The 72,089-nt window shown below is 37.0% G+C and overlaps 1 protein-coding gene, 1 long non-coding RNA gene and 1 pseudogene across 42 annotated transcripts; all 3 read left to right on the forward strand.

Moving 5' to 3' along the window:
• Nucleotides 1-14,545: 14,545 nt before the first annotated feature.
• LOC107786785 (uncharacterized) lies at nt 14,546-17,295 on the forward strand. The gene is made up of 2 exons (XR_001648230.2): nt 14,546-15,138; nt 16,897-17,295. It is a non-coding gene; the product is annotated as an uncharacterized LOC107786785 (long non-coding RNA).
• Nucleotides 17,296-24,866: 7,571 nt separating this feature from the next.
• Nucleotides 24,867-29,347, forward strand: LOC107786792 (protein BOBBER 1-like; annotated as a pseudogene).
• Nucleotides 29,348-42,016: 12,669 nt separating this feature from the next.
• On the forward strand, nt 42,017-55,706 carry LOC107811201 (uncharacterized). 41 transcript variants are annotated; one of them, XR_012704582.1, is made up of 19 exons: nt 43,103-43,235; nt 43,751-44,059; nt 44,752-44,813; nt 45,011-45,047; nt 45,301-45,523; nt 45,630-45,764; nt 46,764-46,860; nt 50,009-50,164; nt 50,327-50,422; nt 50,749-50,836; nt 51,351-51,472; nt 51,779-51,900; nt 51,984-52,077; nt 52,190-52,316; nt 52,409-52,569; nt 52,667-52,790; nt 52,893-53,208; nt 54,447-54,583; nt 55,469-55,706. XR_012704582.1 is itself a non-coding variant. In XM_075242371.1 (4 exons), exons 1-4 carry the CDS (start codon nt 45,491-45,493, stop codon nt 50,764-50,766), a joined length of 303 nt encoding a protein of 100 aa, XP_075098472.1. In that variant the 5' UTR covers nt 45,348-45,490; the 3' UTR covers nt 50,767-50,840. The 41 variants fall into 41 exon arrangements, 1 of the variants encoding a protein (XP_075098472.1); XR_012704572.1 differs by lacking the exons at nt 45,630-45,764; nt 46,764-46,860 and having other exon boundaries at nt 50,327-50,836; XR_012704590.1 differs by lacking the exons at nt 45,630-45,764; nt 46,764-46,860 and having other exon boundaries at nt 50,327-50,836; nt 52,893-53,203.
• The last annotated feature ends 16,383 nt before the right edge of the window (nt 55,707-72,089 follow it).

A 72,089-nucleotide genomic window follows, 5' to 3' on the forward strand; every position in this document is an offset into this window, starting at 1 on the left:
CACTATCCTCCGAAGTCAATCACACATGCTCTGAGCATATCCTCCAGAATTTGAACTGTCTGTTCTAACTGCCTGCTGGTCTGCGGATGAAAGTCTGTGTTGAGCTCAACCTGGGTACCCAACTCACTCTATACAACTTTCCAGAAGTGTGAAGTGAACTGAGTTCCTCTATCTGAAATGACGAAAATAGGCACGCCATGAAATCGGACGATCTCCTGAAAATAAATCTGGGCCAACCTCTCTGAAATATATGTAGTCAACACCAGAACAAAATGTGCATGCTTGGTCAGCCTGTCAATAATGAACCAAACGGCATCAAAATGTCCTCAGCAAACCAACCATGAAATCCATAGTAATGCGCTCCAACTTCCACTTCGATATAACCATTTGCTGAAGTAAGACACATACTTATCATGCTGGCAATTCAGACATCTCGCCACATACTCCACTATCTTCTTCTTCATTCCCCACCACCAGTAATGTTGTCTCAGGTCACGATACATCTTTGTGGCACATAGATGAATAAAATATCCTGAAATATGTGCCTCCTTTAGAATCGTCTCCCTAAGGCCATCAATATTAGGAACACATAAGTGACCCTGGAGTCACAAAACACCATCATCGCCATAGTAACCTCCCTAGAATCACCCTGTAGAACCGTCTCTCTAACGATCAACAAATGCGGATCATCATACTGACGAACCTTGATCCGATCGAATAAAGAATACTAGGCCACAACACATGCAAGAACTCGACTGGGCTCTAAAATATCCAACCTCACAAGTCGATTAGCTAAGGACTGGATGTCCAAAGCCAATGGCCTCTCCTCCACTTAAAATGAATGACAAACTACCCATATCTCGATCTTTTTGCTCAAGGCATCCGCGACCATATTCTCCTTGCTCAGATGATAGAGGATGGTAATATCATAATGTTTCAGTAAATCAAGCCACCCATGCTGCCTCAGATTAAGATCCCTCTACTTAAACAAATGTTGTAAATTACGGTGATCGGTGTAAACCTCGCACAATATCCCATAAAGATAATGCCTCTAGATCTTGAGAGCATAAACTATCGCAACCAACTCCAAATTGTGCACAAGGTAATTCTTCTCGTGGGGCTTTAACTTGCGTGAAGCATATGCAATAATTCACTCCTCCTACATCAATACATAACCCAAACTAATGTGTGAAGTGTTGCAATACACTATATACATCTATGAACCAGATGGCAAAACCGACACCGGTGTTGTAGTCAATGCGATCTTGAGCTTCTCAAAGCTTACCTCGCAATCATTGGACCATCCAAACTGAGCACCCTTCTGGGTCAATGTAGTCAAAGGAGCCACAAGAGACGAGAAGCACTCCACAAACCGACGATAATAACCTACTAGCTCCAAGAAACTCCTGATCTCGGTCGATGTGGCAGGACGAGTCCAACTCTGAACTGCCTCAACCTTCTTGAGATCCACCTTAATACCCTCACCCGATACAACATGCCCCAAGAAAGCCATAGAATCCAGCCAAAACTCCCACTTGGAGAACTTAGCATATTGTTTTTGTTCCCGTAAGGTCTAAAACACTATCCTAAAATGTTGCTCGTGCTCCTCCATACTACACGAGTAGATCAATATGTCATCAATGAATATAATGACAAATGAGTCAAGATATTGCTTGAACAACCGATTTATCAAATCCATAAATGTCGTCAGGGCGTTAGTCAAGCCTAAGGGCATCACTAGAAACTCATAGTGTCCATATCTAGTCTGGAAAGCCGTCTTCGGAATATCCGAAGCACGAATTCTTAGTTGATGATACCCAGATCTCAAGTCTATCTTTAAGAATACTCCATCTCCCTGTAGCTAATCAAACAAATCATCAATGCACGGCAACGGATACTTATTCTTGATGGTGACTTCGTTCAGCTGGCGGTAATCAATGCACATCTGCATACTCCTATCCTTCTTCTTCACAAATAATATTGGTTCACCCTAAGGCGACACACTCGAACTGATGAATCCCTTCTTGAGCTATTCCTGAAGCTGCTCTTTTAACTCTTTTAACTCCACTAGAGCCATGCAATAAAGCGGAATAGAGATAGGCTGGGTGCCCGGTACCAAATCAATGCCAAAATTGATATCTCGATCCGGTGGAATACCTAGTAGATCAGCAGGAAATATATCGTAAAACTCCATCACCATAGACACTGAATCTATCGTGGGAGTCTCCACAGTGGTATCCCGAACAATGGCCAAATAGGTCAAATAACCCTTCTCGGCCATATGTCGAGCCTTCAAGAAATAAATAACTCAACTAGAAGTACCAATAAATGAACCTCTCCACTCAAATCTAGGCAACTCAGGCATCACCAAGGTAAAAGGCTTGGCATGGCAATCGAGAATGGCATGGTATGGAGACAACTAATCCATGCCCAGGACAACATCAAAGTCAATCATATCGAGCAATAGAATATACGCTCTGGTCTCATAACTATATAAAGTCACTACACAGGACCGGTAAATCCAATCCATAATAATATAATCACCTACGGGTGTGGACACATATACAGGAACACCCAAAGACTCATGAGATACATCTAGAGAAGGAGAAAATAGAGAAGAGACATAATAATAAGTAGATCCTCGATCAAATAGTAACAAGCATCCCTACGGCAGACAAAAATAGTACATGTGATCACTGCATCGGAGGCAACTTTCTCTTGTCTGGCTGGGAAGGCAAAGAATCTAGTCGGAGCGCCACCTAACTAGCCTCCACCTCTAGGGCGACCCCTACCCACCTACCCTTCGCATCTTGCCGGCTGGATGGGCGGTGTGGCAGCTAGTGCGGTAATCATGGGTCGATGGTCCTATTGCACTACCCTACCCCAAAATTTGGGACAAAACCTCTTCACGTGGCCCAATTCCCCGCACTTAAAACAACCTCTCTGAAAGAAGAACTGATGACTCTGAGTCTAACCTTAAATGCCTGCTAGATGAACCCTAAATAGCTAGTGGGCAGTAAGTACTCTCTAGAATAGCACTAAAGTAGGGTCGCATCGTAGCACCTCGAGCAGGTTGTGGTGATGAATGCATGGGCCTGCTAGGATGGACCCTTATAATCTGACCCCTGGGCCCAGACGGGGCGCCACTGAATCCACCAAAATGCCGAGGTCGCTTATCCCTCGACTCAAACTCTCTGCTTTGGTAGCGGATACACTCGATCCTCTGGGTTATCTCTACAACCTGGAAGAATGGAGTCCCCATATCTCTGTCTCCCAAGCCATAGAAACCTGGATCTCAGGGTGTAACCTTACTATAAACCTCGGCACCCTCTTTGTATCTATGGGAGCATGAGAGCTGCATGACGAGACAAGTAAGTGAATCTCGTTTCATAGTCGGTCATAGATATTTGACCTTGTCGGAGCCACTCAAACTGACCCCGAAGCCCCTCTCTCTCTTAAGGAGGAATATACTTCTCAAAGAAAAAGTGGGTAAACCGATCCCAAGTCAAGGGAGGTGAACATGCTGACCTACTATGGAGATAAGACTGCCACTATCTACGGGCCTTGCCCTCTAGCTGAAATATGCCTAAGTCCACTCCGTTTAACTCCACTACTCTCATATTATGCATCATCTCCCTACAACGATCATTGAAATCCTATGGGTCATCTGACCTCTCACCGTTAAAGATAGGAGGTTGAAGCCTAGTCCATCTGTCCAGCCAATTCTTCTCATCAATGGTCGTGGATGATCTGGTCTCGGGTCTAACTGTTGTAACCGGCTGAGCCCCACCCATAGGTAGTGCACCTGGGTTCTAATAAATGGTAGTAGCATGCCTTATAGCGGGAGCGGTAGGGGTCTGTGCTCCCCCTCCCACCTGAAATGTGGCTGGATCTGTTGGAAATAGACCATTCTGAGTCATAGAATCCATAAAATGCAGAATATAGCCCGTGGCCTCCTGAAAGCCCGATGCGGTCATAAAATCTGCTGGGGCCGGCTCAACTGCAGGTGCCTCATTCTGCTCCTTAATAATAGGATCCTCCATCAGATCCACTGGTGGTACTATAGGAGCAACTCTAGGACACCCTCGTCATCTAGCAAGATTTGTGTCCCTCTCTTGGCCTCTATCTCTGCCTCTAACAACCGGGGGTGCATATGATGACCCGATAGGCCATCTGGAGTTTTAAACCTTAAATCTATGTTTCGAAGCCTTTGATAGCTCTTTTAAGTATTATTCAATTTGCGTGCACAGTCCGGGTGTTTTTTCAGAAGGATTTTATGTTAAAAGTGATAAAATATGAAATTTTACCTTAAAAATCTATTTGAGTTAACTTCGGTCAACATTTCAAGCAAATAGACCTGGATCCATGTTTTGACGGTGCCGATGGGTCTGTATCGTGATTTGGGACTTGGGCGTTTGCCTGGAATCGAATTCGAGGGTCCCTAGCTTGAGTTATCGCAATTTGTTGAAAATTTAAAGTTATAGGATTAAAGAATTTATAAATTGGACTGATGTTTGACTTTTTTGATACCGGGTCTGGATTTTGGTTCCGAAACTTGGTATAGGTCCATTACGATATTTATGACTTGTCTACAAAATTTGGTGCATAACAGAAGTGATTTGATGTGATTCGGACGTCCGATTGTTAAAATAGAAATTCTAAAGTTTTCTTGAAAATTTCATTTGATTTGGTACCCGATTCGTAGCTCTAGGCGTTATTTTGGTGTTTGGATTGCGCAAGTGAGTTCGTATCAGGTTTTTGGACTTCTGTGCATATTTGGTTTGGATCCCCGAGGGCTCGGGTGAGTTTCGTATAGCCTACGGACCATTTGAACTTAGAAAGTTTGCTGGTTTTTCACTTCTGCTGGTTTCTGATATTTCCTTCTTCGCGGTCGTGAATATACTCCCGCGATTGTGAAGGGTAAAATAGGATGGGGGAGATTTTGTTCTACACGAATGCGAAACCTTGGTCGCGAACGCGGAGCATTTGGGGCCTGCTCTATGCGAATGCGACCAGTCATACGCGAACGCGTAGCGTTAGATAGGCTAGGCAAGGGAGTTAAGGTAACTCTACGCGAACGCGAGCCCAGTCTTGCGAATGCAGAGGTGAGGCGGGATAGACCTTCACGAACGCGTGGAGTTACTCATGATCGCGTAAACCAGTTAGGCCATGCTCTTCGCGAACGCGTTAGGTTTCGTGCGAACGTGATGAACACCTGACGCCAGTGATTTAAAACAGTCCGGGATTTCTTCCATTTTTCATAAACTCTTCATTAGGGCTCGACCTAGAGACAATTTTGAAGGGAAAATTCAACACCAATTCATAGGTTTGTACACTTTCACTCATTTATTTCCATTTCTAACATCACCCATTAATTTCTAGCCCTAATCGTTTTTGCAAATTGGGAATTTAGACCTCAAATTAAGGTCAGATTCCGAAACTAATTACATAATTGGGCTCGGGGATGAATGGGAAAGTGGATTTTGGTCTGAACCTCAGGTTTTGACCAAGCGGGCCCGAGGTCGATTTTTGACTTTTTGGGAAACAGTGTGGAAATCCTAAATTTATGCATTATAATTGATTCCTTTAACAATATTTGACATTATTGAGTCAATTGTGGTTAGATACGAGTGGTTTGGAAATGGATTCTAGGGGAAAGGCTATGGTAGAGCTTTGAGTCGACTTTTGGAGCGAGGTAAGTGTCGTTGTTAACCTTAACTCAAGGGATTAGGACTTGTTTGTCTATTTGCTACTTGTCTAGATGTTGGATAAAACGTATATGTGAGGTGACCAGTATTTATGCGTTGTTGTTGGGTTAAAGCATGCGGGTGGGACTTGTTCCTTGTAATTTATTTCTTTATTTGATCTTAATATCCATGCTTAGACTAGTTAATTACTAAATCGATTGTTCTTTCCGCACTTATGGACTATCTGTGATAATTGAGCATTATTTCTGAAGTAGAGATTGGTATAGTGGAACCATTGTTGACATAAGACTTTATCTTGCTTATTATATCTCCATGTTGTTATATGTTCATTGTGCCATGGTAAGGGAGAGTGTTAATGCACGAAGGGTGATACCGTGCCATATTTGAGAGTTAATGCATGAAGGGTGATGTCGTAATGTATTTATCATTTTATGGTAAGATTGAGAGTAAAAGCACGAAGGGTGATGTCGTGCCCTTATTACTGTTTCATGGTGAGGCTAAGAGTAAAAGCACGAAGGATGATGCCGTGTAGTTTTATTCATTATGCTTTTTCATTTTGTTGATAGAAGGCTTATTGACTGATTCTTGTTACTATTCATTGTTGTAGTTACTGTATCTTGTACCCCTTTCGCATGTCCTCTCCCCACTAGTACTTGTTAATTCTTTATTTGTTGTTATTTTGTACGTGTATTTATGTCTGTACAGGTTTATTCATGTGGGTATCCTGCCATAGCCTCGTCACTATCTCGTCAAGGTTAGGCTCGACACTTACGGAGTATATTGGGTTGGTTGTACTCATACTATACTCTGCACTTCTTGTGCAGATTTTGGTACTTGTCACATCTGTCCGTGATGCGTATCAGCTCGGATTGACATTCGAAGACTCGAGGTAGATCTGTTGGCGTCCGCAGACCTTGAACTCCCCTTCCATTTCCCCTATTTACTGTTCTTTTCATTCGAGATAGTTATATTTATTTCAAATCCTATTTTGTAGAGATCCTAGAAGCTCGTGAACTTGTGACTCCAGATCCGGGTTGTACTTAGATATTATTGGTTTTATGTCATTTGTATTCCGTTTTAGTTTCTCTTTGGCGTAATTGGTCTTACTTAATTGAATTGATTAAAAATTGGCTTAAAGATCCTCTAACATTAGCTTGCCTAGCAAGTGAAATGTTAGGCACCATCACGGTCCCGAAGGTGGAAATTTCGGGTCGTGACAGTGCAGCCCCTCTGCAACCGGGTATAGCCGTTGTGCGCATTCTTACCATCTGTGAGAGAATAAGAGAAAGATATTTAGCACAACATCAACTATACGAGGGGAGATGAAGAAAGAGAAGTTTCCAAATACCCTATAGCCTCTCGCAGATAAGTATGGACGTCTTCGCATCGATCCGCAAGACTCTACTAGGCCTGCTTATGACTTGAGACCTATGTGAACCTAATGCTCTGATACCAAACTTTCACGATCCAAATACCATAATAGGTCGTGATAGCGCCCAATAATGTTTTTAGGCAAGCCAACTCGTGTACCTCCAATTTAATTGTTCTTTTTAACTTTTAAAATCAGAACTTCCATTAAACAAACAGAATTAAATCTAGAGCTCATGGAATCATACGTACTTCTTTACCAAAATATCGAGTACAAATAATACATAAAATAAAGTGATAATAATAATAAGTAAAACTATAAATAACCACTAGAAGTCCCTGAAACTCGGTGTCACAAGTGCATGAGCAATCTAGAGAATAAAATAGATAGAAATAATAAATATGATAAGAGGGAGACTCCGGGTGCTGCAGGTCAAAGCATGGAAGGCAGCTCACCACTAAGTCTCCGTGTACTGCATCTACGCAATCATATGACCACCGGAAGTACCTGTCTCAGTAACTGCACAATCAGTGCATAAGTGTAGTATGAGTACATAAATCAATGCGTACCCAGTAAGTATCTAATCTTACCTCAAAGAAGTAGTGACGAGGGGTCGACTTGACACTTACTAATGGTCAAAATAATAAAATACATAAAGTAGACAGGTATGAAATACAACAAGTAACAATGAGATAGATAAGCTTTAAAAATAAATTTTCGAACATGAATTATTACGAAATCACTAAAATACCATAACCGGCCTCGAAGGCAAAAATCAACTGATACCAATACCTAATCAAATCTCAAGTAATATGCACGAGTCTGCCTAGGCAAATGGCCCGATCCCATAGGAATAGTGTTACACAATACTGCGGAGGAGAACATCCTGATCCCATAAGAATAACTCACAATATTGTCGAAGCGAACGACCTGATCCCATAAGAGTAATTTACAACACTACCAAGGCAAACTGTCCGATCTTATTTTAAAACACTGCTGAAGTGAATGCCCCGATCTCATAAGAATAGTTTGCAATCCTGCCAAGAAAACAGCCCGATCCCATAAGAATATAGAAACTCCCTTACTCGCAAAAATACATACGAGTCGAGAAAACACGGAACAATCGTTCATTAATATATCACAATTTCCAAAGTAAGAGGTTTGGTGTAATGACCCGATCGGTCTTTTTGAGATTTAGAATCCCGTTTAGTGATTTAAGGTCTTGAGAAGCTTCATATTATGTATTATAACTTGCATGTATGATCAGTTTCAGTTTTCGGGCGATTCAGGATTGATTTGGAAAAATGATTCTTATTTTAGAAGCTTAAGTGGCAAGAGTTGACCAGAGTTTGACATTTGTGTATATGACTCTATAATAGTATTTTGATGATTTCAATAGTTTCGTATGGTGATTTTGGTCTTAGGCGTATGTCCGGATTTGGATTTGGAGGTCCGTAGGTTGATTTAGTGCTTTTTAGAAAAATGTTAGATAGTTGAAGGCTTGAAAGATCGATATGTTTGACAGTGAGTTGATTTAGTTGATATCGGGCTCGGATTGTGGTTCCTTAAGTTGTTATAGGTCTGTTGTGTCATTTGGGACTTGCATGCAAAATTTGAGATCATTTCGGGTTGGTTTGATGTGTTGCTGTGTGAGTTGTAGAAGTTGAAAGTTCATTAGTTCATTAGACTTGAATTGAGGTGTGATTCTTAGTTTTGATGTTGTTTGGTGTGATTTGAGGCCTCAAGTAGGTCCCCGTTATATTATGGGATTGGTTGGTGTGCTTGAACGGGGTCCCGGGGGCCCCGGGGGTGTTTCGGATGAGTTTTGGGCCATTTCGCCCAAGTTTGGAGTTGTTGGTTTTATGGTGTTTCAATTGTTCTTCGTGATTGCGAAGACGAAGCCACGATCGCGTAGTGATTATAGGAGCTGAGTGATTTCTTTCATCGCGGACGTGACTAGTGTCATTACTCATCGTGTTTGTGATGCGTTGGACGCATTCGCGAAGGTTGGTCTCAATGTTCATCGTGTTCGCGAGGTATGTGTCGCAAACGCATAGCTTATTTTTCTCAGAGCAGTGAATTTATGATTCGCGGTCGCGAAGAAAAACCCTTGTGCAGACTTATATTTACTCTATTTTGAGGGCTTTTGTTGTTTTATCACTTTTTGGGTTAGAGAGCTCGGATTTGGGCGATTTTGGAGGAAATTTTCATGTTTTGGATTGGGGTAAGTATTCTTGACTCAGATTTGGTTATATTTCATGATTCCATCCTTATTTTTATCATTTAATTAGTGATTTGAATTGAAAAAATTGGAGATTTTAGTAAAACATTTTTAAAACATAAAATGATGATTTGAAGGCCAATTTAAGGGCGGGATTGGATGATTTTGGTATGGTTAGACTCATATCGGAATGGGTGTTCGGATATTGTGAGTTTTGTCGGAGTTTGAGGTGCGGGCCCGGGGTTTTCCTTTTGGGTTGACTTGTTGGCTTTCATTAAAGATCGAAGTTTTATTATTCGAAATTGTTTCCTATGGATTTTATTTATGATATTAAGTTATTTTGGCTAGATTAGGGCCGTCCAGAGATGGTTTCACACGGGAAGGGCTTTTTTAGAGTGTTCATTTAGCTTCTTTTAAGTAAGTATCTTGCCTAACTTTGTATGGGGGAACTACCCCTTAGGATTTAGGTTGATTGTATTACTTGAATTATGTGAAAGACGTGTATGTGATGTGACGAGTGCGTACTCGTGCTTATATGTGGTATTTCACAGGTTAGACTCCTAGGCTTCTTTCATGCATTAATCAAAGTTGTAGTAGCATGCTACATCCTCCATGTTAAGTTTACCCTTATATGCTTATTTGAGGTTTTTACCTCTTTTATTGTTGAATAATTCTTATTTGAAGTTGTTATTACATGATATCCCTTCGTTGTTGAGTTATTCTCATGCATTTAGACGTAGTTGCTATTTCATGTCATATCTTTCATTGTTAGCTTATGTTGTACACTAGAATTTGAAGTTGTCATTTTATGGAAATACCTTCATTATTGAGTTTATTCTTAAGCAATTAATTGAAGTTGAAGTTATTGAAAGCCAATAACCTGTTTTAGTTGAAGTTGTTGTTTAATGGAGTAGTTTTCATTGTTGAGTTATTTTTCCCATTTCATTTTGTTGCTATTCAGATTCTTGTACACAACGTGGTTGAGCCGCGGGCTATGTGATGTGGTGATATCGGTATTTGTTAATTTGGAAAGGTTATGGCTATGGGCACTCGTGGTACGAGTTGATATGTCGAGTTATTGTGATGTTAGCACATGTGGATTTGTTTTGTGGTTTGATTATTGCTATGCGGAGCATGAGGGTGGCATCTCACTATTATTGATGGGACGGAGCGATACGGGTAGCTATTATGATATTGTCAATATGGAGAGATAAGGGTGGCTATTCCAGGGAAGATATGCGACAGCTTGGGGGCGTAACATTGATGATATTCGTGTGATGGTATGATTTCCTTATGTGTGTCATACACCTTACGGGACTTGTTGTGTTGTTTTCAATGAGCTACTTGATGTCTTTGATATTACTTCCAAGGTGCGGGCCCAGGGTTGACTTTTTGGTTTTCATTAAATATCGAAGCTTTATTATCCTAAATTATTTTTTATGGCTTTTATTTATGATATTAAGTTATTCTGGCTATATTCTGTCCATTCGGAGGTTGTTTTGACATGGGAAGGGCTTTTTAGAGTATTGATTTAGCTTCTTTGAGGAAAGTATCTTGTCTAACTTTGTGTGATAGAACTACCCCTTAGGATTTGGGTTGATTGTATTATTTGAATTATGTGACAAACGTGTACGTGAGGTGACAAGTGCGTGCTCGGACTTATATCTGGTATTTGATCGGTTTGACTCCTAGGCTTCTTTCATGCATTAATAGAAGTTGTCATAGCATGTTGCATCCTCCATGTTAAGTTTACCCGTATATGCTTATTTGAAGTTGTTACCTCTTTTATTGTTGAATAATTCTTATTTGAAGTTGTTATTACATGATATTCCTTCGTTGTTGAGTATTTCTCATGCACTTAGACATAGTTTCTATTTCATGCCATATCTCAATTGATAGCTTATGTTGTACACTAGAATTTGAAGTTGTCATTTCATGAAAATGCCTTCATTATTGAGTTTATTCTTAAGAAATTAATTGAAGTTGATGTTATTAAAAGCCACTAACATGTTTTAATTGATGTTATTGTTTAATGGAGTATTTTTCATTTTTGAGTTATCTTCCCTATTTTATTTTGTTGCTATTGAAATTCTTGAACACATCGTGGTTGAGCAGGGGGCTTTGTGTTGGTGATAATGGGATTGTATTTTTGGAAAGGTTGTGGCCTATGGGCACTTCTGGTACGAGTTTATATGTCGAGTTGTTGTGATGTTAGCACATGTGAATTTGTTGTGTGGTTTGATTTTTGCTATGCAAAGTATAAGGGTGGCATCTCACTGTTATTGATGGGGCGGAGCGATACGGGTGGCTATTATGATATTGTCAATACGGAGAGATAAGGGTGGCTATGTCAGAGATGATATGCGACGGCCTGGAGGCAAAATGTTGATGATATTCGTGTGATGGTATGATTTTCTCGTGTGTGCCATACACCTTACGGGACTTGTTGTGTTGTTTTCAATGAGCTACTCGATGTCTTTGATATTACTTCCTAACTTAGACTGTAAAAGTACACTCGCACATGTATACATCGCAGCATGCTAGTTATACCAGTTCAGGAGTATGAAATTTGACATTCGTTGATCCCGCAGATGTATTCTTGTATATCTGCTTTCATTGTGATATTGATCATGTGACCACCCGGGGTGGATTGTGATAGTGAACCTGTGACCACGCTGGGCGGATTATTATAGTGAGCTTGTGACCATGCCGGGCGGACTAAGGTATTTGCACGTGAGTTGTCTGTGCGGTAGTGACTTATAGTGTGGACGAGGTGCCACGAGCAGGTGATTGGTGATTTGGGTTGTGTGACTTGTGATTATGAGATGAGGTATCTCGGAGTAACTTTGTTGTGAACTTGTGTTAGAACGGATTGACTATTTGGTTGTCATTTGTTTTCCTTATTTGGTTTTGCTGGTACTTAAACGGTGTTCTGATTACTTTACTGCTTTACCACGTGTTTATTATTGTTTCTTGATTCCATTATTACCTTTATACTGATATTCTGCACAGGTTATTATATCTAATAGGTGTCTTGACTTATACCTCACCACTACCCTAGTCTTAGAGACTATCACGACGCCTAAGGCGGGATCTTGGGTCGTGACAAGTTGATATCATAGTCCTAGATTCATAGGTTCTATGAGTCAAAATGGAAGTGGAAGTGCATCACTATGGACTTCATTTTTGGGTTGCCGCGGACGTTGAGGACGTTTGATGTCGTTTGGGTCATTATTGACAGGTTGACCAATTCGGCACATTTTATTCCGGTGGTGACTACTTACTCTTTAGAGAGGTTGGCTCAGATTATTTACATTCAGGGGATTGTACTGTTGCATGGTGTGCTTGTTTCCATCATATCAGATAGAGGCCCTCAGTTTACTTCGCATTTCTGGAGAGCAGTACATAGTGAGTTAGGTACCCGGATAGAGCTCAGCACAGCTTTTTATCCGCAGACCGACGGGCAGTTCAGATTTTGGAGGATATGCTCAGAGCATGTGTCATTGACTTCGGAGGTCAGTGGGATAGATTCTTGCCTTTGGCCGAGTTTGCTTACAACAACAATTATCAGTCCAGCATCGAGATGGCTCCATTTGAGGCTTTATATGGTCGGCGATGCCGTTTGCCCATCGGATGGTTTGAGCTCGGCGAGGCTAAGTTATATGGTACTGATTTAGTGAAGGATGCCTTGGAAAAGGTAAAGTTGATTCAGGAGCGACTTCGTACAGCACATTCCAGACAGAAGAGTTACGCGGATCAGAAAGCGCGTGATTTATCATTTATGGTGGACGAGAAGGATCTCTTGAAAGTTTCGCCGATAAAGGGGACTATGAGATTTGGGAAGAAGGGCAAGCTGAGCCCAAGTTTTATTGGCCCATTTAAGGTGTTGAGGCGAGTTGGGGAGGTTTCTTATGAGCTTGCTTTGCCTCCCAGTCTATCAGGAGTTCATCTGGTCGTCCATGTGTCTATGCTCCGGAGGTATCATGCCGACACGTCGCACGTGCTAGATTACAGCACGGTTCAACTAGATGAGAGTTTGGGTTATGAAGAGGAGCCAGTTGCCATTATTGACAGGCAGGTTCGCCAGTTTAGGTCCAAGAAAATTGTTGCAGTGCAGGTCCAGCGGAGGGGTCAACCAGTCGAGGAAACGACTTGAGAAGCAGAGGAGGACATGAGGAGCAGCTATTCGCACATTTTCAGCACTTCATGTATGATTTTAGACCCGTTCGAGGACGAACGTTTGTTTAAGAGGTGGAGAATGTAATGACCCGACCAATCATTTTGCTTTCTAGATCATCGTTCCCCTAATTAAGACCCCTCGTATGTGCTTTTACTGTTTTATTACCTGCGGGATGGTTGGTTTAGGTTTGGAAGGGTTCGGGTTAGAATCGGAATACTTAGTTCCTTAATAGTAGCCTATAATGGTTAAGTTTGACTTGAGTCAACGTTTTGAGTAAACGACCTCGGAACCGGAATTTGACGGTCTCAATAGGTTCGTATGATTTTTGGACTTGGGCGTATGTTCGAATCGGGTTTCGGATGACCCTGGAGTGTTTCGGCGCTTAATATTGGAAGTTGGCGCATTGAAGGTTTTCAAGTTCTTTAAGTTTGGTTTGGATTAGGTTTTGGTGTTATCGAGGTCCGTTTGAGATTCTGAGCCTAGGAATAGTTCCATATGGTGATTTATGACTTGCACGCAAAATTTGGTGTCATTCCAAGTAGTTTAAGTATGATTTGACGCGTTCGGAGTAAGTTAGAAGAACTTGAAGTTCATAAGTTGATTTGATTTGGTTTTGGGGTGCAATTCTTAGTTTTGATATTGTTTTACGCATTCCGAGGGTTCGAGCAAGTCCGTTTTATGTTTACGAACTTGTTGGTATGTTCGGACGGAGTTCCGAGAGCCTCAGGTGAGATTCGGATCAAAAACAGATTGGAACTTGGAATTGGGGAGTTGCTGTTGCTGCTGAAGTCTGGTGTCTTCGCACCTGCGGAGGGTGTGGCCGCAAGTGCAGTCACGCAGATGCGGTGGGGTCATCGCAGGTGCGAGGTATGTGGAGATGGTTTAGGTATAACATATTATACCTAAATATCGCTTTATTTTTGAAGTCATGAATGAGCTATACAACTCTACAAAGTGGTGATGTCATACCCCAAGGCTCAAAAAATAATTTTGAAAGTTTAGAAATGTGATTTTTGGTGATTTTTGAAATTTCAGTAATCCAGAGCATGCTTGTCTCATAATTTTGGTTATGCCATAATTAAAAACTTGATGATAGATTTTATTCTTGTGTTATGGGATTGGATATAGTGAGGTTCAAGATATTGTGGATGATGGTCCAATAAAATCTGGAGTTTGAGCTTTGAAATGCACAATTTGGTCGTCCAAGGACAAAATCGTCATTAGATACCAACATCGAGCTGTTGTACGATGCATAGTGAGGGCTGTTTTTTTCCAAATTGGTTTTCAACACGTATACTTTTTGGACGACGTGTTTTGAATCTTCTCTTCTTTCTTAGTATCCATATTTTCTAGAATCATGCGTTGTAGTTTCCCAAAGTGCTCTTTCTCCCTCTCTTACATCTTCTTCTTCCTGGCTTCTGATTGTTTTTCCTGAAATTTTTCCTCTGCCCTTTTCGAATTCCATATATTCCGTATTCTATTTGCCGCGTAGAAGATATAGAAATTTCTGATGGCTATTCTAGAACTACCTGTTCTTTAGCTCTTTTCTTAATTGATTCTACTTATGCATGTCTAAATTTCTTGGTTCTCTTCAGATTGTGTCAAAGAAAGTTCTCTGAGAGGTCGTGACGTTTTAGTGATTAGAGCAGTCTGTAATGAGGTATTGTTCTAGAGATTTTGCCCTTTCTCCTTCGTTCTCCATAGAAAAAAATAAATTTTGTTGAAGGCAATTGTAGAATTTCTTGAGTTCTTTAGCTATTCTTTTAAACTGATTTTGCACATGCTTATTTTCATTGACTGTTTTATGCCAGTTTGGTGCCAAATGGTTATTGGTTAAGATGAATTATTAGACTGATTTGGCTATTGCCTCCTTAAAGTTAATGTTCCATCTGCTGAACCAGATGATGTTAGCGGGTGTAATTGATTTAATTATAGTTTCGATTGTGAAGAAATATTCATGTTTGAATCAAATTACATTCAACTGCTGGTCTCTTGGTTATGTAAGTGGTTTCTTAACTGCATCTGCACATGCGTATTCTGTTTTTAGTCATTGCAAAAGAACATTCAATTCTACATGAACTTGTGTTTAAAAAACTGAAAACTAAATATAGTTGGTAAACCTCATGTTTGTAGATATGCCGCACCAGTAGTGAAGTGTAATAGCACGTCCTATGATGTAAGATATAATCCAGTTCTCTTTCTAAATCTGTTTGTAAGATTAGGAATTACCACTGTTGATCATAAAGTGTTTGACGGAGTCTGTCTTTACCTAAAACAACTAAAATCATAGTGTTAGATTTGGGTTCTGTTGCACAAGAGCTTCTGAGTTGTACGATTTTAGCTATGACATGCACTGCTGGAAAATTTATTATTGCCACTTTTTCAGGGCCGGTTTTTCCTTTAGTTGCCCAACTTGTTCTTTTGCTGTATTTAGAACTTTTGATAGCAATTTTAATGAATTTGGAATTCGCTGATGATATTGGCCAAACTTGTTATATGATATTGATATATTTGTGGAATATGTAGATGCAATTGAAATTGTTCTGGTATAGCCATCTGATCTATTCTAAGTTTGCTCCCTTTTGATGTTGAAGTCCTGATTTCCAAGTTTAATGCATTTTATGAATACTTCTATTTGTTTGTATACTGGTGGACTTCTTTGCTCTCTTTTGCTTTCTCCTAATTTTTAACCTCTGGTTAGTATTTTCATTTTCATACTTTGATCTCCTGTATTTCATGAAGATCCTCTCATTAGGACTTTACAACTTTGTAGGTAAACTTTCTCTTTTAATGTCTAATGTACCATATTTCAGTATTTGTGATATTTTTTTAATGCAAGCTTATGGTAGCTCTCTACATGTTTGAGTTCCCCATGTTTGTTAAGAGTGTACAGTGTTGTCTCCTTCGATTTTATTAAACAATCTTCACCTCTTGAGTTAGATTTGCGGTTGAAGATCCGTTTTGACATGGTATTATAACCGGACCCATAGTCTAGGATGCGCAGCCTGGATGTGGAGGTAGGGGGTATGGCAGAGGTGTGTTAGAGTGTCTCTATAGGTTGAGGTAGTGGCATGTTGTCTCCAAATATTAAATATTAAATGAAGCAGTAGAAATGTAGAAGTTGTATAGAGTATTAATTGTAGTTTGTTATTCCCTTCTTCAAACTTTAGCTGTTTAATAATTTGAAATGGTAATACCAGGTCATAACAATGGGATTTGGGTGTTATAGATGAAAGTGTAAGTCGGTGTAATTAAATTATATTGTTAGTTATCTCATAGTATCTTGTTCATTTTCCTTCATTTACTTTCTATTCTTTACCTCCTAATTACATAGTTCCGAACAATTTGTCAAGTGCTTATTTCTTTATTAATTAAGAATAGCGGAATGCTCAATGGGCCTATTACAACATTTGAACAGAAACTCAAGTAGGAGAATCGAGAACATTTTGCAGAGACAACCACAACCTATTAGTTGGCGGCAGATGAATAAGAGTATTCTGTGACACTGCATGCAAGAAAGCTCACATTAGGACTGATGGATCTTGGATCAAGTTTCCCAAGCAAAACCGGGATATTGCTTAAGTTATGGTGATTGCTAAATTTGAGCCTGATTTTTTTTATTTAGCTAGGTACTAAAGCAAGTTAGAAGATGAGCACTCCTTTTCTGCCAAATTATATGAGAAATAAATAATGTATGTACATATGCATCTATTGTACTGGCTGGAGGAGATGCGGAGTTATATTTGACTTGCTGAATCAGTGTTGTACTTTATTTTGTTTTGCTTTACAACCAACTTTAGAAGTTTTGCTCTACCAAGTTAAATTTTTGAGATATCTTAACAGCCCGTGCGCTGCACGAGTAATCATATTTTTCTTTGGTGAGCTAACTAAATAAGACTAACATTTATCATTTTCAAAAAGTTACACTTTTTCTCTATGATTTTTATTTTAAACTCAAACACAAATACATTAGTTAAATAATTTTTTTAAAATTATATATTCATTAAATTAGAATACACTAGTAAAGCACGTACCCAGAGACTAGTAAAGAATAATAAATACCCCCAATATTTCTATTTAGTCGTCATGTTTACTTAAAATAGTTATTCCCAGATACTTGTTATTTTAAAAAATTTAAAAAAGAATTATAATTTTTTCAATTTTACTCTTATCATTAGTTGTTCTAGAATTTTTTTTAGTTTCTCACCTGGTGTCCGGTACCCGCATTGGGGCCCGACTAAATCCGGATTCGCGTCTGGAAGTCCAACATTGGAGGGTAAAGCGCTCCCTAACAAAGGCGACTACATACCCAGGGCTCGAACCCGAGACCTCTGATTAAAGATGAAGGAGTACTTACCACTTCACCACACTCTTGTTGGTAGTTGTTCTAGAATTACGAAGCACATAAGTAGAGTACACTTATTTATTGAAAATAGATTAATGTGGTTTCAAAATTAAAAAAGTACTAGGGTCTAGGATAGATTAGCCAAATTACCCTCCTTATGAATATTTTCTAAAAGGTGTGTAAAGCCGACAATTAAATGAGAATAGAGGGAGTACGTTAATCCTGTTATAAATAGTATTTTATTTACGGTGAATGTCTATATTTTAGAGAGATTTTAGGGTTTGTTATTTGGTGGCTAAGTCACTTTTTTCCTATAAATAGAGAGGTTCTATTCCATTGCAATTCATCCCAAATCAATAAGAATTCTCTCTCTATACTTTTCTCTACAATACTCTTTTCTTCTTTTATTGTTTTATAACACGTTATCAACACGAAACTCTAACCAATTGAGTAGAGGCATATGCTTTGGTCACCAGGCTTTGTGATACGTGCATTGTGCTAAACTTGCACATAAGATTGAGCATCATGATTGCCAATTGTTCCATGACCTTCCTTCAGGAATAAATTCTGGATTTAAGGTAAGTATTTTACCTTATTCTTCTCTTTTAAATTCTTGACATTGTATAATTTAATTTTAAAATACAAGCAAATACAATAAATTTTGATTATAACTCTAATGGAGTTTGTAAGAAATTATAACCACTCGAAGTGGTAAAATTTCTATGCCTTACCATGATCAAATTCATGTATGATTGTGGGCAAAGAAGTAAAAACTCATCCCATTGAATTTGCTTCATTCTCACTCCCTTAAGAGAATATGGTAGCAATATGTAATAAGTCTGAAAGAAGATAAAATTATTACTGTGAAAGTATCAATGGATGTGGACGTGGCAATAAACGAAATTATACTCGTCATCATTGTGGTAATGAGAATAATAATGATTCTCAAAATAATCTTTCACTTTATGAAAATAATATTTGTCATTGATTTGGTATGAGATTTTGTAAAGCACATATAGATGATTAATTCATGGTGTGAGTGTGACAACATCTGATTTATAAATACATATTCATTTTTGAAAGAATATAAACGTGCTAGTGGTAGTGAATATACCACACTCACCGCTAGAAGGAGGTTTGAGATGAAATAAAAAAATAATTTCATTATTATGGCATGAATGATTATTGACCACGTACCTATCGTGATTCTACCAAAATATAATGACAATGTGACTATTACAAGGCAAAAGTAATGGAAGCAACATATCTTGTCTATAATGATTTTGACCATGACCATAATGGTATAACTTTCTCCTTGAAAGAGATATTCACCACATGGATGATGATGAATATGTGATAGTACAAAATTAGTTGAGAGCTCTGGAAGAGCCAATTATACTATTTTGGAGAGATAAAGTTTATTATCACTAAGGTATTGTGTTGTAGTAAGTCTCAAAGAAACTTATTGAGTTTCTAAAATATTCGCGAAAGCTGTCACAACCCAAAATCCGTTAAAGGTCGTAATGGCGCCGGACACCACTGTCAGGCAAGCCAACACTAAAGAGTTAATTAAATTCTCATTTTAATATTTTTGAAATCGTAAATTTACTACAATTTATCTAGTAAAAGATGAATTTATAGAATAATAACCATGTTTTCCAAATTTCAATATTGAACATCTCATAATCATCCAAGAACCCGGTGTCACAAGTGCATGAGCATTTTCTAGGAGTTTAAAATAAAATACAATAACTGTCTGGAATACAAATTTGGACAGGAAAGAAAGTACAATACTCTGAATGAGACTCTGCTGGCTGCGGGTCGTACATAAGATGCAGCTCACCTAAATCCCCATAATAACCGCGCCTATGCGCCCACAAGGCCACTAGTCACATATGTACCTGCAAGTGTAGTATGAGTATGTAAATCAACATGTACCCAGTAAGTATCCTGCCTAACCTCGAAGAAGTAGTGACGAGGGGTTGACTTCGACACTTACTGTGGTCATCAATAATATAATTAGTCTTGGATTTATTAAAAACGGCAGCAAACTCAAGAAAATCATGAATCAAGTAAACAATTCCTTTGTTAATAAGATGTTTCCAAATTCACATTTCATCATTTATCAATTTATCTCACACCAGGGAGGCAATATCATTATTTATAAATTTCAAGGCAAGTAATACAAGCATGCGCAAATCATGCCGAGGTCGTACGGCCCGATCCAACAAATATTTAAAATGTGCACTGCCAGAGGGTCGAATGGCGCGAACCATAGATGCATCTATTTAATCTGCCGAGGCGAAAGACCCGCTCCCATGAGAGTAGTAAGAAATACCCCGCTCGCAAATCATACATGCGACGTGGTTAAATATAAATTTAAGGAATCACCCCGCTCGCGGATCATACTTGCGACGTAGTCAAATATAAATTTAACATTAAAATCATATCTCTTTATTGATTCTTTTCAAAATAAGGGAAATTCAGCTTGTACCTTTTTAAGAAAATTACACCGCTCGCGAAATATACATGCGACGCGGTTACACATAGATTTATTCAGCTATTATATTGTTCCTCAATTCTTTTCGAAATTACGAAGTTCAAATGAAACCTTTTAAATCTTAAGTTCTTCAATTTCAACTCCTTTCAAAACATTTAATAAGCAGACTCAATCTCACTCCCTCTCAAGGCAAACAATAAACATAAATCAATAACAATATCAACAAGGCATGATGTGAGCCTAAAACTACTCGGACGTAGGCATAGCTAGTAGCTACGTACGGACTTTCGTCACCTTGTGCGTACGTATCCCCCACAAATAGAAGCACACAGTAATTTAGTTCACCTATGGGGTTAATTCTCCCTTACAAGGTTAGAAATGAGACTTACCTCGCTCCATAGTTCCATAACCGGCTTCCGAGTCCTTCAAATAACTCGAATCGATGCACAACGCTCCAAAACTAGCCAATTATTATGCAAAACCATTAATATACACTCGAATACTTATTATAATCCAATTTATAGCAATTTCTAAACCCGATCGAAAAGTCGATAAAATCACCCTCGGGCCCACGTGCCCGGATTCCGAAAAATTTCGTAGATAATCATTACCCATAACCTTATGAACTCAAATATAAGATTTATTCCCAATTCCATGCCCAAATAATTGGCCAAAATCTAAAATACCAAATTCTAGGTTTTATACCAAAACCCCACATTTTATACTAATTTCCATGTTCAAATCCATATAAACTCATGTATTTAACTCAAAATTATGAAGAAAACACTTACCCCATTATGATTGATGAAGATGGCACTCCAATGTGCTCCAAAATCGGCTCACATGGGCGAAAATGAAATGAGATAGAGCCAAACCCTCGCTTTAAAGGAGACACCGCCCAGCCCCGACTTCCGCACCTGCGGACTCTTCGTCGCATGTGCGGTCTCGCAGGTGCGGCCAAAACCTCGCACCTGCGCATTCCCTTTGCCTAGCTCGACTCTGCACCTGCGTCTTTCCTTCCGCATCTGCGCCTTCGCAGGTGCGGGCATACCCTCGCACCTGTGCTCCTAGATTCTTCTCTCACTCTCGCACTTGCGACGCACGTCCGCATCTGCGACCTTCGCAGGTGCGGACAACCCTTCGCACCTGCGGTCACTGCCCAGCTTCGCTTAAACCGCACCTGCGACCATTGGCTCGCACCTGTGGCCCTTATTGCGCATGTGCGATCACACCAGATATCAGCTGCCTCATCTTTTCTTCCAAGTCCAAACTCGATCCGTTAACCATCTGGAATCCACCCGAGGCCCTCGGGACCTCAACCAAATATACCAACATGTCCCAAAACACATTACGAACTTAGTCGACCCTTTAAATCACATCAAACAATGTCGAATTCATGAATCGCACCCCATTCCAAGTTTAGTGAACTTTAGAATTTCAAACTTCTACATTCGATGCCGAAACCTATCAAATCACGTCCGATTAATCTCAAATTTTGCACACAAGTCACATTTGACATTACGTACCTATTCCAACTTCCGGAATCGAATTCTGACTCCGATATCAAAAAGTCCACTCCCGGTCAAACTTCTCAAAATTATCCAAACTTCCAACTTTCGCCAAATGACCCCAAAATGACCTACGAACCTCCAAATCCACTTCCGGTCGCGCTCCCAATACTGGAATCACCATATGGAGCTATTCCCAAACTCAGAATTCCAAACGGACATCGATAACATTAAAATGCTCTTCAACCCAAGTTTATGGAATTCTTCCAAAATGCTAACTTCCACAATAGGTGCTGAAACGTTCCCGGGGTATCCAAAACCCGATTCGAACATACGCCCAAATCCAAAATCATCATACGAACCTGCTGGAACCTTCAAATCCCGATTTCGAGGCCGTTTACTCAAAAATCCAAATCTTAGTCAATTCTTCCAACTTAAAGCTTTCGAAATGAGAATTTTCTTTCCAAATCAACTCTGAACTTTTGAAATTTCAATTCCGACCATGCGTACAAGTCATAATACCTGAAATGAAGCTGCTCATGGCCTCAAACCGCCGAACGATGCGCTAGAGCTCAAAACGACCGGTCGGGTCGTTACAAAAGCGGTTGGTCATATTGAGACTATAAATAATGAGAAGACTTAATATCTTCTATTACTACAACTTGTAACAGCATAATATGTATGTGAAAAGCTACCCGCTTTATTCTCCAGTTTGTACAACACAAATAAAAGAATGCCATAATAAAGTAGAAGTTTATTGATATAAAAACCCATATCAAAATAAACTTGGAGTTTATTCATAATTGTGCACGTCGTGGTGTAAACCTAAAGTTTATAAATATTGATAATTTATCTAGTTGGCATAAATAGTTTAGTCATATCAATTTAAGTCACGTGGGTAAATATTGAAGAACAAGAAAGTTCTTTACGAATTCTCTTATGTTGCTTGTTCTCATTAATTAATAGACCAACTAAAATTGGGATTGAATCCCATGAATGCGGGGAATATCAAAGGTCAATATGGCCCCATTCACCTGCCATGTATACCACATAAGATGCATCTATGAGATGGCTACATGTGCGATTATTATTAACCCGCAACCTTGTGTTTGCGAGGTAACTTGCTCAATAATTTAATTTAGAGCATAATTTTCAGATTTTCTATCCAAGACAATTCATCTTGATAAGTTGGTTTACATCATAATTGGTTTAGCAAAATGATCTATTGAGTGCCTCCACTTAATAGCTAAATTATTGCTTATGAGAATAAAGTTATCTATATCAATTTGATATACGTTATATACAAAAGTATATTACATTCTCCCCTCACAAATGGTTCATGGTCAGGAACCAAATAATTATATCTTATTATTATTAATGTGCGGTGTATATTTTGATTAACTCCATAATGTACAAAGGTGGATTTTCAAAGTTGATGAAGCAAGCTAGTTTTTCTAACATGAGGGGGAGATAGGATAAACAGTTGAGAAAAAGTTATGTGGAATGAATTATTATTTCTACATCTAGATCCTCGAATAAGATAATATGAACTTGAAGTTCACAAAAAGATAATTCATCTACAATATATTGCAAAGCATGCCAGGCGCATTTGCTGATCCAAAAAGAGTAACTATATTCTTACTGCAAAAGCTCATATTAGAATAAGTCCTAGAAGGACAAAGTATATGGTACGCTTAAAGCGTATAGACAAATCGGTTTCAAATAAAATTCTTGATAAAGAAGACGAGCAAATGATTATAATAAGGAGGCAAGTGATCTAGAAGATCACATGACATAACACTTCATAAAATCTCAGGAGAGGTTCAGCTACCTGGAAATATGAATGAAGAGATCTCTATGTTATGTCTTTATGAAAAAATGAGGTTGGAACCGATATAAAATGTTCGTTGACTACATTTATGATAACGCTAAATATATATGAGGGTCTTAAGTCTGGAGAAATAATTGAAGTAGAATTGATTCCATACGAAAGACACGAAGTTTTGGACCTACAGTTCAAACACTTGAAAATATAAAGTCAGCAGAGTGTGCAATCACTTTTATCTATCTTATATGTCTAGCATGACATGAAAACTTGATATGCGTCTAAAGTCCATTCATATGGCTTATATGACTTAACTTATATGACAATTTCTGAAAGATTTAAATTGCTTAAAGCATATAGAATTCTTGGTCATGAAGTACTACATCCTAAGTGCAATTTGTGCACATATGTATCTTGCTATAACTATAAGCATGATAACATGATAGCGAGAATCTCTATAGAGATATTGAAAAGGCCATTTCACGTCATTATATGAAGATATTATATATCTATCAAGAATGATGATTTCAAGATGCAACATATTCATTCAAGTTAATATGGCTGATTTGTTTATCAAATCTCTACCAACGATATTTTGAAGATGCTGCACAAGATTGAAATGCGAAGGCTCAAAGATGTGAATTGATTGTCTCATCAAGGGGAGTTAATACGCGTTGTACTCTTTTTTCCTTATAAGGTTTTGTCCCACTGGATTTTCCTTGCAAGGTTTTTAATGAGACAACCAAAAGTCGTATTGTTAGATATGTGTACTCTTTTTCCTTCACTAGAATTTTTTCCACTGAGTTTTATTTTAGTTAAAGTTTTTAAGAGACACATTATTTGGTGAATAGATATTCAAAGGGGAGTGTTATAAATAATATTTTATTTATGTTGAATGTCTATATTTTAGAAAGATTTTAGGGATTGTTACTTGGTGGCTAAGTCACTTTTTCCCCTGTAAATAGAGGGGTTCTATTCCATTGTAATTCATCTCAAATCAATAAAAATTCTCTCTTTACTTTTCTCTGCAATACTCTTTTCTTCTTTTATTGTTTTATAACAAATCCAATTTTTATCTTATTCAATTTGATAAGAGTAATTGTTACTGTATTAAATTTTACCTTTTCCCATTAGTTGGAAATTGGAATAGTATTGTGTAGCATTATATTGTTACTACGAGACTGTTACCTCGAGAATGTTCTGGAGTTCTCTAGGCTGTCTTACATTTGGCTTCCCACTATCCATTTCCCTCATTTCCATAAAATTCAAAATCCACCGCTAAAGCCCTAAAACTCTTGAAACCTAACTGATTCTCGAGTGTATCAATGGCGATAATTTCCGATTATGATGAGCAAGATAACAAGCCACTGTCATCTTCATCGGTATCAAAAAAGCCTTATAATGCCGTGCCTGATTCTCCCTCTAGGGTTTCTAGAAACGGTGTTCGAGTTTCTGGGCCGGGAGTCGGATATCTTGAAGAGCGATTCTCTGGTGAGTGATGTGAATGCGGTGGTTCGTATGGTGAAAGACAAGTTGGAAACTGAGGAGAAGAAGAGGAGAGAGAATGTACAAGGATCACCTGGAAAGACCGAGAAGAAGTATAAGGAGGACGTTCCTGTCGTTGAAAAGGCCGAGGAGGTTAAGGAGGCCATGGAGGAGGACAAGAAGGGGCCTCTAGGTATTTTTTTTCTTGTTTTATTTATCAAAATGTTTTTGTTTTTCTTTTACTGGTGTTAGGGACTTGTCTGGTATGTAGTTATAAACGTTTACCTTCGTGTAGGCATTAGAGCTTGTTTGGATGGTAGGATTGTTTTCAATTTTTCTTTCCAACTTATTACTCTATAATTCTATTTTATCCTTTACTTTTCTTTTTTTTTTTAACTCCAAATCTCCAACCTATAATCTACTTTGTCTTAGTCACTTTTTTTTTCCATAACTTATACCGCTTCCAACTCCAACCTAAAAAGGTATAGGTTTTGCCTTCTTTTTGTTTCGTTTTTTCTCCTAATGTGATTTTAACTCCAATTCTAATTACTTTAACTCCAATTCTTTGTTCCTTTGTTCAGCCAATTCTCGTTCCTTTCTTTATCATAGTTTTTTTATTTTTTTTCTAATGATAGTTAAAGACATATTTGGTGATAAATTAGTAGAAAGAAATTTTCTTAAATTATTTTTATGCGTAATTCTTGATAAGTTTATTATTTAAACAATTGAGGGTATTTTAGTAAACTTATCAGTTACAGTACAGTACGATACAGTCAAACCAAGCAGCATAATGTTATTTAACAACAAACAATACAATACAATATAATACATTACATTATAAAACGATGGGTAACAAGCATCTAAACAAGCTGTTAGTGGGAGATTTAGAAAACCTTAAAAATGAATTAATTATTTAGTACTGACATGAAATGAGTCAGAACTTAGAGGAATGGATACAGAGGGTTTATACACGTGATCCGAGCTGCTACAGGGACGAGGCGTAATTAATTGATACATGATGTTGAGATACTGCTTCTCTACAGCCCCAGGGCTTAGTATGAGAACTAAGCCTGGTATTTAAGTTGAGACAGGGCAGGGTTTTTTTTTTTTTTTGGGGGGGGGGGGGTTCCTAAGTTTTTAAGGCTGTCGGCTCTATTCTGTTTCGTTATACCATAGTGTTATATAACTAAGATTTCGGCTTACAGGTACTTGTGATCCAACTCCACTCCATTGAACCCTTGGGTTTGAAGATTACCACTCAGGGAAAAGAAAGAAATATCATAGAGTTGGACCTTGATCTAGAATATCATGTGATATATTGTTTGATAAGTAAAGTTTTGTTTGAGATGTGAAAAGCATTTTAAGTAACAGCTGATGGCGAAGTGGGGTGTTATCATTTATCAAGTATATTTTGATTCTAATGTTTTGAAAAGAATATCCAATAGTACATTATGGAAGCTCTACTCTTGCTCACCGGAATTTGGAAATTTATAGCAGGGGACCTATGTGGATTTTATCCTGCATTGTGCCAATCTGCTTGGGAGGGTCTATGTTGTGGCTTTCTTTTGCTGTCCACACTTTATTTATCACTATGACTTGGTCGCGTTATGTTTATGGTTACCGTAAGGTTAGTTATTTTCAGTTAGAACTAGTATACCTTTTTCTGAGCTGTGTAGGTATGTATACTTGTGGGGTCCATTAACTCCAATTCTATGTTATAGGATTTTTTGTGGTAGTGTTTTTTAAATTTCAAACTCCATATAACATATGGCTATTCGTTATTGTCATCATATGCCAATTTGTATATGTTCATTGGTGCTACTGTACTACCTTGTATTGTTTTGCATCACCAATGGCTTCTCATTGTTTTTGCTGCTGATATGTACACAGATCCAAACAAAGGCAATGGCCTTGATCTGGACAGCTACTCCTGGGGTCAATCTCTGCAGGAGGTCAGTCTTAACATTCCTGTACCTCCAGGGACAAAATCACGGTTTATTGTTTGCGATATAAAGAAGAACCATCTTACAGTTGGACTAAAGGGCCAGCCTCCAATAATTGATGTAAGTGAATTCTCCTGTTTCTGGTCATTCAAAAACATCTTTTGTTGTAGTCCATTAGAAAATGTGTGAGATTTTGTATGATTTCTTTCTGAGCCCTTCCGAGATATTAACATTCATTCCCGTCATGCTTGCAGGGAGAACTCTATCGACCTATCAAAGTTGAGGATTGTTTCTGGAGCTTAGGTATGTTGCTTATATGTTTAGATGATGCATGGATGCTTGATAATTTGTTTCAATCTACATCTGTTGTTATTAGTATGTGAGTTGATGTTCAATGTGATACATAATTTCAAACTATGGGCATGCACCTGTCAGTCCAATAGTTTGCAAGTTAGTCTTAGCAGAATTTGTTCAAGAACAACTAATACAACTATCTTTGCAGAGGATCAGAAATCCATCTCTGTACTCCTTACCAAGACGGACCAAATGGAATGGTGGAAATGTGTGGTGAAAGGTGAACCTGAAATCGATACAACGAAAGCTGAACCAGAAAGTAGCAAGCTATCAGACTTGGACCCAGAGACTCGATCAACTGTCGAAAAGATAATGGTAGGACTTTATTGTTAATAAAGGATGCTCCAGTATGGGAACACTAATTTTTAAATGGGAATTCATGGTGGCACCTTTTTTTTTTTTTTTTAAAAAATTTTATTTCTGCCAAGTCAAGGCCGTGATTTATGTTATTGTTCTTGGAAGTTTCTAGTTTCAATCACATGGTGATACTGCATAATTGCTGCTTATCCTATACATTATGAGTTATTTGCTATCCACACTAGCACAAATTTACCATCACAGGCTGTACTAGCATTCATGACATCCCTTTTTTTTGAGGTGCATTTGAAGAAACGGATACCTTTTTGACATGCTTGGTAAATGTCAAAATAATACTTCTGGCTTAGTTTGTAGAAGCTTAGCGTAGAAATGGGTTTCCAGAAAATTCAGATTTGAAGCTTAGGTAGCTACTTTTGAGCCTAAACTTGTTCTAATATATCTCAGTTCTTGACTATGAAATCAAAATGTACATGTAAATTTGAGGTTATTTATGTAAACTAAGTGCTGAAGGTGCTTTATAAAATAAGATATACTTGGTTAAGTGGTCATACAAAATTTTAGTAGTATCTTCTGTATAGCACAACTAAGTGACTGAACTATAAAGTGCCACAGCCCCAACGAGCGTGGATAGTTCCACAAAGTTAGTATAATTTTGTCAGAACAACATCCAAAAACAAAGTTGGTATAATTTTGTATTCAGGTTGTAGAAGTACCATTTTTGTCCAGTCTCTATTGGATTATGGCATATTCCAGGAGCTCTGAATCTTGTGGTAGTAAAATAAATGTACCACCTCGCATGATGGGCGAATGTTTTGGCACGGAAGTTTTTGTCTCATGTAGCTATTGTTGATGCTAAGTTGTGTCTACCAGCTTCATATGCCCCGTAGACATCCTTAATTTCTGGACTTAATAGTGTGGGATACACTTACTTTGGGGCGGGGTTGCTTTTATCTTCACTCTGTAGAAGGGACAAGTCGAATGATGCTTGATCTACTTGCTTATCAGTTGTTGTTCTTCTTTTGGTGGAATTCATGTTCACGGTACCTGCCTTTTTTGTTGCATCTGTGGATGTCAATCCCTTCTAATAATGTGACGGATAATAAATTTTGCAGTTTGATCAGCGACAGAAATCAATGGGTCTTCCTACAAGTGATGAGGTGCAAAAGCAGGAGATCCTAAAGAAATTTATGGCTGAGGTACTTCATGACACCTTGTATTTTTTGTCTTGCCGCCCTCCCTTGCAAAGTATTCATATTAACTGATTTTGTTCGATGGTCTTTTGCAGCATCCAGAAATGGACTTCTCTAGGGCAAAGATGTCCTGATTCACAGAGTTTTTGCTTAGTGATCATATTTCTGAATGTCAAAAGAAGATAGATCATTTTCTGGCATCTCTTTAGTTTGGCTGGGATTCAAGATGTTTTTGTGCATATGGGAAGCCTATATTCTATAGTGACTTTTGGGTAGTCTCAGGAAGTAATTACTTATATACTACTGTGGAGTAATTGATTACAAAACAGTAAACATCTCTGAACATCTTTATGTTCTATCAATGCTGCCTGCTTCTATGCTTATTATCTGTGCTTGTTTAACTTTTGTTTTCTGCCGTGTTTCATGTTGAATTTTCCCTGCACTCTATTGGAATTGGTGTCTTGTCCCAGGAAACATCCTCAGACTACTAGGTCTGTCCGTATTTCAGCAATTTATCAGTCCTGATGAAAGAAAGAAGCAACTTATCACCCAATTGCCTCTGACAATCAGAGACTGAACAGAGCATTGTTATTGCATTTATATTTGGTTTGATACATGTCGCTCCAAATTGTGAACACTGTGGGGCTGGTGTGCCACGGTGGAGTGGACACAAGCTAGATATAATTCTTATATGGATTTTGGGATCAGTCTCAAATTTCATGCTCTTGGTATTTACCAATGTAATTACCCCTGAATTTTTCAGTTCTCTTTCATACTTTGAACTATCTGGTAATGTGATGCTTAGGAGCACATCATATTATAATCATTACATGCAAGATCAGTGAACATCAGATATTCCATTGTGATATCAATTATAGTAGGTTGAAGAAACCAAGAAACTTTTTAGCCAACTGGACTTCCTAATGTTTTCACAAAAAGTTGTTAATTTTCTTTGAGTTAACTCTCTTTAAGTGCCCATATCAAGTTCTCGCCTTGGCACCATGTTGATCTCCTTGTATATCATATTTTTGCCCTGTCCATTTCTCCCGCTCTCTACTCCAGTGTTATTGGATGCTCCATTACCTCCTACTATGGGTGGTTTGCTGCAGTTTTTGCTGCAGTTTTTTCAATATGTGTGTGTTTCCTAAGATTGCCCCCCCTTCCCCCTTCCCTCCTCTTCTCTCTGTGCTATAGCTAAAAGGTTTTATTCATGTAACATTAAGGGTGGCATGTGGGTCGGGTCCGGTCCTAAGTGGGTTTCGTGGGCCCGGTCCTAAGTGGGTCTGGGCTTTGCGGGCTTTTTGTTGGAACCGGCCCGGGACTGGGACCACGAACTAATGGTCCCGGGTTAAGTGGGCCCAACTGATATTTTCTATTTTGTTTTTAAATTTTATAGAAGTTAGAGAAAAAAATGGTAATAAAAATATCTAAGGCAATTCCTTGTAAATTATATTATAGAATTGTGACCTAAATTTTTTAATTCAAATTTAAAGATAAAAATATTTTAAGAGATATTCAAAGCAATGCGTTATAATTTTATTATAACATTAAAAAAATATGGCAATATCTTTCTTAGTCTTCCTCCCCTATGGAATGAGCACAACAAGGTACTAATACCACCATTGAGAAGAAAAAAAAACTAATCAAGATGTGCCAAAATACAAGTTACATATTAATTTTTGTTCATATAAGTTACATGGTATCTCTTACAAATTTCATAAATCCTTCAAGGTCCGGAGGAATTTTCGTTGGTGGTGGCGAAAAAGAAGCTTGGTCATCACCGCTTCCGAGCGAAGCAGCATCCTCCGCAAGTTCAACTAGCATTTCTTCGTAAGCTTCGTCTACCTCTAGTTGTGATTCAGCAAGTCCAAAATTTCTTCTTTTCGAATGGATCCAATCTCTGAAACGTACTAATTTTTCCAAGCTCTCCCTCATAGACGCTCTATAATCATCGAGTTGAAGTCTTACTTGACTGAAAGCGCTCTCTGATGCCACTGTTGAAGCTTGAATAGTTAAAATGTCTCGCGCCATCCTTGAAAGAATCAAAAAGTATTTTTCTTTGTAGCCGTCGGGATTCACTTCCTCAATTTTCTGTGACAAATAAACTTCAAGCTCATTTAGTTATGAAAAATCACTAGTACTAGAACCTTGAGAACCCTTGAACCCCGCCCAAGCACTAAGTGCTCTTACTCCCGCAGTTCTTTTAGATGATTGAAAACTAGAAGAAGAAGGAGTTGGAACATTTGGTCTAGCATTATCTAATACAACTTGATAAGCATTATAAATAGTTTGAACATTTATTTTAATTGAGGATATTGCGTCCGGAAGTTTAGACAACTCCTCATCTTCAAGTGTTAAACCATTATAAACAGTTTCATACCAAAATTGAGGACCTCCTAATTTCATAGTATGATTTAACAATGCAGCAATACCATAAATAAGGAGAATAGGGAAAAAATATTTTTTAAACTTTTTTTTTCATAGAATCAATAGCAAGTTGATAAATTTCCCCACCCTCTGAAAAATGATCAAACAAATTTGTAAGTTCTGCAATATAAACTAAACAGTTAGAAATAGTAGGATAATATTGCCCAGAAAATTCATTTGTAGCAATATAAAATTTTTCTAAAAAATCTACAAGCATTTTAACATTAGCTCAATCCGCATTTGTAAGGTGCTCATCATCATCACTTACATGAGCATTAAACGTTGAGTTTATGGGGTTTCTATATTCATATGCAACAACTAAACTTTCATACATGTAATTCCTTCTAGTTGGACAAGGTTTAGGAACCTTTCTTTCTCTTGGGCCAAATTTATCGCATCTTTTAAAATATTCTCTAAGTCTACTTCTACGGTTTGAATAAAAAGCCAATTAATAGCCATTTTAACCTTTTTAATTTAGACATTTAAAATTCGCATACCATCACCCACAATTAAATGGTAAATATGACAAATACATCTAACATGAAAAATGTTACTAAATGCAGGACTTAGTGTAGTGGTAAGCAAGGCTACATCATTTGTGTTACTAGTAACATTATTGTTATATCCCGTACTTTAATACTAGGATGAGTCGTAGTAATCCATATGTGCTTGAAGGGATTAAGACCATTAATGGGGTTATAAAGGATTTGTGACTATGTTATTGTAAGTTTAACAACCTTGATACCGTTATATACATTTGAAATTGTATTTTGAGTGGAACATTTTTGTAAAATAAGGTTTGAAAAATATGATTTTATATAGTTATTAATATCACTACTTTCGAATATGCTTTAAATTATACACAGAATATGAGAAAGTTTATGAGATTTTTTTTATTGTAAAAATATAAATTATTTTCTCACAAGAAAAGAAGGTTATCTTTTTATCATTTTAAGAATTAAGCGTACGAAAATTTGTACTCTTTATATGAGATTAGGAAAATTAGAAGTTGAGAAAATATATGTATTTTTACATAGATGTTTTAATGGAATAATAGTGTATGTATTGATTTTATATGGTACCATAATTTATTAATATTTTAATACTTTAATAGTAATATTTTAACTAATTTGAGACAATTCTTAATTATGCGGGTAATTGGTTAATTACCGGATAACGGGACATTACCTAATTACCTAATAAGTGGATAAAGATTAAAGATTAAACCTTCACACCCCATCCCCACGTGGCAGCAAGCCACATCCTAAAGAAATGACTCTTAGTCATTTCTTATTAGGTGGCAAACTAATGTGAAGTTTTACACATTTATTTCATTCTTAATAATTTCCATATCAAAGACACTACAATGAAAAGTGGGGGACGTTAGCCATTCTGATAAGTTTCAACAAATTTCCTTCTCAAGACATTACAATCTTAGCAATCCTTATAAATTTTTAACACAATTTCTTGCCACCGATTCATACAAACATTATTATTTTCTAATCAATATTCTTGGAAGTGTAGTTTTTGTGCTGGACCATAGGGCATCACACAATAAGTTTTCCTTGGAGCTTTGCCTTATTCAAAAGGCAAGCCATTTGAGGCCTTTCTTTAAGCTTTTGATGAGGTCATGTGTCTTTTCTTTCTTTCAGATGTGCCTTTATTCTATACAGTAGTTATAATCTACTTATGTGTTATATTCCGTACTTTTCTACAGAGGATTTATGATTGTAACACCCCATAAGTTTAACAATCTTGATACCGTTAGATACATTTTGATATGGTATTTATATTGAGTGGAACATTTTTGTAAAAAGTTTTAAAAATATGATTTTATATAGTTATTAATATTACTACTTTCGAATATATCTTAAATTATACACATAATATAAGAAAGTTTATGATATTTTCTTTATTGTAAAGATAGAAATTGTTTTCTCATAAGAAAAGAAGGTTATCTTTTTACCATTTTAAGAATTAAGCGTACGGGAATTTTTACTCTTTATATGAGATTAGGAAAATTATAGGTTGAGAAAATATATATATTTTTACATGGATATTTTAATAAAATAATAGTGTATGTATTTATTTTATATGGTACCATATGTCCATGATAGTGTAATGTATAAAGTGGGTTAAAAGTGAGTAGTATTTTAAGTAATTTGAGATAATTTTAATTACATGGGTAATTGGTTAATTATCGGGTATCGGGACATTACCTAACTACCTAATAAGTGGATAAAGATTAAATTTCCCACCCTCACCCCCACATGGCAGCAAGCCAATTCTTGGACAATGACTCTTAGTCATTTTGGTTAGGTGGCAAAATGACTACAAAACACTTCAGTTTCTATATATCTTGAATACAAGACACTATAACCAAAATTCCTACAATTTCTTATACACCCTACAATCAGAAGTGAGAAGTTAGCAATTCTTATAAGTTTGTGATTAGGTGATAACGTGATTTGTGATTCTTATAAGTCTTATAGGTCATTTGTGATTAGATCAGAACGTTAACAATTTATCACTTCCTACAAATTTTCAACAAAACTTCTTGCAACCAAATAATTCCAACGAGAATTATTAGCACATTAGTAACGTGAGATTTTGCGATTCTAAAGAAGTACGGTGCAACCTTTTCCAAGAACAACATATAGATTTCTCCCTACTCCACGTATGTTAAGGCTAATCCTTCTTTATTTTGGCATGATTCAAGTAACGAGACGTAAACGTAATGCTATTCCATAAGTGGTTCTACTCTTAGCAGTTAAGGATATCTACGTTATTCAGTTCCATTATTTACGTGAATCTCTTCTTAGTCCTTGTGAGCGGATAGTCTACTCAGCCATCTTTTCAAGACTGAATTATACTTCAATAGTTGAATAAGTATTGCATTGCAAGTAAGGGTGTCATTACTTTATTAGGCGATATTAAAAGATAACAACTGTCTACATGTAAATGTAATGTTTCTGCCAAAGAATGTTGCCAAAGATAAAAGCTTGTTCTTTATCCTTGCATTTTACTTTTTATGACTGAAGCTTTTAGAGCCAGTGAGATTGTTGGCAAAAAGTAAGTAAAAGTAACTCTGCTTCAAGTTGTGTATGGTATATGATAGAGAAGTTAATGTTTATAATATAGTGATACATGTACATGCATTTTCATGCGTTTACCACCGTGCTACGACCGGTCGGGCAGTTACCACCGGTTGGGCAGTTATGTATCATTATTTACCACCGGTTGGGCAGATATGCATATTTATTTATCACGGGTTGGGCAGTTATGTATTATCATTTATCACTGATTGGGCATTTATGCATTTACCACCGGTTGGGCAGTTATGTATTATTATTTACTATCAGTTGGGCAGTTATGCATTTACCACCGAGCTACGGCCGGTCGGACAGTTACCATTGATCAGTTGGGCAGTCATGCATCGATCAGCGCGCAATAACCGGTCAGGCAGTTACTACTGATCAGTTGGGCAGTCATGCATCATACAATATGGATAATACTCTCAAAGAGAAGTGTTATATATATAAGTATAATAAGTATGCATATACGTTGACACTTCAGAGATTCAGATTGATTTTTATATGTCCTTAATTAATGTTGACTTACTGTTATGTTTCAGTTCCGCCTTACATACTCAGTACATTATTCGTACTGACGTCCTTTTGTTGGGGGCGCTGCATTCATTCCTGAAGGTATAGATAATTAGTTTGACGAGCTCTCATAGTAGACGAGATTGGCTTCAGCAAAGGATCGGTAAGACTCCACCTCATTTGGAGTGCAGCCGAGTTTACGAGTCATCATGTCAGAATTTTTGCTAAAGACTTATGGGTAGGCCGGTACCCTGTCCTGTTTGATGTGTAATACTCTTAGAGGCTTTGTAGACAGAGGTTCATTTTGTACAGTATGTCAGAGTCCTTGACGACCCATATGTATTCATGTTTTAAGAATGATAGTTTGGCCCATGATAGTTGCAGAAGAAAAAAAATGAGTTACAAAGTGGTTCGCTCGGGCCAGTACGGCACCGGGTTCCAGCCACGCCTCCCCAGGTTTGGGGCGTGATAAAGTGGTATCAGATTGGGTCGTGTCCTAGAGAGTTTACAAAGCCGTTCCTAGTAGAGTCCCACTTATGGGTGTGTTGTGCGCCACATTTATAATTGAGAGGCTATAGGGCATTTTGGAAATGTTACCCTTCTTTTGTTTCCAGATCGTGCCATAGAGCTAAGTTGTAAGAAGTCAGTATAAAGTTTTCACCGAATTTTGTATGCACTAGAGGTGCTATCACAATAGAGCTTTAAGGCGTAGATGTAATTTCTACTTTTGTGAAAGGGAAGTTATGAAAGAAACAGCAGATGCGATGCGAGATTGAAAGGTAAGTAAGTTAAAGATGAAGAAGATACGAGATACTCAAGTAGAAATGGTTGTGAATAGTCGAGACTTCAGATAGAGGTTGGGTTTTAGTTTAATTTACAGAGGAGACCCTAGTGAAAATTTTGTAAATCTCTAAGACTTAACATTCGAGGACGAATATTCTAAAGGGGGGAAGGATGTTACATCCTGTACTTTTCTACAAAGGATTTGTGACCATAAGACCCCGTAAGTTTAACAACCTTGATACCGTTAGATACATTTTGATATGGTATTTATATTGAGTGGAACATTTTTGTAAAAAGTTTGAAAAATATGATTTTATATAGTTATTAATATTACTACTTTCGAATATATTTTATATTATACACATAATATAAGAAAGTTTATGAGATTTTCTTTATTGTAAAGACAGAAATTATTTTCTCATAAGAAAAGAAGGTTATCTTTTTACCATTTTAAGAATTAAGCGTACGAGAATTTTTACTCTTTATATGAGATTAGAAAAATTATAAGTTGAGAAAATATATATATTTTTACATGAATGTTTTAATAAAATAATAGTGTATTTATTTATTTTATATAGTATCATATGACCATGATAGTGTGATGTATAAATTGGTTAAAAGTGAATAGTATTTTAAGTAATTTGAGATAATTTTTAATTACATGGGTAATTGGTTAATTACCGGGTATCAGGACATTACCTAACTACCTAATAAGTGGATAAATATTAAATTTTCCACCCCCACCCCCTCCCCCACGTGGCAGCAAGCAAATTCTTGGACAATGACTCTTAATCATTTTGGTTAGGTGGCAAAATGACTACAAAACACTTCATTTTCTATATATCTTGAATACAAGACACTATAACCAAAATTCCTACAATTTCTTATACACCCTACAATCAGAAGTGAGAAGTTAGCAATTCTTATAAGTTTGTGATTAGGTGAGAATGTGATTTGTGATTCTTATAAGTCTTATAGGTCATTTGTGATTAGATCAGAACGTTAGCAATTTATCACTTCCTATAAATTTTCAACAAAACTTCTTGCAACCAAATAATTCCAACGAGAATTATTAGCACATTAGCAACGTGAGATTTTGCGATTCTAAAGGAGTATGGTGCAACCTTTTCCAAGAACATCATACGGATTTCTCCCTACTCCAAGTATGTTAAGGCTAATCCTTATTTCTTTTGGCATGATTCAAGTAACGAGACGTAAACGTAATGCTATTCCATAAGTAGTTCTACTCTTAGCAGTTAAGGATGTCTACGTTATTCAGTTCCATTGAGCGGATAGTCTCCTCAGCCATCTTTTCGAGACTGAATTATACTTCAATAGTTGAATAAGTATTGCATTGCAAGTAAGGGTGTCATTACTTTATTAGGCGATATTAAAAGATAATAACTGTCTACATGTAAATGTAATGTTTCTGCCAAAGAATGCTGCCAAAGATAAAAGCTTGTTCTTTATCCTTGCATTTTACTTTTTATGACTGAAGCTTTTAGAGCCAGTGAGATTGTTGGCAAAAAGTAAGTAAAAGTAACTCTGCTTCAAGTTGTGTATGGTATATGATAGAGAAGTTAATGTTTATAATATAGTGATGCATGTACATGCATCTTCATGCGTTTACCACTGTGCTACGGCCGGTCGAGCAGTTTCTACCGGTTGGGCAGTTATGTATCATTATTTATCGCCGGTTGGATAGATATGCATATTCATTTACCACTAGTTGGGCAGTTATGTATTATTATTTACCACCGGTTGGGCAGTTATGCATTTACCACCAGTTGGGCAGTTATGTATTATTATTTAGCACCAGTTGGACAGTTATGCATTTACCACCGAGCTACGGCCGTTCGGGCAGTTACCATTGATCAGTTGGGCAGTTATACATTTACCGCCGAGCTACGACCGGTTGGGCAGTTACCACTGATCAGTTGGGCAGTCATGCATCATACGATATGGATAATAGTCTCAAAGATAAGTGTTATATATATATATATATATATATATATATATATATATATATATATATATATATAAGTATAATAAGTATGCATATATGGTGACACTTCAGAGATTCAGATTGATTTTTATATGTCCTTAATTAATGTTGACTTACTGTTATGTTTCAGTTCCGCCTTACATACTCAGTACATTATTCGTACTGACGTCCTTTTGTTGGGGGCGCTGCATTCATTCCTGAAGGTATAGATAATTAGTTTGACGAGCTCTCATAGTAGACGAGATTGGCTTCAGCAAAGGATCGGTAAGACTCCACCTCATTTGGAGTGCAACCGAGTCTACGAGTCATCGTGTCAGAATTTTGTTTAAGATTTATGGGTAGGCTGGTACTCTGTCCTGTTTAATGTGTAATAATCTTAGAGGCTTTGTAGACAGAGGTTCATTTTGTACAGTATGTCAGAGGCCTTGACGGCCCATATATATTCATGTTTTAAGAATGATAGTTTATTGATACAGTGTTGCCCACTTATAGTGATACATTACGAGTTATGGCCATGTTGGCCCATGATAGTTGCAGAAGAAAAAAATGAGTTACAGAGTGGTTCGCTCGGGCCAGTACGACACCGGGTGCCAGCCACGCCTCCTCAGGTTTGGGGCATGACATTTTTTTTGGCAAGAGCAATAATATTTTGAACGCATGTATACAAATATCATACGGATTTTTCCCTACTTCGATCCACCGTTACATACTATGTCGCGTTTGACATGTGTTAGAGGGATTGTCAAGAGAATCTTCTCAGGTATGTTAAGGCTAATCCTTTTTTTTGGCATGATCCATGCAACGATACGTAAACGTAATGCTATTCCATAAGTAGTTCTACTCTTAGCAGTTAAGGATATCATGTTATTCATTCCTGTAAAGTTATATTCAAGTATGTTACTAAGTCTATATTGAGGCGTACGATAAAGATGTTAATATTTATAATATAGTGAGACATGCATCTTCATGCATTTACCACCGTGCTACAGCCGGTCGGGCAGTTACCACCGATTGGGCAGTTATGTATCATTATTTACCACCGGTTGGACAGTCATGCATATTCATTTACCACCGAACTACGGCCGGTCGGGCAGTCAGGCATTTACCACTGAGCTACGGCCGGTCGGGCAGTTATACATTTACCACCGGGCTACGACCGGTCGGGTAGTTATACATTTACCACCGTGCTACGGCCGGTCGGGCAGTTACCACTGATGAGTTGGGCAGCCATGCATCATACGATATGGATAATAGATTCAAAGAGAAGTATTATATATATAAGTATAAGTATGCATATACGGTGGCACTTCAGAGATTCAGGTTGATTCTTATATGTCTTTAATTAATGTTGACTTACTGTTATGTTTCAGTTCTGCCTTACATATTCAGTACATTATTCGTACTGACGTTCTTTTGTTGGGGACGCTGCATTCATACCTGTAGGTATAGATAATCAGTTTGACGGGCCCTCACAGTAGACGAGATTGGTATTCAGCGAAGGATCAGTGAGACTCCACCTCATTTGGAGTGCAGTCGAGTCTATGAGTCATTGTGTCAGAGTTTTGCTACAGACTTATGGGTAGGACGGTACTCTGTCCCATTTGATGTCAAATAACCTTAGAGGCTTTGTAGACAGAGGTTTATTTTGTACAGTATGTCAGAGGCCTTGACGGCCCATATGTATTCATGTTTTAAGAAAAATAATTCAGTGATACAGTGTTTTTACCACTTACGCTTGTACATTATGAGTTGTGGCCATATTGGCCCATGATAGTTATAAAAGGAATGAGTTTAGCCAACTCGACCTATACATGTTCTAGTTTTGGTCGAATGATCATGAGTTACAGAGTGGTTCGCTCGGGCCAGCTCGACACCGGGTGCCAGCCACGCCTCCCCAAGTTTGGGGCGTGACAATTATCCATTGAAACTAACATTATTTTATCACTAATATAAAAATATCTACAAATATTCGTAACCGTGCTAGAAATAAACTGCCCTGTGTGACGTGAATTAATTATTCTATAAGCAATAATGCTCTTTTGCATTATCCAATCCTCATCAATCCAATGATTGGTAATAGTAAGGTATTCACAGTCATTACCACTTCTACCAATATTAGTTGTAATAGCAACACGATAATTTATATGAGTAAATAAATAGCGTAAATATTATTCATATTCATATTTATATTTATAAATATCGCTCTTTACGGTTGTGCGAGGAAAACCTTTATAAGTAAGATTATAAACTTTTCTAATATAATGCACAAAGTGAGGGTTAGAAGGAAAACTATAGGGTAAGCACATAACAGTAACCATTTTTGCCAATTCTTCCCGATCTTTTTTTGGATCATAATATAAAATACCACCGGTAACAGTGTTATTTCCCGGTTGAAATTGATTTGACCCGGTACTAAGGTTATCCTGACTAGGTGCACTTGTCCCCTCGGCCAAAGCTTTCTTACGAAAATATCTAGCTTTATCTTGAGGGTGTAGCAATATGTGTCTAGTCAAACTTCCTGTCCCCCCCGACTTCCAACATATTTAAAAACTAACTCTTTGCCATAAGTTTTACACTTAGCCCTATTTTTTTTCTCTTAGTTGAGTAAAAAATGGCCAAACAACAGATGTTTCTGCCCGTTTAGAAGGTTGTCTAGAAAAGGTAGGGGCAGTAATAGGAGGGTCAGATGAGGCATCATTTGGATTATTATTAGTTGGGTTAACTTCAGGAGCAGGACTAGTGGATGTATCGTCATCCAGTTGCGTTTCATCAAAATCTATTTCTTCATCATCATTTTCATCAATAGTTGGATTACCATAAAAAAATATTCATATATTCATGGTTTAATTGTTCACCGGGTGCAATATTATGGCAAAATTGACTCTCGATAAATTGTAATAAACTATTATCGCTATCAAGAATATGAGGTGTAGGACGGGTAACAGGTTTGGGTCGGGGAGCTTGGGGAAGTGGAGGAGGAACAGATTGGCCACTAGATTCACCACTCTTGAATTTTTCCTTATTTTTACTAAATATTTTTTTAAGGAATAAGCCATCTTAATTAATCAAGCAATACAAAGTAAATAAAACAAACAAAACTATAATATTAAAACTTAAGAGTTGGAACGAGTTTACCAAATTGACAAACAACTTGTTGAAAATTAATTATCGTTGAAGACTTGAAGACTTCAATTCACCAACTTCATAATTTTGCACAAATTGTAGCAATAAAGTAAACAATTATAGAAGAAAATTAGAGAGAGATTGATGATTTTGTGAGAAAAATAAAAGAATGAGGGGGTATTTATAGTTGAAAATAGGGAAAAAGTGTAATTATAAAAAGTTTGGGGTTAAAACAAAATTTGGGGGGTGGGGGGAGGGGAGGGAGGGAGGGGGGTTAATGGCTATTTTATAAATAGCCAACGACTATTTTGGCAGAGAAAACTGCTACATTTTAAATGCCCCAACGGGCATATTTTGTTTTAAAATTTGGAGCCGTTGAGACCGTTTGAGACCGTTTAGGCCCGCTAGGACCGGTCCCGATCTGCTCCCGGTCCCAAACGGTCCGGTCTCGTGGGTCTCGCGCAAAGGATCGACCCACTTGCAGGCCCACCTTCCCCGGTCCCGGTCTTAAACGGTTAGGACTGTATAGGCCCACTACCCATATAGACTGCGGTCCTGAGCCGGTCCCGATCCTGAACTGGCCCACTTGCCAGCCTTATGTAACACCTAGCACTTCAGCAAATAAGTCTGTTCAATTTAAAGTTACATAATTGTTGTTAAAGTTCGTTCATGATCCTCTCCTTTCTGTGGTTGATTTTCTCCCCCTTTCTCTCGTCATGTGCATCTCCATCGCCGGCTAAATAATTACAATTATACTTCTATATCTTTTGAATTATATTTAATTATTGACTTTCTAGAAGTTGCAGCTTTTCAAAATTCTTGAAATTTGAATTATACGGGAACAAACTTTTTAGGCCAAATACATAAGTGGACCCTTGAACTTGCTATTTTTTCTATTTAGACACTCCTATTGAACACTTGAACTCAAGCTCAAGTGTATCTATTAAACACACATGGATGACATGGCACCGTGCGTGTGAAACATCAAACTTGAGCGCGTGAGGGCCAGAAAACAAATTTTCCTTCTTCTACATTCTCTCCCTGTCACTTCATCCATCCACGAAGAAACAAAAACAGAAAAGTTATAACTCGCCACCGCTGACTGTGAGTGAATCCTATCAACTAGACTCTTCCGAAACTCAACCAAACCCACCCCACCCTCGACCTCCTAATCATCTATATGCCATTACAGCCCCCCTCTCGTCTTCTTCATTCAAAGTGTACGGTTGGATGTTGTCATCTCTATTTCACCCCATTTCTCATTTTTTATATTTCTGTCAGAGAATTTAGATCATATGGGTGTCGTAACTTAGGAGGAATTGCTTATGAGCGAGGTGGTTGACTTTTATTCTAGTAGGTGTATTTCCTTTATATTTGCAGCAGATATGAAATTGATTCATTATCTTAAATCATTGAGCTTGTCGTCTTTGATTGAATCAAATCACATGAACTTTCTGACAAAATTGGTAATCTAGAGCAAAAATGAGAAATGAACTCCACATCCATCTGCGAGCAAAATAATTGGGTTATAGCGTCGAGTCAATTTTGAAAGAATTGTTTGATTGTATAACAGTGGAATGGTGTTGTATGTATAACAGTGAAATGGGGATTTTGAGAAGAAAATAATATTGTAGATGAGAGAGGCGTTCTTTCTCTTTTTCTTTTCTAAAAATCACACCTGTCACCTAATGATTCGCTTGTTTTGTCATGTCAGAGTGTGTGAAACTCACACATTTAGTTTTTGAAAAAGATTATGTGTAAGATGTCTTATTGCTATACAGAAACTTGAGTTTAGGTGTCCAATAGGTCATAGTTTTAGTTCAAGTATTTAAATGAATTTTTTTGACAAGTTTAAGGGGCTGTATATCTATTCAACCAACTTTTTATATCATGTGGTCATGATATCTATGGGTTGTTTGGTAGGATGTATTAGGAAAAATAATAAATGTATTAGCTTTGATATTATTAATTTCTTATTTGGTAGTATTTTTTTAATTTATATATAATTAATACTTGTATTAGTTATATATCATATTCAATGCTATTCATATACATAGCAAATCATGTGATTAGTAATACCATAATTTTTAATATATGTATAAAAACAGAACTGACCTTTCAAAAATTTTAATATACCAGACCAAATAGTCAATAAAAAATAATCCTAGTTTATTATATATTTCAATATTATTTTTTTATTTTTCTACTAAGAATGTTAAACCAATGGACGTATGGAAACATAGAATACATCTACACTATTCTAGAAAAGTTACTCTATCAAAACCCCAACTCTCATTGTTCGGTCACTTCATCTACATTGTCCGGACACTTTATCTCATTTACTCTGTAAGTCACTTTCATCTTCTCACTTTCATCTCCTTCACTCTTTTGTAAGTTTAGTTCATCTTCTCAACTAGCTTGGTAAATTTTTTTCTTATCTCCTTTCCGATTTTATGCTGTAATTTTTTTGTAGGTGCCATTATTGTTCATTTAAACTTCTACCAAAAATTACTTTATCAATTTTTTCTATCTACTTTGAATGTTCCGATTTCAGAAGAATTCTTGTGAACTGTATCAGTAGAAAGATAAGAAATTCCATCTTGTAATTTTGTACACATAGCCATCTCAAGTTGTTCAAGTTGTTGCGCAACTTTAGCCAGATCTTAAGATTTAACCTTATAGTCCAAAACAGCTAAAAGCTCATCCCTTCCAGCATCTGGTTGTTCTTCTTCAAAAATCTTGGATTTACTAGAAGAAGAGCCATCTTGGAATTTTTCTCTATCACGATCTCTTTCATTTTCTTGGGATTTTCTCTAATGGGGTTTAATCTTTTTCCTTCTTTTTTTTTTCCGGATTATTAGGTGTGTGTGACAAGTGCTGGATTTTGACAAGGAATTGGTTTACTAGAAAGCTGGATGATGAATGGAGGAGTTTGAAGAAGGAAAAAGTCTGATTTTTTTGCTTGGTTTTTGCATCAACTTTCAGATTTTTGGGGACTACTTTGTTTCTTTTTGATTTGAATATTTATTTTCTTTTTGAGAGTTGTGAGACAGAGAAGAGAGTGTAAGAGGAAGTGCTCGTGAAGAGGGCCCAACCACTTTATCTCATTTACTCTTTAAGTCAGTTTCATCTTCTTTGCTCACACTCACTTTCATCTCCTTCACTCTTTTGTAAGTTTGATTCATCTTCTCAACTAGCTTGGTAAATTTTTTTTCTCATCTCCTTTTCGATTTTATGCTGAATTTTTTTTGTAGGTGCCATTATTGTTCATTTAAACTTATACCAAGAATTACTTTATCAGTTTTTTCCATCTACTTTGAATGTTCCTAATTCAGATCTGAATTTCTCCTACTTTTATTTCCCAAGAACTATTTTATCAGTTTTTTTTCATCTACTTTGGGTGTTCCAATTTCAGATAAAAACAATGCTTTGTCTGTCTAAAAACTGTAGCTTATGTTCACAAAACAAATACTCCTAGAAAGAATAGCCATTATCTGCTTAGGTTTGTTCAAATATTAACGTGCTACACCAAGATTCCTCCTTGACATATTTTACTTTCAAATATTTATATACTCCATTAATAAGCAACCACAATATTGCCAACAAAGCTAACTGTATTCAATGTTTACACAAACCAATAAATACAAAAAAAATTTAAGGCTCTGTATTGTACTACTTTTCTCTTGGTATTTTAGGGTAGAACTTTTTTATTGGGTTTATTTAATCTTTGAATATGAGTTAAGATATAAACAATATAATAATGTCTTTTACTCTTGTAATTTTGAATATTATCTATCTTTTTCAGGCTGCGGTTGCCTATTATTGACACTTTTCTTTATTTGTTTTATTTTTCTTATTATAGGGCTCACTGTCTGTTGTGATAGTTGTGTGTTCGTGCGTTTTAATAGCAAAAATCACCGTGTGGTAAGTACTGCTCTTCTGCTAGATTTATTCATTAATATTTTTCTCTTACCTTCTTCGTATTAAGGAGGTGTTGACCAGATCATCAAAATTTTTTGATTTTGGAAACAACATTCCCTCTGTCTATCTTAGTCGTTTGTCATTTATTTATTTTAATTGTTTTTGACGAGTAAAGAATTTACTCATTTTATTCATTTCAGGTCATCCCATCATACTTTAACTCTTTTTAACTAAAAGGTAATCTATTATATTCAGAATCAGTTATGAAATTTATATCATTACCTAAGTTGCTTTTGTTTGTGATATATGCCATTATGATTAAACTTACATAACTTATAAGCATATCATTACATGTATCTAAAATTTCAGTGTTTTCCTTTTCAAGCCTTAATAATAAGAAAAATATCCCGGCAATAGATAAGTTGCCTTAATGGCGAATAGAAACCATGAAAATGACCAGGCCTTTGGAAAATCACATGCTGACAAACAGGCTAGGCGACGCGAATTATATAGACTGATGCCACCTGATAAAAAAGAGGCCCTTTTGGCATGACGGCGTGCAAACAGAGCTGAACTGAAAAGACGACGGTCTACTGAATCTTCAATTAGTGTTGATGCAGCTAACGCATCATCCTCTAACGCAACCAATGTTTCTACCAACCAAAGTTCTCTTATTATAAATGACCCATTGCCTTTTTCAAGGAAAAGAACAGGTATGACTAAAAATCAAGGTTTGTTTAAACTGCATCTACTAAGAACAGTAGTGATTACCTTTTTCTGAGTTAATAATCTACTCAATACTAGAGTTTTCGTATGCAGGGAACGTTTTCACAAAATCTGGTGGTTCGAGTAGTATGCAAGCAGAAAATACTTACGTTAAATTAAAAGAAATACCAAAATGCCAATTTTGTGGAGCAAAAAAATTTGAATATGAACCGCCTGCATTCTGTTGTGGTAACGGTTCTATTCAACTAATTTCACATGAAATGCCAACAGAGTTAAGAAACCTTTATCTGGGAAATAGTGAGGAATCAAAACATTTTCGAACTTACATTAGAACATACAATAAAATGTTTGCGTTCACATCCCTTGGTGTAGCTTATGACAAAGAGCTAGCAAAAAGAAATAATGGTATCTATACATTCCGTGTTCAAGGGCAAATGTATCATTTCATAAATGACTTGATACCAGCTGATCAAAAAGGAAAAAACTTTCAGTTATACTTCTTTGATAGTGAAAATGAAGTGAGAAATCGAATGGCTTGTTCAAATAAATTGAATGAAGATATTGTAAAAAGTTTGATGAATATACTAAAAATTAATCCATACTCAATGTTTTTGAAATCCTAAATAAATATTCCACAATTATCTAATTTTTATATTGCGTTTAAGAGTGATGCTGGTTTAGATCAACGAGTATATAACCTACCAACTGTATCAGAAGTTGCAGGTATATGGGTCGAACAAGATATCAATAATTCTATTCATGCACCACATATCCGTATATATACGAAAAGTGATAGAAGTCAGCTGGTTAATTATTATTATGGTTGTTATGATCCATTACAATATCCATTATTGTTCCCTCATGGTCAAAATGGATGGCATTGTGGTATTAAGAAAATTAAGCATTCTACTGGTAAATCAATAACGCGAACATACTGTGAACATGAACAATTACCGAGTGTAATGAATATGTGTTCAATTGATGGATTACTCGATATGGAAGCTGAGGTTTTGCAAAAAGGAAAACGAAAAAGAGACAATGTTTCTTGTCGTGAATATTATTGTTACAAACTTCAAATAAGAGATGATGAAAATATACTTTTACATGCTGGAAGATTATTCCAACAATATATTGTGGATGAATGGATAAAAATTGAAAGCCAAAGATTAGACTTTGCTTCTTTTAATCAGAATTTATTCAGAGTTGATGTATTAGGTGGGCTCTTAGATATTCTACGATGTGGGGAAAGAGAAGCTTCACAAGTTGGAAAACAAAAAATACTCCCACTTAGCTTTACAGGAGGCCCAAGAGATATGCGTCGAAGGTATATGGATGCTATTGCATTAGTGCAACATTTTAGAAAACCAGATATATTTTTGACTATGACGTGTAATCCTTCTTGGCCTGAAATAAAAGAAAACCTTCTAACGATAGATTAAACACAAAATAGACCCGATTTAGTTAGTCGAGTATTTAGAGCAAAACTAGAAGAGTTGAAAAAGGATATTCTCAAAACACAAATATTTGGTTAAGTCACAGCATTTATGTATACAGTGGAATTCCAAAAATGGGGACTTCCACATGCTCATTTTCTTATAATACTTGATGAAAAATACAGATTACTAACTCCTGAAGCATATGACCGATTTGTATGTGCTGAATTACCGGATAAAAAAGAAAATCCCTACACTATATTCACTTGTTACAGATCACATGATGCACGGTCCATGCGGAGAATTAAATCCAACAAATTCTTGTATGAAAAAAAAAGGTCATTGTAAATTTAAGTATCCAAAAGAGTTTGCAGAACAAACAACTAAAGGAAAAAATTCGTATCCAATTTATAGAAGATGAAACACAGATAAGAAAGTGCAAATAAGAGGACACCTTCTTGATAATTCATGGGTTGTTCCTTATAATTCATATTTACTTTGTAGGTTCAACTGTCATATGAATGTAGAGATATGCTCTGATATTAAAGTTGTTAAGTACATTTATAAGTATATTTGCAAAGGACATGATAAAATTGCATTTCATATACATGCTAATGATACAAACATAGAGATAAGATGAAATAAAGGAATACCAATCTGCTAGGTGGGTGTCACCACCTGAGGCAACATGGCGTATATTTGCTTTCCCTATTAGTGAAATGTTTCCAAATGTATATCATCTTCAGCTACATCTTGATGGACAACAACTTGTTTCTTTCAAGAATACAGACAATATTAGTAGAATTGTGAACAATCCAATGGTTAAGAAAACAATGTAAACTGAGTTTTTTTTAATGAATCGAGAAAACAAAGATGCTATGGACTTAAATTTATTATATCGAGAATTTCCAGAATACTTTGTATGGTCAACAAGAGAAAAAACATGGACACCTCGTCAACGAGGAAGTGCCATTGGTCGTGTGGTGACATGTCATCCAATTGAAGGGGAAAGATACTATCTTAGATTGCTTCTAATGAATGTGAGAGGACCAAAATCATATGAAGATTTGCAAACTGTAAATGGAGTACAATGTAAAACATTTAGAGAAGCTGCAGAAAAAAGAGGATTATTACTTTGTGATAACAATTTGGTAGAATGTATGTCTGAAGCTGTAAGTTATCAAATGCCATCAAGTTTAAGACAATTATTTGCTATGTTATTAATCTATTGTAATCCAGCTAATCCAAAAGAATTGTGGGAAAAATTTGAAAACCCAATGTCTGAAGATTTCAAAAAAGACTCGAATATTGATGGAAGAGAAATCTGTTACAAAGTGTTAAACCATATTAACAATATTCTTCATTCAATGGGCCGTGATATTAATGAATTTGAACTAATTTTAGAAATGATAAAGCCATCTACAATAGCAAAAGAAGCTAAAGATGTTCATTTCGAAAGAAATATTATTGTTAGCGAACAAGATTTAATATTAGAAAACAAATTAAATATTGAACAAAGAAGAGCTTACAATATGATTCTTGACATAATATTTTCAAATAGACCAGGGGCATTCTTTATTGACGGTCCTAGTGGAACTGGTAAAAGCTTTTTATATCGTGCTTTATTAGCTACTGTGAGGCACAGAGGATTCATAGCTTTAGCAACTGCAAGTTCCGGTGTTGCAGCTTCACTTCTTCCTGGAGGTCGAACTGCTCATTCCCGCTTTAAAATTCCCATTGATGTTAATGAGAACTTCACCTGCAATATTAGTAAGCAAAGTTCATTAGCATCTTTAATACAAGATGCAAAACTAATTGTATGGGATGAAATTTCAATGGCAAAAAAGGAAACGGTAGAGGCATTCAATTTGCTTTTAAGAGATCTAATGGAAACTAATATACTATTTGGTGGAAAGGTAGTTGTCTTTAGTGGTGATTTTAGACAAACTCTTCCCGTGGTTCGTAGTGGAAAAAAGGAAGATTTTATTCGTGAAAGTTTATTGTTCTCCGAAATTTGGAATCAACTTGAAAAGTTACAACTATCAGAGAATATGCGTGCGAAAACAGATCCTGCTTTTTGTGAATATTTAATGAGAATTGGTGATGGAAAAGAAAGACAAAATGCCTATGGAAAAATTGAAATTCCTCATTCTCTCATTATTCCATTTACTTCTGAAAAAGAATCTTTGAATATGCTCTTTCGAGTTACTTATCCCGATTTATACAATTGTCATTCAAATGCTTCTTTTATTACTTCTCGTGTTATTCTAACAACCAAAAATGATTTCGTTGATGAAATAAATGACATGCTTCTTGCTCAATTTCCAACCACCGAAAAAGTTTACATTGCTACTGATGAGACAATTGATCCAAAAGATCAGAGTGAGTATGAAGATTTTTTGCACACGTTAAATCCTGCTGGTTTGCCTCCTTATACATTATCTTTGAAGAAAAATTGCCCGATTATGTTATTAAGAAATCTGAATCCCAGTGAAGGTTTATGCAATGAAACACGATTAATATGTAATAATTTTAAAACTCATGTCATCAGTGCAACAATATCTAGCGGCGATTTTAAAAATAGACATGTATTTATTCCGCGAATACCACTCATGACATCAGAAGATGAGAAATTACCCCTCCCTTTTAAAAGAACACAATTTCCAGTTCGATTATGTTTCGCCATGACAATAAACAAAGCTCAAGGTCAAATATTAGATTTTGTGGGTATCTATTTGCGCGAACCTGTCTTTTCTCATGGTCAATTGTATGTTGCTTTATCAAGAGCCAAAAGCTCTAATTGTGTGAAAGTATTAATAAGACCACCTACGGCTGACGACGATGATGATCACTCTACATATAATATAGTCTATGATGAAATTATTAAAAAAGCTTTTTCTTGACCATATGCTACAATTTCTTATGGTAAATCAAATTATAACTTGATTTTTTTCTATATTCTTTCATTTATGTTAAACTTTGTTTATTTTTATTGTTAAAGTATACTGTTATACTAATATTAATATGTTGTAATTGCAGATTAAGTCCACTATGGGTGAAAGGTTAACTATCAACATGATCACTCCCAAAACAAAAGAATGGACCTGTAAGATCCAAGTAATTGATAAAGGTCGTCCCAAAGACAACAAAGAGAAAACCAAAAAATATCAACTCATGACTTTACAGGATGAAGAGGTATTCTTTTTTAAACAATTTTGCCAAAAGTAATTGAATTAATCCATTTTTGCTCATATATTAGAGGTTGCTCATATTAAAATTTTGTATATTTTGTTGGTATAATTTCCCCCAATTTAATTAAATATGATTATAATCTAACCATATCTTATTTTCTTACAGGAAAATCAAATTCAGGCCATCATGTTCAATGCTGATATAACGCATTTTGAAGATCTATTTGAACCTTTCCACACTCCCTTGGTGTCAGTTGCACAGGTGAAGGAGTCATCTTATTTATATGGAAATCCACTTAACAAATTCACTTGAACAATCGATAAAAGAACCATTGTTGAGCCAATTGAAAAGGTCACTCCTCCTGAGGATCCATTACCTCCGCCAACGCGGCTAACTATCACTGCGTTTGACACTTTCGAGTATCAACCTAAAGAATCTGAATTTGGTATTCAAAGATTTAATTATCTATATTTGTGCATATACAAACCATTTATTGTACCTTCTCAAAAATCTTTTCATTGTTATGGCACAATGATTTTCATAATTTGTTAACTTACTTGTTGTTTCTTTTTTTGGTTTAACGTAAGATGTCCTTGCTATTGTGATTAATGGCGGTCCTTCAACATATGCTGCAAATGGAAGAAGAATTCAAGAATTTATCATTATGGATAAGCAGTAAGGATATACCTCCTATTCCTTTTCCCTATTTCTTTTGTTGTTCCTTATCTTCCTTCACTTCCTCCTCCTCCTCATCAACCACCTCTCTTTTTTCGGTTGTAACTGCTGGTTTTATCTTTTTGTGGCAAAAAAAAAAAATTCACATGATTCAACTATGATGTTGTTTTTGTCTTTTTATGCATCGTCTAGCAATGCCTATATATTGACTAATAATTTGAAATCATATATATGATATTAATTCAGAACTTTAGTTTTTTAATCATTTGTAGCATTTTAGTATGAGATCGTATTTCCATAGTGTAGTATTGTTGAGTGGTAAGAGGGTGAAGCACTCGCAACCTTGTAATATGGTTCTTGTTAAATCAAGCACACAGAGAAATATTTTTTGGCTAAGCTAAATATTTGTTATTGTTCATTTGAGGTTTACTTCACAGTCTAAGTTGTCAAACTTAGCTATTACTTTTTATTACTCCAATATATTATTTGAACATCTTCTATTCATTTTTTACAGGAAAAAAACAACAAAATTCACACTCTGGGAAGATTTCATTGATATTTATGGGAATAAACTTTTGAAACAACTGAATGAATACCCGGTTATTCTTGCTAGAAAAATTGGCAGATCATCATCAGGTATTAGTACATACATGATTTTACCCTTTTCCTTTTCAAATATCAAACAGTGAAATCAAATCTTAATATTTGAATGCATGTAGGGTCGTCGAATGTAGTATTGTTGAGTGGTAAGAGGGTGAAGCACTCGCAACCTTGTAATATGGTTCTTGTTAAATCAAGCACACAGAGAAATATTTTTTGGCTAAGCTAAATATTTGTTATTGTTCATTTGAGGTTTACTTCACAGTCTAAGTTGTCAAACTTAGCTATTACTTTTTATTACTCCAATATATTATTTGAACATCTTCTATTCATTTTTTACAGGAAAAAAACAACAAAATTCACACTCTGGGAAGATTTCATTGATATTTATGGGAATAAACTTTTGAAACAACTGAATGAATACCCGGTTATTCTTGCTAGAAAAATTGGCAGATCATCATCAGGTATTAGTACATACATGATTTTACCCTTTTCCTTTTCAAATATCAAACAGTGAAATCAAATCTTAATATTTGAATGCATGTAGGGTCGTCGAACAAATTCAGTGGACTGTCGAACAAATTTAGTACAACAATCCAATTCAATCCTCCTTACCCACAAGCTGTTGAGTTGAAGTCATGGTATTATGCATGTATTTCTTTGTGAATTATGCATAAGTAGAAACATATTATTGATATAATAATGCATTAATATATACAAGAACAATTTTTTAAGATTTTAACTTTCTTGTAGGGCCAAAACAATTGAACCAATGCTTAATGCATACAAGGTAAAGAGTACATCTTCCACAGGCTATGTTATGGTGGTGCCCTTTGAGGATGAAATCATAGCTATTTCCAATATCCAAGCGCAACCTCAAGTAAGAACAACATAAATTGTATTATTCTACCGAAATTTAATTATTTTTAGTAGTCACAAAAAAGAAATATGTGGCATTCTTGAATTATATAGGGACAAGTATTTTATGTTGAGGCTGAACTTTCTCTGCCAAATGAGAATCAACGCTTTTGTGTGTTATCTTGTTCTGACTGTAAGCAATTGTTCACGAGATCTTTCTCTTGGAGGACAATTTATTGTACAAATTGTCAACGATCCACTCATCTAATTCCAAGGTATAAATGCTACTAGATTCTTCTATATGACTATTTAGAGTTCATAGTTGTTTAGTTTTTATTCATCTAACCAAATATTTGTTCTACATTATAACAGATGTCAATTTGAAGTCACTGTTAGAGATAATAGTAGTTTTGCAACAGCCATTATTTCTGACAAACATGCCGAGAAAATGTTAAGCCTCAGCTCAGAAGAAATTTATGACATCTACCATGTCAAGGTACATATTTCATATTACTGTTAGCTTCAAAAACATACAAACAAATATCAATGGCAAAATGACCCCCCTTTGATACGTAACTAACCAATTTCATCCTCCCAGAGACAAATTTTACCTCTTGCAGATGTGCAGAAACAGTTGAGTGGAAAGATATTCAAAATTCAAATGAAAAAATTATTTACAAAATATCATGATACAGTGCAAAAGTTGTCTATTTTATCTTACATGAACAAAGACAATGAGATCCACCAAGAGTTCCCGCCAACCATGATGGATGTTGCCGAGGGGAGAAAAAGCAAAATTGAACATCTTAGCTTGGAGGGAAGAGAATCTCAAGAGACAACTAACAAAGACGATGCTTTCCACTACAAGCGGGGCTTGGAAATAAAGACTCCTCTTTTGAAAAAGTAATTGTAAGGTATTTGAACTTTCTAATAAAGTTGTTCTTTTATCTGCTCATATTAATCAATTTGTGTGTTTCTCTTTTTATTGTTTCTAATTACATTGAAGGTTAGAGCTTAAATCTTGGTATTATAAGTTTATCTTGATTTTATCGGCTATTTGCTCTATACATGCCATGGGGATCAATTGCCAGTGTTGATCAGTTTGTGTGTCATTGCTTGATCTTGATGAATCAAATGTGCAATAGATATTGGACTGTTAAGATGGTCGTTGTAGTTGTTCAAATTGGTGTCTGTCTCCACCTCAAGGTCCAAATAATAGGGAATAAGAAAGAAAGTTTAAAAAGAAAAGTGAGCAACTGTATTTTGATGGATGGATTATAGGAACAATATTTTCTTGCCTCAATAAAAGAGGCATTCTTTTTTTGCTTTTCCTCCGTAAAAATAGCAGTTCTTCTGTTCTATCTTTGTATGTCATTCATCTTTGATTTTTAACTTCCAATGGCCGTCAACTTAAGATGTTTTCATGGAGTATAGAATGATATAGTTTGAGTTTAGTGTGAGGATAAAATATGAGTCAATTGGTTTTAATGATCTGGAGAACTACTTTGCTGGCAAGTATAACATGCGGTTTCTATAAAGTTATTTCTTGAAACAGAAAGATTAGGTTGTATATCTATTTTCGCTTTTCCCGTTTTTCTTTATCTAGGTAAAAAGTTGCCTCAATAAAATTTTTGCGTACAACTAGAAACTCTATCAATATGGGAATTTCTTCAGACACCATTCGAAGAATTCTATGACATACTGTGATGTGAATGAAAAAAAAAGATTATGTGGGAGGAATTCTCTAACATTATGTGATGTGAATAAAAAAAATAAAATCAAAAGATAGAAATATAGAGAATGGAAAATTTGCACTAGAGGGTGCATAATCATAGAGGTTTGAGAGAAAAGACAACATATCGAGGTGCCGCCAATTAAAGATAGGTTTGGGTGATGAAACTGAATAAATAATAGTACGAGGAAACTAAACCGATATATTTCCCAATTTCAAAGCTTTTATCTTTTATTTGATTGTTAAGATATCATTATTAATGGGGAGTAAATTTCTTGGCTTATTTCTTGAGAATGCATCATCTCTCAACACGTGTAATTACTACGTACACTTGTTCTTGCACTTCTTAGCATTGTTTAATTTTCCCTTGGAACGTTCTATCAATACAACATATTTACTTAATTTCACCTGCTCTCTTAGTTGAAGCCACATTTTCCTACTGTTTTGGGATGCATTTGAAGGCATTTTGCTGCTATTTTTGGATGCGGTTAAAGCCACAGCGATGTTGCTGCTTTCTACTTGTGGTTAAAGCAAATCTTTTGCTGGTGTAATATTAGGTTAGTTTACCTATTTACTATCTGTCTATGATACTATCCCATCTCCCATATTACTTAACTCATTCTCCATGGTTTATTAACATGTCAATGCAGAATGATTTAAGAAACAATCACCATGTCTTCCTCATTATTATATCACCTCTTCATATTTTGCTTAGTACTAAGTTCTTTTTCATTGCATGTATGTATTTTGCTTTAATGGATAGTTAACTAATCTGAATATGAAAGACGAAAAGAAAAGAATGTTTCTGATGTTAATGTTCTAAGTAGCTTTCTAACTGTTTGTGTGTATCATTATCCTTTTATTAAAGGAGTTTGTTCTTTCCCTGCTTTGGTTTTAGATGTCATAGAAAAGGACATAAGTATCTCCCTAGCTCATTTCTGTCCTAAGTCTATATTGACTTCTTTGTTCATTGTGATGCAGACACTAGCGTCTTTTGCACGAGTTACGAGGATAACATACTCGATTATTTGGTCAAATGCTTTAGTGGTCATGCTTGTATTTGTTTTTTCATTAATGACAATGTTGTAGATTGTACACTCGCTTCCCATTTCTCTTGCATAATTTTATCCAACAAAAGCTAAATTTGAGGAGATCTAGGAAAATCGTTTGCATGTTTTTAGTCTCGTGCAATTATTATTATGCATAGAATTGACTTTGCTTCGTTCAGTTCAATTTTCTTGGTAAAAATTCTATCAGGTATCAATGCAATTGATTGATCAATAATGGTGTAACAGAAGGCCTACTTATATTAATCTTGTAGAGGCATCATTCCACACTGAAAAAGTGCTTTAGAAAAAATGGATTGCATTGATATTACCCTAAAACTTAATTCATTATGTTATGTAAGTACTGAAACTTAGTCTTTTTCTGTGATTTTGCAGATGTCAGTACTTTTGTTGCACTACAATGAAGAACAATTACTGTATGGAGAAAGAATCACCTTTTGTGTATAGATACTCATGGATGTAAAAATTATGCTACTTTTGAAGTAAAATGCATCTCTTTTGGTCGATATGTAATACCTATATGTATATATTTAGTATTCTCATGGATGTGAATATTGTGTCACTTTCTAATTTCTGTCTCAATTTCTTCAATGCAATTTCATATCAAAACAAATTAATCACAAGTAGTAATTCCATATTCTACCGTATTGGGCCCGTGCTATGCACGGGCAAAAGCCATCTAGTATTAATAATAAGTCCTATTAAGTATTATTCTTATACATTTTACCAAACGACCTCTTAAAGTTTTGAACATTATACAAAGGTTTGTTCCGTTGCACTATGACCTTGTAAAATTTCTTTGGGTTCATATATTTCTAGTAAGGTACTTTCTTCCATTTGATACTTGTCGTAAAAGGTTACTAATATTCTTTGTTTTGTCATAGCCCTTCAAAGCTGTCCTCTCAGTTAAGTGTGGAGTGCATTTCTTTCACTTATTGTTTTTTGTGGAACAAAGTGCTGAAAACTTATTGAGCTTAGGCATTGGATGTCAAAATCATACATTCATGAGATTCAGTTGGCAGTATTGTTAATCAAATGATGTCTTTAATTTTCGTGGAGAGAAACAGGGGCGGCTCAAATCAGAGAAATTGAATAGCATGGAGGAGTTGTTAATTCTCACAAGCCATGTGGCCAAAGCCGAAAATAGACAAGAAATATGAGATATCCGCGGACATCAATGATGATTAAGCTGCGAGCGTCCGCAACTGGTTTCTTAAAAAGACTTGGATAGTCCAGCAGTTCCTTTTCAACTCAAGCACTGAAAATTGAACCGGAGAATCATCTCGGAGAACATTTGGGTCAAAGATTCCATATATTGCTCTTTGCTGGGAATAAACGTCCCACAAAAATAATATTTACGATAATAAATACGGAATAACAATATAGCATCGAGATACGGTGATCAACAAGAATAAAAGAGTGACAAGGACACCAAGACTTATACGTAAAAAATCCTTCTGAATAAGGAAAAAAATCACGAACCCAAGAGGAGCAAGTTATATCACTATAGGAGGAAATTTTACACTTTGTAGGTTCGAGTAAAATATTCCAAAGAACCACTACAACACTTAAAATAAACAACTCTCTTTTGATATTCCCATCTCACGGTAATATCACCCACATTCTCTATTTTCTTCGTAGACTTTTTTCTTATATCCTATATGTGATTCCTTAGTTTTTCCTCTCTCTCTTTGTTGGTGTATATAGAATGAAGAATTACTTCTCTATCTATAGTGAAGCTAAACGTAGCCTCCAAGCATAAAAAGAGAAAAAGGAAAATGATCCAAAATTTGTACTCCACAAAATATTTTGTTGGTCCTCAGTCATCTAAGAAAATTGGCACATGCCAATAACAATGGAATGAGATGGACCCACAACATCCCCTCCAGTCCCATTCACCTGAAGGAGGTAACACCAGGCTTCTAATTTGAGTGCATGTCGATAAATTTTTTGCATAGCTCAAACATATCTCTTGGAAACACCTTGATCAGCATATTTAAAGGATTCTTACTTGTAGGGATCTGCCTGACATGCATAGATCTGTCCACTATCTTCTCCCGAATCCAGTGATATCGCATGTAGATATGTTTTGCTCTTGCATGATACATGGTATTTTTACTCAAGTCTATTATACTTTGATTGTCACAATAGACTATATGCCTTCTAGTGCAATCCAAATTCTTGAAAAAATCGTTTCAGCCATACCATCTCCTTGCCAACTTCAGTAGTGACAATATACTCTATTTCAGTTGTAGAGAGTGCTATAAAACTTTTGCAACTTTGACTGCTATGATATAGCTCCACCTGCAAATGTGAACATGTATCAATTAGTAGATTTGCAATTATCAAGATCACATGCGATATCAACATCTGTGTAACCTTTCAAAATTGGATCAGATCCTCCAAAACACAAACAGTCTCCAGAGGTACCTTTCAGGTATCTGAGTATCTACTTGACTGCTTTCCAGTATTCGTTTTCATGATTTTCAAGGAACCTGCAAAGAACACCAACTGCATGAGCAATATTAGGTCTGGTGCATACCATTGCATACATAAATTTCCGACTACTGAAGAATACAGAATTTTGGCCATGCTCTCTTTATCATTCTTTGTTGTAGGACAGATCTTGTTGCTCTACTTCATATGACCAACAAGAGGTGTGCTGACTGGCTTAACGCTTTTCATGTTGAAGCGTTCTAGTACACATTCAATGTACTTCTCCTGAGATAGCTATAATATTTTACTTGTTCTATGACAAACAATTTTCATTCCCAAAATTTGTTGTGCTAGGCCAAGTCCTTCATATCAAATGACTTGGACAAATCTTCCTTCAACTTTGCAATCATCTCCTTGTCTTGTCCTACAATCGACATGTCATCCACAAATAATAACAATATAATAAAGTTATTGTCAGAAAATCTTTTGAAGTATACACATGGATCAGAATAGGTCTTTGTGTAGGTTTGACTTTTCATGAATGAGTCAAACTTCATGTACCACTATTTTAGTACCTACTTCAACCCATAAAGTTTCTTATTCAATTGTACACCATGTGTGTCTTTTTAGCTACTTTAAATCCTTCTGTGTAAAACCGCAGAGGTTTTCTAATACGATTGAGCCTAATTCAAGCTTAAGGAATAATTAGTGAGACTTCGAAGTACGTAGGGGCCCATGCGAGGATAGCATGGTCAATACTTGAGCATAAGGTCATAAGGGTTGAAGGTCCCTAGGTTGAGTGGATAAATACATGACTTGGAGGGTTTAGCAAATAAAGGAGGAACATAATTCTTGTAGCCAGGCGTAGCTAGGATGCGTAGCTAAAACCATGAAGAAGAGAAGAGGAGAAGGAGAAGCTTTAGTTGTGCGTACTAGGGTGTGTAGCTACACAACGAGGCATAGCTAAGGTAAGTAGCTACGCTCGCATGCATACCTAAAACCAGAGGGGAAAAAGAGGAACTTCAGATGCGTAGCTACACACTTGATTTTTTATAAATAGAAGGAGGCGGGGAGAGAGAAATTGAGCAATATTTTTGAAGCTTTGATATTTTAGAGAGAGAAAGGGGAAACTCCTACATCTAATAATCTTCAAGGTATGATTTCTTGGTACATCTATGATATTATAACATCATTATATGCTATAACTAACACATATATGAATCCATTCCGTGGAAATTCACTTGAATCTTGAAGAATCATCAAGAACACCAAAGACGATATTTTCTAGGGTTTGCTTCAAAAAGGTTAATTCTTCTAATTCAATCTCATTTATGAGATATAAATGAGTATATATATGGTATTCATGATATTGAGAAGTTGAATGTGAGTAACGCTAGTTGGATATTGATGGTTGATGGTTGGGGAAGACATGAATAGTAACTTGGGATAATAAATGAAATTGTTTAATTATTTATAATCCTAATAGACTATTAAGTACTATAAATGAGATTGTTAAGAATGGAGGAACACATTTGGTAGGAAAGATGAATCCAAAATATATATAGTCAAGAGTAAAGGTCTAAATGAGTCTTGTTAGGTATTGTTGAGCAACTCTTGACTCATGTTGGATATAATTGTGTAGATTGTGATTGGACTCTCATTCTTTCTTCTCATTCTATATTGTGAGTTAAAGCTAGAAACAAGATGTGAATTCCAATCTCCATTGAATTTCCGACGAGATCAACGAAGAAGAGTGATGGGAATGAGGTTTGAGATTCAAGTAATGACACTAGCTACTAGAGGAGTAGCCAAGAAGGTGTTGATGACCCTCCATTAAAATATAAAGGCAAAGGTCGGAAATGAATTGAAATAGGTACAACTCGAAGGAGGAATTAGTGAATTGGAAGAATTAGCTAAGGGCTAATGATATGTCTTAATGAAGATGAGATTACTATTATTATATGTTATCGTAACATCGAGAATCACTGAAAGTTGTGGTATAGAAACAAATAGGGGCATCTTAAGAAGATATGGCCCAAGGATATGTTTACAATCACTTGAGGGCAAAGGAAAATCAGTTATTGTGATAGTCACAAATTGTTAAGGACGAGTAGAGTATAAACCTAGTTGGTAAGGGAATAGAAGTGATGGTAGGTTAGGAACCCTTGTTTTAGCTATATTTTACACTCTAATTACTATTTTTTAATTGTATTTGAACCTCATTGCTAGTACTTTGTACTTATTACATGTGTTACGGTGTATGATGTGATTTCGAGTTGAGAAGTAATTTTGAAGATAAAATATATGATTTGGAGCTTTGAAGTCTGAGTAGAAGCCCAAGGAATTAAGTCGGAATCGTGTTCAGGGTTCGAGGACCAAGTCTGGATGTTAAAAATTGAGAAAAATTCCTACTCTGAGAAAACTACACTACCGCACCGCGTCGTTGGGTGTGCCATGCTAGTGCAAAATTCTTACAAAGTAAAAAGAATTAGCTCTCTGGAAAACCCCACATGCGCGGCGCATGTTGTGCCGCATGGGGCGGCGCGCTAGTACAAAATAGTGCCCTACTTTTCCCACTTCGGCTCAGAATGGTAGTTTCATCCGATCCCAATTCTACATGGTATAAATACACTAAAAACATGATTTTTAGAGGACTTTTGACCTACGGAAGATTGGAAGAGCATTGGAGACTCTAAGGCACAAGGATTTATCATTCTCTACTCAACTCAACACTCGAGTCTGGATTGAATTTATATTTTCTTGTTCAACTTTATTTGTGATGACTTTCTCCATGATTATGAAGTAGTTTACTTTAGGGTTTGACGAATATGATGCTTTGATTGATATTTGTGAATTTTAACTCTAATTATTTGCATGAATTCGTTTATGGAGCTTTGAATTGATTGAAATTTTGTTCACCAAATTATTTAATCAAAAGATAAATATTTTGGGTGATTATATTTACATTATTTTATTTGGTTTAGTTTAGTAATTCTTCTAAGTAATCGAAAGAGTTTTTTGAATGGTTGACTAAACTAAGTTAGGAGAATATTCGAGAGATGTTTTCCTAAAGACCAGTCCATTAACGTGTTCTTGTATACCTTCATAGTGCTTTATATTAGTTTACCTCATAGAGTGTGAGGCCCTGTAAAAGTTTGTCAAGAATTTGAGGTTTACGGTGCTAAGGTAGGCTAATGTGTTTTGAAAGATTGTAGATAAGTGGTACATACTTTTGGACTTGCAATGCATCCAGGAGTTGGTGGAAAACCTTTGTAGAAAAATGGTAATTCTGTGGTCCATTATACGACCGCATATCAGTTTCGCTGATCGCAGAGCCATCGCGGGTTGGATCAGGAGCAACTTAATTTTGAGGGCCATTTTGCGGTCCAATATGCGACCGCAGATGCATTTCGTGGATGACGTATCCGTCGCAAAAACCAACATGGGAACTTTAGGAAGGAGATTTTGCAGTCCAGTATGCGACCGCAGAATCATTATGCGGATTGCGGATCCGCTGTAGATCTGACCAGACCCAACCCAGATTTTTGAAAACCATTTCGTGGTCTAGTTCACGAACCACACAACCCTTTTGTGATGCATTGACAAGCTCAAAACACACATTTAAATTATGCTCGCTAGTCAAATATAGTATAGTATAATATCGTATTCACAAGGATTGTATTCAAATAATATTCTTGCAGTTTCTAGCTTGATTGCTATCCAAGATGATCAACAATTGAGATGTATATGATTTCTAACTAAAATTAACTAAGAGTCTAAAATTATTTACTAATGATAATCGACATAAGGAACAAGCAAGAGAGTTATCAGTGGGAGAAATTATGGGTTAATAGGATAGGTGTAAGATAATGGTCTAGGATCTAACTCTAGATAATTCACTTCTAATGTTCAAGTGAGTCTTTCGAATTCACTCAATTATTAGTTCAAACGTTCAGCTAAAACTCCTCTCTCGATTAAGTCTTAACCTCATGATATGAACCACATTAAACACGTGAAGATATGTAAGAATGCGTAGTGGATTGGTCTTTAGGAAAACCTCTTCCGATTATTCTCCTAACTAGGTTTAATCAATGATTCAACTAGTTTTTTCAAATTACTAAGAAGAATTAATGAACTCAACCAATAATATAATGCAAAGATATCACAAGTTATGCCTCTCTCGATTACATGAAGAAGTGAATATAGATGCAACAGTTAAATCATCCAAAAATGCTTCAATACATAAAACTAGAGTTATAATCCACAAACAATCATCAATACACCAAATCCATCAAATCCTAAAGGGAACTACTCCATAGGTATGGAGAAATTCATCACAAATAAAATTAAAGTATAGGAAAACATAAATTCAATCCAAACTCGGGTCTTGAGTGAGGAAGGAATGATGAAATCCTTGTGCTTTTTCTCTTCCAACTCCTCATTAGCCTCCTTAGGTTAAATATGTGTTAAAACTCCAGAAAATAACGTTTTCCATGTATTTATACCAAGTAGGGTTGGGCCTAGACGAAACCACCTTTTTCTAGCTGAAATAGGACAATTGCTATGTAAATATTGCACAGGCGCATCGCATGGGGCAACGTGCCATGCAGGGAATTAGTGGGGAAATCCAGAGAGCTCAACAATTCAACAGGCAGCAGAAATACACAGCCGCGTTGCACTATGCCTCGCACCCTGCGTCGCACTAGTGCAAATTTCTCAGAGTACGACTCAAATCTTGCATTTTGACGTCCAGACTTGGTCCTCGACCCCTGAACACAATCCCGGCTTAATCCCTTGGGATTTTACTCAGATTTCAAAGCTTCAAATAGCTCAAATTAGCTCCACAACATTTACATCACTCAGAATCACTCCTACAAGGTATAAAACACACAATAAGTGCAAAACACTACCAATTAAATCTCAAAACAAGTGAAGTGAATTAGAGTGCAATAAGCGACTAAAATACAAGATTATAGCCTACCATCAACACCCCATACTTAAACCATTGCTCGTCCTCGAGCAATCAAACTACACTTCATATAGACACGAACTTTTTCAACAACTCTTATAACTCATCATACCAAGAATATTTAAAACAGATTAAACACAATACCGTAATATCCTCGCCTCAAGATTTGACTCAAAAGCACCACACATTTTTCACAACCCGCTCACTTACTCTAACACAGAGGTCAATAACATTACCTTTCCTTCATGAATCAAGTGCCCTCATACAACAATAGAGAGTAGTTCCACACATAATAAAATTTAAGAATAATCAGGAACTCAAGATAGAAAGAATTGACTCACCCTCAGAAGTAACATTCATATGCCACAAAAGACGTACCATACGCTTCCCAGTAGTGTACTACTGTAACACCCCGAAAAATTTCGAAGTACTTAAGTGGTAAGCCCGGTAAATTTTGCAAAGAAAATAATGTTTCATGTGATTGATGTGATGCCAGACACGCATCCTATATCTATTCCACCCTACAGAATTGAAGGAGCTAAAGGAACAATTGAGAGATTTGTTAGAAAAGGGTTTTATCCGGCCAAGTGTGTCGCCTTGGGGCGCACCGGTCCTTTTTGTAAGAAAGAAAGATGGTTCATTGAGAATGTGTATTGACTATCGGCAACTTAATAAGGTAACAGTCAAAAATAAGTACCCACTGCCAAGGATAGATGACTTGTTTGATCAATTGCAAGGTGCCAGGTACTTCTCCAAAATTGATTTACGATCCGGGTATCACCAATTGAAGATCAGGGAGCGGGATATTCCGAAAATAACTTTTAGAACTCGGTATGAGCATTTTGAATTTCTGGTGATGTCTTTTGGACTAACAAATGCCCCAGCAGCCTTCATGGATCTTATGAATCGCGTTTTCAAGCCATTCCTCGACTATTTTGTGATAGTGTTTATTGACGATATTATTGTATATTCACGAAGTCGGGAAGACCATGCCGATCATCTCAGGGTAGTTCTGCAAACCCTGCATCAATACCAGTTATATGCAAAGTCTTCAAAGTGTGAATTTTGGTTTGAATCAGTCATATTCTTGGGTCATGTAGTTTCTAGTGAGAGAATTAAGGTTGATCCACAGAAAATTTCAGAGGTGAAGAATTGGCTGAGGCCTACAAGTCCAACAAAGATTCGCAGTTTCTTAGGCTTAGCTGGATATTACAGAAAGTTTGTGGAGGGGTTTTCTACTCTTGCCTCTCCATTGACTAAATTGACGCAGAAGGCAATTATGTTCCAATGGTCAGATGCTTGTGAAAAGAGTTTCCAGGAATTGAAAGCAAGACTGACTACGGCGCCGATATTGACTCTACCAGAGGGTATGAATGGATTTGTGGTATATTGTGATGCTTCATGAATCGGACTTGGGTGTGTATTAATGCAACATGGGAAGGTGATAGCTTATGCTTCTAGGCAACTAAAGAATCATGAAAAGAACTATCTAACACATGATTTAGAACTTGCGGCAGTGGTATTTGCATTAAAAATTTAGCGTCATTATTTATATGGGGTCCATGTTGATATATTCACGAACCATAAGAGCCTTCAATACATTTTCAAGCAGAAGGAATTTAATCTGAGGCAGAGAAGATGGCTTGAGTAACTCAAGGACTACGAAATTGATATTCTATATCATCCGGGAAAGTTCAATGTTGTGGCTGATGCTCTTAGCCGGAAATCTATGGGTAGTTTGGCTCACTTAGAGGCATATAGGAGGCCATTAGCCAAGGAAGTTCACCGATTGGCTAGTTTGGGAGTTCATCTTAAGGACTCCATTGAAGGAGGGGTAGTTGTGCAAAATAGGGCTGAATCATCGCTTGTTGTGGAAGTTAAAGAGAAGCAATACATCGATCCATTGTTGGTGCAATTAAAAGAGGGGATTCATAAACATAAGACCATGGCCTTTTCTCTTGGCATGGATGATGATACACTAAGGTACCAAGGGCGACTATGTGTTCCAAATGTGGATGGTCTCCGTGAAAGAATTTTGACTGAAGCTCACACTTCTAGTTATTCTGTGCACCCAGGTTCTACAAAAATGTCTCATGATCTAAAGGAAGTCTATTGGTGGAATGATATGAAGAGGAATATTGCAGACTTTGTAGCAAGATGTCCGAACCGTCAGCAAGTGAAGGCGGAACACCAAAGGCCCGGTGGATTGGCACAGGACATAGAAATTCTAATATGGAAATGGGAAATGATTAATATGGACTTTGTGGTAGTATTACCGTGCACTCCGCACAAGTTTGACTCAATTTGGGTGATTGTGGATCGACTCACGCAATCAGCACACTTTTTGCCAGTTAAGTCTACCGACACAGTGGAGCAATATGCTCAGTTGTATATCAAAGAAATAGTCAAGTTGCATGGCACCCCAGTTTCCATCATTTCTGATCGGGGGGAACAATTCACTGCTAATTTTTGGAAGAAATTTCAGCAAGATTTGGGTCCTCAAGTGAATCTTATTACAACCTTTCACCCGCAGACTAATGGGCAGGCAGAGCGGACTATTCAGATGCTTAAGGATATGTTGCGCGCTTGTGTTATAGACTTCAAAGGTAGCTGAGATGATAATTTACCACTCATAGAATTTGCATATAACAATAGCTATCATGATAGCATTCAAATGGCACCGTTCGAGGATTTATATGGTAGGAGATGTAGATCTCCCATTGGGTGGTTCGAAATTGGGGAAGCAGAGTTGATAGGGCCAGATCTCATGCACCGGGCTATGAAAAAAGTTAAAATCATTAAGGAGCGGTTGAAGACTGCTCACAGTTGTCAGAAATCCTATTCGGATGTTCGTCGTAGAGATTTGGAATTCAAAGAAGATGATTGAGTATTTTTGAAAGTTTCTCCCATGAAGGGTATAAGGCCTGCTGCGACGTACAACTCGATTCCATAATAAAAATAATATATATATAATAATAATATATATAAAGCCAATATGGCCTGCTGCGGCGCGCAACTCGATCCCATAAATATCCTCACAATGGACGAATATGACTGAGTGTGAAATGTATATTTTTAAAACAATTAATTCAATAGCAACACGACCCCATGGGTCCCAAAATATCGACACGTAGCCTAGACATGATCTTTAATAAGAGCCTTAACTCAATTTCCCTAACACGTGGAAAATGTTCAGATAATAACATGATTCTTTAATTTTACAACTTCACATGATTTATTCAAATCACAATCTTGAGCTACCACCTGAGATGTTATTAGTACACCCGGTGTTTCATGTGTCTATGTTAAAGAAAGTAGTTGGAGACCCGACAGTCATTATTCCGGTTGAGACTATTGAGGTAAATGAAGAATTGACTTATGAAGAGATTCCAGTTTCTATTATTGATCGGCAAGTTCGAAAGTTGAGAAATAAAGAAATTGCATCCGTGAAAGTGCTATGGTGAAACCAACAGGTTGAAGAGGCTACTTAGGCGACCGAAGAAGAAATGAAGAAAAAGTATCCTTATTTATTTGTAATTATGAGTTGAGCCTTATGAAAATGCTAAGGGATATTCCTATGAAATATGTATGACTTGTACATTTGGTGTTAAGGGTGTTCCGTTCTGGTAATATAATTGCTTGTGAGGCCACAATTGTTGTTGTTTTGTATTATGTTATGTTGTTGGATTATGTATATGCTGTTAGGATGTGTTTCTGGGGCTCTTTGACAGGCGGATAGGCCTAATTACAAGGAAAACGCTGGCGACATTTTTGGAAATTTAGGAAGTTAGTCAAATTTGGGGCTGCTAGTTTGTGGTATAAAACAAACTAAGTTGCATAAGATGCTAATGACAAATTTTTACCCTCATTCGAGGACGAATGATCCTAAGAGGGAGAAAATATAACACCCCGGAAAATTTCGAAGTACTAAAGTGGTAAGCCCGGTAAATTTTTCAAAGAAAATAATGTTTTATGGTGTCGGACTGGGCTTATGTGTTTGAGGATTGTAGAAAGGCTCGGACTTTACGGGATGAACAATGCACCGGAAAGTAAAAAAAAATTTTTGGCGAAAAAGTGCATTTCTGCGGTTTATTATGCGACCGCAGAATCACTCTGCGGACCGCATAATGGCCACAAAATGAGGCAGTTAATTGGGCCAATTGGAAGCAATTATGCGGTCGACTATGCGACCGCATAACTGTTATGCGGTGCATTATGCGACCGCATAGTGACCGCATACACAGACAGTTCTTTTGGCCATTTTGTAACCAACTATGCGTCCGCATATCGGTTATGCGATCGCATACCTTGTTCCGGAGCTCCGTTTTTGAGTTTTTAAAACCTGACTCTATTTCGTTAAATACACTCTTTGGGTTATTTTTGAGCTATTATCTGACATTCTAGAGTGAGAAAGGGTGCCCTAGAGTGAGAAGGTGTTCTCCAATATTTGTCCTTCAATTCTTGCCCAAGTTTTGAAAGATTAAGAAAGGAAACTCACTAGGTCTTCATCCTAGAGTTAAGATTCTACACCCTAACCCTCAATTTCGAATTTTGTGTAGAAATGGATAATAAGCAAGATAATTTCTGAGCAAGAGGATTGGTTATCTTACATGCATGTATTATCAAAGAATGTAGGAAGATTGTTCAGCTAAAAATGGTAAAGATTGGGTTGTGGGATGATGGAATCCTCCATAAAAAGGGCCTTGAAACCTTAATGCACACCTAGTATTTGATAAAATGCTCAAATGAGCTAGAACCATAATCTTCCTAATTGTGGTCCAATTTTTTATATTTCTAAAATAGATTGAAGTTGCTAAGAATTCCGAAATATTTTAGAGTTTAAGGAAGATCAATTGAGGTATGTCGGCTAAACTCTTCTTTAAGAATTGGAATTCTCATTATCCTTGTAAGTTCCGAGATGTTGATTATAAATCGAGTATTACGATAAGTTTTGTGATGAAGATATATGTTCATTTCGTATTTCAAATGCTCTTATCATATTGCATTATTAATTGAGGATGTGTCCCAAACTATGGATTACGTATCCACATGTTATAACTTCTAGTCGTGATTTATGTGAAAGTTATTATGCCAAGTTGTGTAGAGATTGCGATTGTGATACACCTCCACCCGCATACATTGGGGTGAGGCGGCATGTCCGCTTTGTGGTTTATGGTATAGAGATTGTGATTGTGACAAACCTCTACCGGCATATATATTGGGGTGAGGTGGCATGACCACTTTGTGTAGGGATTATGATATTGTGGGACTGCACCTCCACCCGCTTACATTGGGGTGAGGCGGTACGACCGCTTTGTGTATGGTTTTGGTATTGTTGTGGCACCACCGCCCGCATACATTGGGGTGAGGCGGTATAGCCATTTTGTGTTGGTATTGGTATCGTTGATGCATTTCCACCCGCATACATTGGGGTGAGGCGGCATAGCCGCTTTGTGTAGATTCTTGGTACTGTGGTTATACATCTACCCACATACATTGAGGTGAGGTGGCAGGGCCGTTTGATTTGAGTTGTGGTATTGTATGTACACCTCCACCTGCATACATCGGGTGAGGCGGCGGGGCCGCTTTGTGTGAAAATGGTTATAGAGGATCTCATCTTAAATCTTATAAATGTTGTTGATAGCTTTTAATAAGCTTTCTATGGTCGAGATGATTATCTATATTATTCTATTTCCGCACTGGTTCATCATAATTATCTTGTATTTCTAAATTCTTTAATTGGTGTTTAGTTTTCATACTACTACTATTCGACGGTACTAACGTCCATTTTGCCCGGGGAGCTGCATCTTTAAATGGATGCAGGTGGTTCCACAGCAGGAGGCATTGATCAGTGATATCAGTACACCTTCTTCCTAGCTGACTTGGTGAGCCCCACTTCATCCCGGGGTCATGTATGTTTTGTTCTTTATGTATTATGGTTGAGGTATAGCTGGGGCCTTGTTGCCGGCATTATCATTGTACTCTTCTTTATCTATAGAGGCTTCGTAGACATAGTGTGTGTTGTGTATTGGTGCTGGGAAAGACAAAATATGCTTTGTTGTGGTTGTATTACTTGTCCATTTGAGACTTTAAAAAAATGGTGAAACTTATGGTAAGAAATTGGTAATTGCAGACATGACCACTTTATTGTTTAATTAAGGAAAACATATATTCTCTTTATTTATGAATGAGTTTGGGTAGAAGGAATCTAATAGGATTTCTCGGTCAAGTTTACTCGGTTGAGCGCCGGTCGCGCTCCTCGGTTTTGGGCATGACAAACTTGGTATCAGAGCCTAAGGTTTTAAAGTGTCCTAGGATGTCTTGGAGCAGTGTCTAGTAGAGTCCTTATTATTGGTGTGTTGTCGACCACATCTATAATTAGGATGCTACATGGGCATTTAGGAATAATACCCTTCTTTTATGTTCTCGATCGTGCGATAAAGCTGATGGTAAGATTGTTCCTCCTTTAACTCGTGCTTTACTTTAACTTTCAGTACATGGCACCTAAGAAGAAGGCAAGAACTGGCCAAAGAGCCAATGTCACCCCAGGAGTGACAGTTGACCCTATAATTGATGATGCGGGTGAGCACCCGAGGAGTGAGAATATTCCTCCAGTTACTACACTGCCTGACTCTACTACAACTGATCAGACCGCACCTGTCCCTACACCTACAGAAGGTGCAACAGTTCCTCCAACTGATATTCCAGTTCCATGTCTAGCTCCAGCTTCAGATTCTGGTGTGTCTGATATTAATATTAGGGGAGCCATACAAATGTTGACACAGATAGTGGCTTCTCAGGCCTAGAGATCGAGTGTTGGGCCTACTCCTTCCAGTCATCCAGGAGAATCCGTTAGTTCCAGGGTGAACAAGTTTCTTCAGTTAGATCCTCCAGTGTTTACGAGTACTGATCCCGAGGAGGACTCCCAGGACTTCATTGATGAGATGCACAAAACTCTCCGAGTTATGCATGCTATAGAGACAGAGGGAGTAGAGTTGGCCTCTTACCGCCTGAAAGGGGTGGCCTATTCTTGGTTTGAGTTGTGGGAGGAATCCCGTGAGGAGGGAAGCCCTCCGGCAAGGTGGGGCGAGTTCACAGATGCCTTTATGGATCATTTCTTGCCTGCCAAAACTAAGGCAGCTCGTGCCGCCGAGTTTGAAAGCCTGAAGCAGGGTAGTATGAATGTGTGGGAGAACCATATGGAGTTTGCGCTCCTGTCCAAGTTTGCTATTCATATGTTGCCCACTATAGAGGCTAGAGTGCGCCAGTTTGTACAGGGCCTTAGCCCCTTAGTTATAAATGAGGCCTCTACAACTGCCTTAAATTCCGATATGAACTATGGTAAGATGGTGGCATTTGCGCAAGCCACAGAGACCCGCAAATTGAAGAACAGAATGGAGCGTCAAAGTAGCAGCAAGGCCCGATCCGCGGGCAACTTTGGTGGTTCTTCCGGTGGTGGTGGTGGTAGGTCGGCATTCAGGGGAGGGTCATCAGGGCCATCCTAATCATTTGCCCAGTCTTCGATGGGTGCACAGTCATCTAGACTCAGTCAAGGTAACAGGGGACCCCACTAGCAGGGTCGGCCCGATAGAAGGTTTCAGCAGCGGAGGCTTCCATGCCCTAAGTGTGGGAGGATGCACTTTGGGTCCTATTTTATGGACCTACCAGTATGCTATGGGTGTGGTTTGCGGGGTCACATTGAGAGAGATTGCCGCTCGTCCCGTCGAAATATGGGCAGAGGCGCGGCACAACCAGCTAATTCTGCAGCTACTACATCCACAACACCTCCAGCTCGAGGCACCCCAGCACTCGCAGGGCGTGGTGCAGCTAGAGGTGGTGCACAAAATTCGGGAGGACCCAGCAGATTTTATGCTATGCGGAGACGTCGGGAATCAGAGGCTTCTCCAGATGTTGTCACAGGTATATTGACTGTCCAATCTCATGATGTATATGCTCTTATTGTTCCCGGTTCCACTTTGTCATATGTCACTCCTTATGTTGCTATGGAATTTGGGATAGAACCAGAACAGCTTCATGAGCCGTTCTCTGTATCTACTCGGATTGGTGAGTCTATTTTGGTCGCGCGGGTTTATAGGGATTGTGTTGTCACGTTGCGCGATCGGGGCACCGTGGCCGTTCTTATTGAATTGATAATGGTCGATTTTGATGTGATAATGGGGATGGATTGGCTTTATTCTTGTTTTTCCAAGCTTGATTACCGAACCAGGACTGTTAGGTTCGAATTTTCAAATGAGCCAGTTATTGAGTGGAAGGGTGATGATGTAGTGCCAAAGGGTAGGTTTATTTCCTACCTTAAGGCCATAAAGATGATAAACAAGGGATGTATTTACCATTTGGTCCGGGTTACGGACACCGATGCTGAGGCACTTATACTTGAGTCCGTGCCTGTTGTGAATGAATTTCTGGGAGTCTTTCCGGATGAAATCCCTGGGATCCCACCAGATAGGGAGATTTATTTTGAGATTGATGTGATGCCAGGCACGCATCCTATATCTATTCCACCCTACAGAATGGCACCGACAGAATTGAAGGAGCTAAAGGAACAATTGAGAGATTTGTTAGAAAAGGGTTTTATCCGGCCAAGTGTGTCACCTTGGGGCGCACCGGTCCTTTTTGTAAAAAAGAAAGATAGGTCACTGAGAATGTGTATTGACTATCGGCAGTTTAATAAGGTAACAATAAAAAATAAGTACCCACTGCCAAGGATAGACGACTTGTTTGATCAATTGCAAGGTGCCAGGTACTTCTCCAAAATTGATTTACGATCCGGGTATCATCAATTGAAGATCAGGGAGTGGGATATTCCGAAAACAAATTTTAGAACCCGGTATGAGCATTTTGAATTTCTGGTGATGTCTTTTGGACTAACAAATGCCCCAGCAGCCTTCATGGATCTTATGAATCGCGTTTTCAAGCCATTTCTTGACTCTTTTGTGATAGTGTTTATTGACGATATTCTTGTATATTCACGAAGTCGAGAAGACCATGCCGATCATCTCAGGGTAGTTCTGCAAACCCTCCATCAACACCAGTTATATGCAAAGTTTTCAAAGTGTGAATTTTGGCTTGAATCAGTCATATTCTTGGGTCATGTAGTTTCTAGTGAGGGAATTAAGGTTGATCCACAGAAAATTTCATAGGTGAAGAATTGGCCGAGGCCTACAACTCCAACAGAGATTCGCAGTTTCTTAGGCTTAGCTGGATATTACAGAAAGTTTGTGGAGGGGTTTTCTACTCTTGCCTCTTCATTGACTAAATTGACGCAGAAGGCAATTAAGTTCCAATGGTTAGATGCTTGTGAAAAGAGTTTCCAGGAATTGAAAGCAAGACTGACTACGATACCAGTGTTGACTCTACCAGAGGGTATGGATGGATTTGTGGTATATTGTGATGCTTCAAGAATCGGGCTTGGGTGTGTATTAATGCAAAATGGGAAGGTGATAGCTTATGCATCTAGGCAACTAAAGAATCATGAAAATAACTATCCAACACATGATTTAGAACTTGCGGCAGTGGTATTTGCATTAAAAATTTGGCGTCATTATTTATATGGGGTCCATGTTGATATAT

Source organism: Nicotiana tabacum, chromosome 21 (genome assembly GCF_000715075.1).
Source record: "Nicotiana tabacum cultivar K326 chromosome 21, ASM71507v2, whole genome shotgun sequence".
NCBI lineage: Eukaryota > Viridiplantae > Streptophyta > Magnoliopsida > Solanales > Solanaceae > Nicotiana > Nicotiana tabacum.

Coding starts and splice junctions, on each gene's coding strand:
- LOC107811201 (XM_075242371.1), top strand. CDS start 45,491: ATGACCCATTGCCTTTTTCAAGGAAAAGAACAG. Junction 45,524..50,008: donor TTTTTCAAGGAAAAGAACAG/GTATGACTAAAA, acceptor TTGTAATTGCAG/ATTAAGTCCACTATGGGTGA. Junction 50,165..50,326: donor TGACTTTACAGGATGAAGAG/GTATTCTTTTTT, acceptor ATTTTCTTACAG/GAAAATCAAATTCAGGCCAT.